At 52.3% G+C, this 70,177-nt stretch overlaps 2 protein-coding genes and 1 long non-coding RNA gene across 5 annotated transcripts; all 3 read right to left on the reverse strand.

Annotated features, from left to right (window-relative positions):
* Positions 1-8,307: 8,307 nt before the first annotated feature.
* On the reverse strand, positions 8,308-34,418 carry CPZ (carboxypeptidase Z). 3 transcript variants are annotated; one of them, XM_053567247.1, is made up of 11 exons: positions 34,294-34,418; positions 28,468-28,500; positions 26,578-26,952; positions 23,436-23,645; positions 20,914-21,110; positions 20,244-20,405; positions 19,768-19,926; positions 16,295-16,430; positions 13,785-13,924; positions 9,439-9,538; positions 8,308-8,780 (listed from the first exon to the last, which is right to left on the reverse strand). In XM_053567247.1, exons 1-11 carry the CDS (start codon positions 34,406-34,408, stop codon positions 8,413-8,415), a joined length of 1,995 nt encoding a protein of 664 aa, XP_053423222.1. In that variant the 5' UTR covers positions 34,409-34,418; the 3' UTR covers positions 8,308-8,412. The 3 variants fall into 3 exon arrangements, with proteins under 3 accessions (XP_053423222.1, XP_053423221.1, XP_053423223.1); XM_053567246.1 differs by having other exon boundaries at positions 23,436-23,648; XM_053567248.1 differs by lacking the exons at positions 28,468-28,500; positions 34,294-34,418 and adding an exon at positions 28,370-28,418 and having other exon boundaries at positions 23,436-23,648.
* Positions 34,419-62,358: 27,940 nt separating this feature from the next.
* Positions 62,359-68,170, reverse strand: LOC128569300 (uncharacterized). Its single transcript, XR_008375305.1, has 3 exons — positions 67,443-68,170; positions 63,509-64,817; positions 62,359-62,956 (listed from the first exon to the last, which is right to left on the reverse strand). It is a non-coding gene; the product is annotated as an uncharacterized LOC128569300 (long non-coding RNA).
* LOC128569298 (60S ribosomal protein L23a-like) lies at positions 62,956-63,500 on the reverse strand. The gene has a single exon (XM_053567458.1). It carries the CDS (start codon positions 63,488-63,490, stop codon positions 63,020-63,022), a length of 471 nt encoding a protein of 156 aa, XP_053423433.1. The 5' UTR covers positions 63,491-63,500; the 3' UTR covers positions 62,956-63,019.
* Positions 68,171-70,177: the final 2,007 nt, after the last annotated feature.

The following is a 70,177-nucleotide window of genomic DNA, read 5'->3' on the forward strand; positions in this document are numbered from 1 at the left end:
CCAGCCACAGACATCCCCTGAGCTCCCAGCACCTGTGGCCTCCCATTCACCCTTCTCCTAGAAAGCAGGAGAAGCCATTATAAGCAGCAGCCTCCAGAGCCGACCCTTCGAGCCCACAAGCCTTCTCTGGAGATCGGCACAGGTCAACTGCAGGGAGAAGCAGGAGCCCAGGGCTGCTAGGGTGGCTCTCCTCTGGGTATGAGTGGCCACGGGCAGCCTGGGCCTGCCACCCCCAGCTCTGCTCTGTTGGGGTCTCCCAGGCACTGCTGCCGTCTTGGTGAAACATTACCATTTCAGCTAAGAGAGACACAGACTGGTCAAAACAGGCTCTGATTCTCTTTATTGAATTGGGTGATATTGGATTTATGGAACACAACTTTCTGATGACAAAAAATTGTCTGTGGCCAAATAAAGATGAACGAAGCTCAGAGCCAACGCCAAGCCAATTTTGGCCACTAATCCACCTCAAAGTCTGCTTATCACGCCCTGGGATGGTGTCATCTGCAGGGTTGGGATATAAAGTGCCCTTTTGTATTTTTCTTAAGCCAACATTAGTAAATTGTATATAAATTGAATCTCAGCTAAGAGGTAAAGATAGTCCACAGCCAAAGGGCACGGCCACCATCACAGGGCAATTGCTGTGCTTTATGTCCAATCAGACACAAACTAAGAGGGGAAAATAAGGTTCTCTCCGCTAATCAATTCCATTTGAGTAATTGATTGTATGTTATTATTGATGAAAGCCTGTAATATGTGAGTTAGAAGGGAATGGGTTCTCAAAAGATTAGATTTGTACACGAAAATGGAAGGGAAAAAATGACTCTCATAAAATCATATGTGAGTGCTCTGTGGCTCGCGCCTGGTAGACAGGGACCGGTCCTACACTGCCCCTCTCCTGTCCCCATGTACTGTCCACCGGGGAGATGGGAACTGGACACTCGGCAGAGGGGAAAGTTGTAAGGATCAGCCTGGGATGTTCAAAAAGTTGCCACAGGGAAAAGAGAGAGAGGATGTAGCCCCCAAAGGCTTGGAAGGCAGCACCCATGGAGGCTTGAAGAAGAAATGGCTCCCAATTGAGAAAGTGCTTTCTCACAGGGAGAGACATTCGGGCAGCTGTGGCTCCTGGCCAGGGGATGATGGGGCATGAAGGGTCGGCTCTGGAGGCTACCCCACCCCTAGTCTCTGCAGGGGCCACTACACCTTCACCCTACACCTTCACTCCCTCCTTTTCCCAACTCCGAGAGAAGGCTCAGGAAATACTTGACTGAGAACAGTGTTCAAGTCTCCCCAATCTGGAGAATACGAACCCCCCTGACCCCACTCCACACTCCCCTGAAGCCAGCACCCCACCTAGTTCCCTCCCAGCTCTCCACCCACCCTCCACAACCCCCCGGAGCTGTCCTTGACTGTGCCAACCATACCATCAAAATTAAAGGCCCAGTTCTGTTGTCCATTTACCTTTTCTCTCGTTCTCCCATCAGTCCTTCATTGCCCAGTGAGCATCAGAGGCTGGCCAGGCTCTGCTAACAGCTGGGGACGTGGCAGGACCTGCATGCACTCCCCTCCCTCTCCCATCCCCCCCCAAAGCTCACAAGTCGATGGGGACCACAGACAGTAGAAGGACACTTGGCGTCCAGGTACGAGGAACGCCCCTCGTCTGGGCCAGGGCGTCCTGAGCGTGCCCCAAACCCCTCTCCTGTATCTTTGTCATCCCTTCAGCCCTCATGACACCTGCTTTGCCTTCTCCATCTCTGGAAGCTCCTTCCCGTCCCTTCTTCACAGCCTTCTGTCGCATTTTTTTAAATTGAGATAAAATTCACAAAACATAAAATTCTCCATTTTAAAGTGTACAATCCCTTGAGTTTTAGTGTATTCACAGAGTTGTGCGATCCTCACCGCTATCTAATTCCAGAACATTTTCATCTGTCCCAAAAGAAACGCCCTCCCAGTTACAGAAACCCCCTCTTCTCCCCCAGCCCCAACCACTGCCTCTGTCTCTCCCGGGTCTGAGATTTGCTCAAGTCACCTGCTTCTTCTGGAGTTAATTGTGCCACTTACATTTATGTTTTACTATATTTTATATATGTAATTTATATGTTTCTAAGAAGGATTACTTTCTTCTTGGCCTTCCATTTTATGGAAGAGTTAGGTGAAGAATTATGTGATGTTGTCTTTAAAAATATTTTCAATCTTTTAGCTTTTTAGTTGCCTCTTTTCCTCATTCTTGATTGCATCCCTTTTCTCTGTTTCTTAGCATTATGAGAGCCGTATCTACTTCATTGGTTTCTTTAAAACAAAAACCACTCTGTGATTTACTTTCTACGATTCTGGTTTGTTTGCTGTTTATTTTATTATCTTCAATCTCTGTCATTTTCATCTCTTTTTCTAACTCTTTTCTTGAGGGGATTAATTAATCCCTTTATTTCTGTCTTTTTTTTTAGTGATGAATGTTTGTAAGGCTGTCATTGTATCTCGTTGAGGACTCCCCCTTTCACTGCTCTGGGGTTAGTTTCTAATTTCAGTTTTCATTTCCTTTCTACTCCAACGATGTAGTACAGAGTCTACTTGTCTTCCCAAGTTCATTCTTCTCTTTTCCTGTAGTAGCAGAGCCCTCATTTTTACTGGACACTTTACCCAGGATTAAAACTGTACTTCCCAGCATTCCAGAAACTAGGCATGGCCTTGTGACACATCTGGCCAGTGGAGTGTGAGCACAAATGATGGGACAACCCGGGCCCTGCTCTCCCACTGGGATACAGGTCTGATGGGGAACTGCTGGGACCACGTGGATGAGCCCCCTAGATCGTGGAACCTGCACCCTCTGAGCAACCTGCTGTTTGCCCACCATGGAGCCCCAGACATTTATATTAGAAGTAGATGTCCATCATGGAATCTACTCTTCCATTGGCTCTCAGTTATGAGCTAAACCTATTCTTTTTCTTTTCTCCTCTCTTCTCCTCTCTCTCTTTCCTTCCTTCCTTCCTTCCTTCCTTCCTTCCTTCCTTCCTTCCTTCCTTCCTTCCTTCCTCTCTCTCTTACTGTCTTTCTTTCTTTCTTTCTTTCTGACAGAATCTCACTTTCTTGCCCTGGTAGAGTGTGGCATCACAGCTCACAGCAATCTCAAACTCCTGGGCTCCAGTGATCCTCTTGCCTCAGCCTCCCAAGTAGCTGGGACTCCAGGCACCTGCCATGACGCCCAGCTATGAGCTATTCCCCAAGACAAAGAGGGCAATCTAAGAGTGTGTTTCTTACCTTCCACGCTGTAAAGGGTTTGGGGGGGGGGAGGAAAGTGAAATTTTATTTATTTAATGTATTTCTAATTTTTCCAGACTACAACTAGAGAAAATATCTACCTTTTGAATTTTCTGAAGGCTTTCTTTGTCCCTGAGTACTTTATCAATTTTTATAGCTGCTCCAAGGGGCTTTGGGGGAAAAAGTATAATCTCTATTTGAAGTAAGAAATGTTTTTATACATCTATTAAATCGAGTTTGCTGATTATGTGGTTCAATGTCTCTAAAACTGGATTGATTGATTTATCATCTACTAAATTGGTCTGAATCTGGAATGGTTCCTTAAAATTCCTACTAGAATCCTGCTTTTATGAAGCTGTCCTTGTATTTTTAAATAACTTGGCTTTACGGAGTTAGCTGCTCAATTGATTAGTGTGTAATGCCGATGATTTTGTCTTATTCATAAATTGTTCTTTTAATTGTTGAAAATGTCTTTCTTCCCAATATAAAGCTTAATCTTCGATCTCACCTTCTCTGCACTAACCATGAAACCCTGGCTTCCCTTCTGCATTTGGCTGGGCTCTTTGACAGCGCTTTATTTCCGAGCATTGTTCATCACCTGCCTTTAAGCATGTTCTTTCAAATACTTTCTCTTGCAGCCCAGTCTGGGGTCTCTGAGCCGGGGCTCGGCCCCTTGGCGTCCCCGGCAGTCTGCACTGAGCTCTGCTCTGCTCCACTGTGCTTGGCGCGGCCTCCGTCCCACTGTGCACGCTTCTGCCCGGCGGGCTGCTGCTGCTACCGTGTGGTTTCCGCCGCCTGCCCGGTCCTTGTCAGCGTCTCCGATGAGCCTGGGCTTGCGCCTTCCACGAGGGGTCGCCTCTCCTTCCTCTGCCTCAAAATCAAACTCCAGTTCTGTGTTACTGAGGAAGTCCAAGCTCCTTACCCTGTGACCAGCAGCCCCCGGCCCTGCTCCCCCAGGGTCTCACGTTCCCGGTTACCCACTTCTCCCCACCGTGCCTGATCTCACAGGAAGGGCCTTCCCTCTGTTTGCACAGCCAAGGCTATGAAGTCAGCCCTGGGATGTTTCCCTTCTTCGCAGCTCCTGACTTCGCCTTTAATTCACACTCCTCCATCCCTCTAAAATTTCCTTCAATCTTACCGTGAGCACAGCCAGACAGTCCCCGCTTCCATCTACCTCTGTGCTGGGGCTCTAAGTCTGTGGTTTGCTCAGATGATTGTCTGGGAAGTGTATTCCTTCATCTTTGCAAATCTGGAAATCTCTGTGAGTTGTAAATTCTATCTGAAGGGACGATGAGAGAACGGCTAAGAACACAGACCCATCCCAAAGCCGTGGTTTCCAGTTTCCAAACCTAGCTGTGTGGCCGTGGATAAATCACTTAACCTCTCTGTGCTTATAAGATGGGATTAATTCTACTATCTTTCCCATTAATAACAGGCAACAAATAAAACAAGCTCCGACCACACTTCACGCCCTGCCTCGGTGGACAAAACAGTCTGCGGGCATCAGCTATTATCATGTCCTTCATGATTATTATTTTCGTCTCAGATACAGGAGCCCGTTCAGACCAGTGCCCTTTCCTCTGACTACTCTGTGGACATCAATTCATCATTTTGTAGCTCAGTTACAAATAAGAAGTCCAATGCCGATCTGGTGTTTTTCACCCTACTTTCTTTTTATGGAAGCTTATAAAATGTTTGGTTTGCCTCTGAGTTCAGGAATCTTATCAACCTATGCAGGGCTGTATGTCTTTCTGCACAATCCTATCTGGAATTTGTGATTCCTCCCCATTTGCAGGGAGGGACACTCAATTAGTTAAAAAAAATTTTTTTTCTATTACTTGTTCTTCTTTCTTTCCCTGTCATTTGCACATGGGGCTTCTTGATACGTTCTCAACATCTCTTTCCCCTCACACTCTCCTTCACAGAGGACTTTTGCCCAGCAGCTCAAGTTATTCTTCCGCTGGTCTTCCCCACCCCTAATTCAGAACTTGGAGACGCCAATCTCTCCTGTAGTTCGGCTCATAAATGGGTTTTGGTTTACAAATCAGATATTTAAGTTCTACGGATTTTTCTCATTGCCCTTGAAGGCGTCCGTCTTTTCATTGTGTGTAAACTGATGCCCATCTCCTCGGGGTCCCTGTCCAGTCTGTGTATCCTCCCAGGCCAGGCCTGCTTCTGCAGGGGTAGGGGGCTCTTCCCTGCCCTCTGTGCTGGGGTCTTCTCAGCTGCCAGGATTAGAAAACATGAATACTTTGGCCTTATATCCTGGTGGATCATATTCCAAAACAAAAGGACCTTCAAAAAATAAGAGCTGCGGGTGCTGTCAGTAAGCATGCTGTGAGTGGGACTCTGCTGTTCTGAGGTTCGTGCAAGAACATGAGGTGTGTTCTTTCTCTGGGGGTGCTTTTGGTAAGCATGCTGTTCTGAGGCTGGGCTGTTCTGAGGCTCGTGCGTGTGCCGTGCAAGCAGCCAACAGACAAGCACACGAACTCCAACCCCACCCTGGCCCCCTGCTGAAGAGAGGCACTCTCTACACAGGAGAAAGGGGCAATTCTGACTTGGAACTGAAGCATCAATATGAACTCTTTGTATTTTCCCTTTAAAAAGAAATATTTTTCTAGCTTGTCCATGGATAGGGTCTAGAAGCAACAAGCACCCCGGGAACAGAGGGGGCCCTGGTGCACAGGCTTTGTCTTCCAAGTGCCATTCTCCACACGAATGCCAATCTAAATAGCACACAGAGAGAGCATCTCTAAAAGAAGAAGGTATTTATTCAGGAATGGGCATTGCAGCAGGAATATATGTGCCACAGTGAGCTGTGTGCGAGATGAAGGAAGACAAAGGAAAATGAGGGTTACACGCTTCTTTTAGGATAATTATCCTTGGCTACAAGGATTGGTAACAAGGGCGGTGCCACTCCATGGCTGGACAGGCAGCTGCTAGGCAGATGTCCTCACCAAAGTACTTTTCACATAAGGTTGTGATGGCCTTTGTACAAAATTATGTGGTTTATGCAGAGTCTTTGCAACAGTTTTGTCATCAAGCGTACAAGGATAAGAATCTCCCCTCCTGGCCTTCCATGGCTCTGTCAAGGGTAGATCTTTTGTAACACAAGTGACTCCATTTTGATTCTACAGCTTTTACACTAAAAACCAGGAAACTGCAGAAAATGAAATGGATCCAGAGGACGGATGTCACCAAGGCCTGCTCGGGTTCTATCAAAAGGACATAGGATCCACTAAAAGGCCTCCCACTGACCAGGTGAGGGGTGATGTGTGGAGAGGGTGCCTGCATCTATGTCACCCCCACCCCATCCCCCACAGTTGCCACAACCCACCCTTTGTGGCCTTTCCCACAGCTCCCTGACCATCTTCTCATCCTATCCTGTCTTTTCCCCTGGGGGACCAAGCACTAGTCCCTGGCATGAACTGGGCACTCTGGGTCATCACTAACTCACACACCTGCCCAGCAACTCTTCTCTAGACAATTTGAGTGGTGTGAGAGGGTGGAGCTTCAGGGAAAACCTGACACAAGGGCCCCTTCAGGGGGACTGAGCTGCCGCCAGCAGGCTCCGAGGTCCCAGCAATCTGCACAAGCTGCCCCTGCTGCACCCTCTTCTGCAAAGGGGGGGTCCAGAGGACTTCGCATGGTGCCCTGTACATGGGACACACAAATGTTGATCTTTAAAGCAGCAGGTGCATGATGGATGCGGGGCGCAGGGGCTCTGAAGGTGTAGGTGTTTGACAAACACTCCAGACCATTATGGGATGCAGACATGCCTTGCTCAGCAAGCTGTGACTTGCTATACTGAATGTGCGACTGCAGGACACCTGAGCAACACCACCCAGCGCTGCTGCTCCCCTGGGCTTCAGCGGTGAGCCTTAAGCCTCCCACAGGCTGCCAGGAGGCAATGGGGGTGGTGCAGTGCTGCTGGAGACCACAGTGCCACTCTGCTGAGGGCAGGGCCCCTCAAAGTAGATCCCCCGCTTCTATGTGACATCACCTTGCCCAGGCCTGGAAATCAAGGATTCCCAAAGGCACAGCCAGGAGCAAGTTTGGAAGCTGCTGCATTGCAGACGGTGCCTGTTATGAGCTGAATTGTGTCCCCCAAATTCATATGCTGAAGTCCTAACCCCCAGAGCCTCAGAGTACGACCTCATTTGGAGATGGAGTCTTTATAGAGGTAACCAAACAAAAATGAGGTCATTTGGGAGGGCTGCTAAACAATATAAGAGGAAATTTGGACACAAGGGCATACAGAGAGGGAAGATGATGTGAAGAACCAGGGAGAAGACTGACAACTACAAGCCAGAGAGAGGCCTCGGAAGGAACCAGCTCTGCCGACCCTTGGATCTCAGATTTCTGCCCTCCAGACGGCTGCTTAAGGGCTCAGCTGCAACTGACTGACACACCTCCCTTGCCAGATTCTCTAATTAGACGACATAACCTTGCACCCTCATCTGCAAAGAGGGGATCCCAGGACCAACAGGCCCTTGTGATGGTGAAAGGGGTGAACCAGGAGGGGTACCTGTGGAGAGATTAGGACATGAAGGGTCCCTAGACCCAAGCTGGTGGCATCGTGTAAATGACAGAAGGACCTAGGAAGACCCATCCCCGTGGCATCAGGGCCACTTGGAGGCCTGTAAGCCTCTGAGTGTGACCTCCTGGACACCAGGCTCCGGCCAGCTCTCCTGCACTCAAGGCCTAGATCATGCCTTGTGTCATCTGATGTCCCCCTCACCTCCCATCCAGGACCCCCACCTCTGCATCCTGGACACACAAGGTGTGTCTACAGGACCCAGAGCTCAGCCTGCAGTGGCCTCGCACCACTGCCCCCAGCCCATGGGTAAAGGCAGATCAAGACTGGTCTGGTGATCTGAGAAAGGCCAGCTGGTCCACTGAACCCAGCACAGGTAGACCGATCATCTGTGGGGCAGCAGAATACCTACCCAGGGCCATCCTACAGGGCCAGGCTAGAGCTGCTCCCAACTAACAAGGTGGATTTCCTTTTCTCCCTGGCAGGTACTTCACGCAGAGCCTTCATCACAGTAGAAGGTGAATAAAAACACTTTAATAAAACTGTAGCAGGTTTGGGGGACGTCTGTGGCAGACAAGATCCAGAGGCAGGAGCCCAGATGCAGGGAGGGAGAGCGGGTGCGTCTAGTACTTGAGCAACCAGCGCGGCCTGTGGGGGCTCAGCGAGGTGAAATAGGACCACCACCAGGGCTTGCTCCCGCTGGCCGAAGGCTGCCTGCGTGCCCCCAGGGGATCGAGGTCTGGCTCTGTGGGTGCCCCCCGAGGGCTGCCACCTCCCAGTGGGTCATGGGGCCCAGGCCCAGTCCTCCGCAGCCCCTGAAGGGACTTCTTGGGTCCCATCCCCAGAGGCTGCAGAATGAAGTCCACTCGGCCAGCCCTCTTCATCCGGGCAGGGATGGTGACTCTCTTGATGACCTTGGAGTAGCCAGGAGCTTGGGCAATGACAATGTGGGACCCTGGGGGCAGCAGCCTCCAATAGTCACCATCTGGGGCTATGGACAAATAGATAAAAATGACTCTCATCAGGGCTGCAGACCTAGCCTCAAAATGATGAATGAGCGTAACTGAGGGAGGTAAGCCTGGAGGGCAGGCAGACCCCAAATGTGCACTTCCCTCTGCATGGTCCTCGAATGTCCCTCTCACTTCTTTTCTCTGTCAAACTCCTATTCATCCCTCAAAGCCCTGCTTAGGCACCCTGTCATCTCTGAAGCCTTCAGTGACCATCGCTGTCCCCCATACCCAAGTCCCCCTCCCTCTACACCGTATCTCTGCCAGGGAACACTCAGTACAGTATACTGTGCCATCCCCAAGGGCAGCCAGAGCCCACACCAGGCTGGGCAGAGCAGCTTATCGATTGGATATGAACTTTGGGATATGAGCAAACAGGCTCATGAGTGGAGTTGGCTCTCCCCAGCCATCTCTGAGAAAGAGGCATTTTCCCAAGAATACAGAACACATATCTACTGTCGTTCAGTAGCTGTGACCCTAGCAAGCTCTTCCCTGGGCTCAATGCAGGAAACACAACATGTGGCAGACACGGGCCCCAGGTTCCCATCCACCCTCCCTAGCCATCTGTCGGGCGCTGTACACCACTGAGTGGCAGCCCCTTGGCAAGCATGGGCCCCAGGGGAGACCCAAGAGGGGGCTCACCTGTGGTGACATCATGCCGGATGCCTTTCACTGAGATCCGGGCATTTTTGACTGGCTTGCCAAACTTGTCCATCACCACTCCTTTGATGCCCCGATGCACCTGAAGAGACCAGGGAGAGGCTGCTGAGGTGGTGCGTGCAGAGCGCCACCAAGCCAGCTCCGCCGCCCCATGCTCCCCAGAATCCCGGGTATCTGGGGAACTGCCAGGCTGAGCCTCACTCTGCCCCTTCCTGATTCGCAATCTTCATTGAGTCACGCCCTCTGTCTCACGGCAATCAATCCAAGCACGTTCTGGGTTTTCAAATGACTCTGGGGCTCTCCCTGAGTCTGGCTGACTCCAATCCTGACCACAGGCATGGAGCAGAGAACCCTTTCCTGCCCTTCCTCTGACTTTTCTGAGCCCCCTCGGAGCTGAGCTCTGGCAGGCAGTGTGAGCAATGGCCAGGACACACACCGAGGGCTTACACCCTGGCCTCAGCAGCAGTTTCCCAGTCTACACATGAGGATAACAACCTTCCCCTCGGTCACTGGCAGGCAAGAATCCCCACACGTAGAGAACAGCCACAGAGCTGGATGCGGCCAGCCGGCCCTGGTATGAACTGGCCCTAAGCATGGAGAGCTCCCCAGCACATGCCCCTGTGACTTGCACACATCTCCAGCATTTACACACTCTGGAAGCTGCACTTTCCAAAAGGCAAGCTCCTCCTGGAACCGCCTGATCCTGGCCACATTTCTTCTAAGAAAATTGACAACAAACCAGACAAACAGCCTTGCTCTATCCAGCAGAAAACAACTTGGGGTCAGAAGGTCACGACAAATGAGACCAGGACGCCCAGGTTGCCCCAGCCTTGACCTGGCACAGTGCACAGGGCTCAGCCCTGATGTGGCCAACGGGTCTGTGGGGCCCAGATCTCCAAGCCAGGCCTACCCTTGTTCCTCTAGGAAACTACAGGAATGATCTCACTTCTTTTAAAATCAGAAGGTGGAAACAAACTTTAAGGATGAAGAGAATGTTTCCACATCTTAATGCCAATAGTTGTAAAAACACATTTAATACTTTGTATGGAGGAAGGAGTCCACAGAGGCCAAAGGGCTGGGCCCGGTGGGTCAAGACACAGCCTGCAGTGAGAGTGCCCTTCTTCCCTGGCCAAGGGACGTGACTTTGCTATAAGCTTATTTCCCTTGGGGCCACAGATCTTACTCTGCCCAGGAGTCCTAAACTTGGACAAATCATCTGCTTCTTATGCCTCAGTCTCCTCCACTGTAAAATGTATGTGAGCAAAGCCACAGCGGCGTGCATGCCTCCTGGCCCACTGTGGGTCATGCGCTGTGTGTGAGCAAAGCCACAGCGGCGTGCATGCCTCCTGGCCCACTGTGGGTCATGCGCTGTGTGTGAGCAAAGCCACAGCGGCGTGCATGCCTCCTGGCCCACTGTGGGTCATGCGCTGTGTGTGAGCAAAGCCACAGCGGCGTGCATGCCTCCTGGCCCACTGTGGGTCATGCGCTGTGTGTGAGCAAAGCCACAGCGGCGTGCATGCCTCCTGGCCCACTGTGTGTCATGCGCTGTGTGTGAGCAAAGCCACAGCGGCGTGCATGCCTCCTGACCCACTGGGTCCTGCACTGTGTGTGAGCAAAGCCACAGCAGTGTGCATGCCTCCTGACCCACTGTGGGTCATGCGCTGCTCCAAGTTTTTAGCAAATGCATGAACTCCTCTGATCCCCACTGCCGTCTCCAACTGGAACCCACAAGAAAACTGAAGGCAACTCTCTGGGCTGATGATACACAGCTGGTGGGCAGCAGAGCCAGACCCAGACCCAGCAGCTCTTTGCTGCTGGTCAGCACTCACTGTCAATCCTCACTGGCACCCAGTCTGGGGCACTCTGCAAATCAGTGGTGGTCACATGCCTCCTCTGCCTTGGCTGACTCCAGAGTTAGAGTTTTGGAGCCAGACCATGTGGCATCTGTGATGGGCATATCACGGGGTCTTCCCCTCTCCACATAGAGACCAGCCACCTCCTGCTGCCCTCCTGGGCTTGGGACCGATGCCTGAAGGTCCACATGTTGCTGCTTAATGGAGCTGCCCTCTTGAAACAGCCTCTTGCAGACTCATGTTGAGGAGAGGGGATCGGAGCTTATAAGGTAAGACTGTCCTGAGTGGGAGGTGAAGAGGAGAAGCAGGAAGGACAGAGGCCACCCGTCACCTTCTCTGAGGCTCCTCGTCCCCCAGGATGGCACATGTGCCTCTTTGCTGAGAACACCCTTCTTTGCCGGCTGGCCAACTCCTCTCCCTTAAAGGCACAGCTCCCACTCCTTTTCCTCTGAGAAGCCCTCCCAGATGACTGGCCACATCGGGGGCCTCTCCCAGGGACCCACAGCCCTGGGTTTCCTCGCTGTCAAGGCTGACCTCACTTCTGCCTCCCGGCCCCGCCCTGAGAGCAGGGGCCAGGAACACAGAAGGTGCTCTCCCAACATCACTCTGCACCTGATAGATTTCATTCTATCCTGCCTCTTGGGTTGAAGTCATCTTCACACATCGGGACTTAGAGCTCCCCCAGTAGGGAAGGTGAGGTGGCTGCACTGCCCCCCGACCTAACTCCAGGCAAGTAGACACCCACCCGAGGGCTGGTCAGGATAATATGAAAACAACCTCAATTGGCCATGACAGACTCGATCTTTATCAGGAGGCAGCGCCCAGCTCTCCTGGGGGGCGTCTGTCTCAGGAGCCAGCAAGCCTGCTGCCCAGCCTTCCGCAGTGTGGCACACGCTAGTAAATCTTCATATCCTAAGACTTCACGGACAATATCCACAGAGCAATCCCACTCCATCTAAGGCTCCTTCAAACTCATTTTCAGCAGACAGCCGTAAAATGAAATGAGTGCGGAGGTCTGATCTAGAGCCCTTATCAAGCGATAAGACTTACCCCACGTATCAAGAGGTCACCAGCACAGCCATAAAAAACTCAAACAACACTAACAACGTTCACTTTATCTGGGGCTTTGTTTTCTTCCTTTTGCCACGGCTGCTGCTGCTCCAAGAAGGCTCTGCCTGCATCTTACCTGGAGGAAGTTTCCTGATCTTTCTAGAAAGGAGGGGGCTAATTGACAGAACTGGGCTCAGGGGACAAGCAGATCTGGGCTCAAGCTCTGGGCAATCCCTGGGTGACACTGGACAGGCCATGTCACTCTCTGACCTTCTGTCCCCTCCTCTGGCAGTCAGTCTCACAGCCACTGCGCTCTTCAAACATAAGTCCATGTGTGGCCTAGGGACTGCAGACCAACACCGTCCCTTCCCTAAATCCCGTCTATAAAATGCAGCAGCCCTGTCTGTGCTGAGACCTGTGTCAGGCTTCCACGCCATTTGTGGCAGTGCCAGCTGCAAAGTACAGTGCCCTCCTGACCACTCCTCTCCTGCTGCCTTTGGGCTGTCCTGTCCTCTCTGAGGGCCTGCTTCTCCCTAGGATGTCTGCACCAATATGCAATTTGAATGATTCTTGAAAATGCTTGGGAAAAAAATAGTTGAAGCTTCTTTAAATCCCAGATTCTCTTCTATTTGACCTCCCAAGTGCCTCGGTCCCAAACACCCAAGAACAGTCTCTGCCCTGACACTGAGTTTGGGGGAGACCTTAGTCCCCTGGGTCCAGTGAGTGTGTTATTTTAGACACACTCTCAGCTGTCACCACTCACTGTCCATCCACCTATTTCTGACAGACCTCAACTCCAAGACAGTGGTCACCCCACAGTCAGGTCCCCTGCCCCTCTCTGGACCTCTGACCACCCTTTCCTGCCTGCGCCCTCCCCAAGTCCAAAGGGCAGACATGCCGCAAGGCCCTACCTGGGCCACGTGGTGCCCTGCGGCCACAGCCCTCACCCTTGTGCACCGCCCTGCGTAGTGCCCACCCCATCCCAAAGCTTACTCCCCCTGCAGCTGCAGGGACCTCGAGGACCTCAAAGCCCTGGAGATGTCTAGCATGCACCTCCCCTGGCCTGTCCTGTTGTCTGGTTTCTCCTACCCAAAGGTCGCCTCCTCCAGGAAGCCCCCATGGACTCCCCTGGGCTTCCCCAACCCCTGTGCTTCCCTCGTTTAATTGTGCCCATTTATGCTGTAAGATCTTGCTCATGGGGACTCTGACATAGGGCCATGGGGTCCCCAGCACCCCACAAGGCACATAAGAGGATTGCTAGGTGGTGGTTTGAGCCACGCAAGGACGGTTAACTCACAAACACGTTAAATGGGTGTGCACGTACTGCAGCAGGGACCACCACACATGGCCCAAATGCAGAGGGCAACAAGGCTGTGCCACCTAGGCCCCGCTGGGCCAGCGCGGCGAGGCCAACTGAGAACTCACTGTCTCCATGAAGTTCAGGAGCGGCTCCTTGTTGTGCTGCCAGAGCGTGTAGAGGGCCTCCTCGGGGGGGAACTTCACACAGCCCAGCTCCACGGTGATCTCAAAGCAGTTCGTATACAGGTAGTTAAAGTCGGACATGCCTGCAGCACAAGGGCAGCCATGCTGTCAGGGGCGCAGCCAGCCACATGCCAGGGGCCAGTGAGGACAGGCAGGCACAGGCAGGCGTGTGCCAACCGTCACAACGATGGAGGGGGTGCTATCACCCTGGTTTACAGATGAGCAGATGGAGGTTCAGGGCGTCTAGGGCCTTATCCAAGGTCACATGAGGGAGGGGCACAGCTGGACTTCGAGCCCAGGCAGTTTGGTGGCAAACCTCCACCTCAGGCTTCACCACCAAACTGTGCTGCCTCTGTCAGGAAAAGAACAAATCAACTCCCGCAGAGAAGCCAGCAGCAGGGAGCAGCTGCCCGGGCCCCTCATGTCAGAGCCTGGACTCGGAATGACGGTAACGTCCATTTACCTAGACGTCACCTGCCAGCACCCCAGCGAGGGTGGTCTTACTATCTCCACCTTCCAGGAGAACACGGGACCAGGCAAGGCCGGACAACCAGCCATGCAGTGGGCAGGGAAAGGGCCAACGGAGGCCTCACCTGCTTCTGCCACCGCTGCATCTGCTGCTGAAGTTTTTGTCCAGCACAAGCCACGACCAAGCAAGCCCAGGTGCCTCACGGGAAGGGCAGCCTGCCACAGGGAACAGCCCTGCCCTTCCAAATTCCAGGTCTCTGTGAGCCCCAGTGCCCAGGGCCACTCATGACTGTCACTGTCCCAGTCTCCCAGTGCAGCCACAGTCCCTCCATCTTGCCTTGGCCCTGTCCTGTCCCTGGGCCATGTCCAGTGTGGGAGAGGAGCCGGGCTGGCCTTTCCCAGCTCAACTCCCTGGGGGTCCTTTACAGATCCCAGTCATAGTGTCATGGAGGGCAGACATGGCTGGGTTCTGGGAGGGAGAGCAGCTGCCCTGTCCAAGGGAAAAGACCACATGTGCCAGTCATGGGACAGTGGAGGAATGCTTACAGAGCAGGCCATGGTCATGGCTTCAGAGGACACGAAAGGGCCACCCTCTCTGCCTGCCTGCACAGATCGCGTGGGGAGACAGGATTGCAATGTAACTCCTGCCCCTGCCACCAATGGCCTCATCTGCAGAATGACACAGTGGTCGGCGCAGCATGGGTGGGGGGCAGGCAGGGCATGTGGCCCAGCCCAGCAGTGCCATTCAGGACACACACCAGCGTGTGCAGCACACCGAGCTGCTTGTGATGCCTTCCCCCAGGGCCTCTTCAGGAAATAAAAATACAGATACCCAGTCAGCTTCAGAGAAATAGATGAAATATTAGTATAAGTATACCCCATGCACTGTCCCCACTCGCTGACCCCACTCACTGTCCCCACTCACTGTCCATCTACATATTTCTGACAAACCTCAACCCCAAGACAGTGGTAACCCCACAGACAGGTCCCCTGACCCTCCCTGGACCTCTGACAGCCCTTTCCTGTCTGTGCCCTCCCCACCAAGTCCAAAGGGCAGACATGCCACAAGGCCCTGCCTGGGCCTCATGGTGCTCTGTGGCCACAGCCCTCACCCCTGCGTACTGCCCACCCCACCCCACAGCCTACTCCCCCTGCAGCTGCAGGGACCTCGAGGACCAACTCTTTACCAAGTTTGTAAAACTACATAATTATACAGCACTAAAGAAATTCCTCATTGTGTCTCTGAAATGCCACTTGAACTGGGGCTTTCGTCTGGTGACCCTGTTTAACCCTTAAAATGTACAGGTGGAATCGTGAATTTCAAGTGTTTGTAAAACAGCAGAAATGAGGACTACAGAAAGGTGCGGGATCTTCACAATGGTCACACTTTCTCATCAGAGCAGCAACTAAAACAAGTCTCTGTCAACCTCTCTCACTCTCTGAGCGGAAGGTTCCCCAGGAGGCATGTGATGCTTTGCCTTTTGGGGTCTCCAACATTCTAGACTTAGTTCCAAGGAATAGGATGGATGGGAGGCCCTGGCCCCGCCTCACCTCCAGCCCCACCCACTCCCACCGTAGTCCCACCCATGGCCCCGCCCCTCCCTACTCATGGGCCCAGCTCAGGTGGCCCAGTCCCTTCCATGGTCCTGGCTCCCTCCAAGGCCCCACCCATCCCACCCATGGGTCCTGGCCCTCAGGTCCCCCACCCCCACAGCCTGCCCAAGACCCACTCCAAAGGGTCCCTCCTCTCCTGCAGTCCTAGCCTGGCTCAAGGCCCTATCCCCTCAACCCCACTTGGCACTGCCAGTGCCCATGGATGACCCCTAGCCATCATACCCCCTCCTCATTCTGGGCCCTGCCCCCATGGCCCTGTCCATGACTCCTTTCAAGGAGCCCAGGGCCCCAACCCCTCCACCCTCAGCCAGCGTGGCCCCCTGCCGTCATCCACTGAGGCTCCCACCCTGACCCACCCCACAGGGCCGCACCTCCCGTGAAGCTGTACCAGTCTGCCCCGTTGATGATGCTGCCCCTCTTCAGGAAGTTGCCCCCACACCTGTGCTCCGACTTGTCCATCATCATGGGGTGGACGTCCGCATAGGCTCTGGCCAGCACTTTGAACATCTGGGAAGGAGACCAAGAAAGAGGCTTCCTAGAGGCCCAAACCGGACAGGGAGGCTGCAGGGTGCTCTAGGGGCTGGGGACAGTGGAGTGAGGGGAGACCTAGTCAGGGTGATCCCCTGCAGCGAGTAAGAGAAGGGACCAGTGTCTGGGCAGAGGACACACACAGCCTGTGCAAAGGCCCAGAGCCGGCCACAGACAGCCCGGCACTGTCAGAGCTCAGGGCAGGTGTGGGCATTGCACAGCCAGTGGGGAAGTGGGGGCTTTCTCGAAAGGATGCACACTGATTTGGGCAGGGTGTGTGGAGTCTGCTTTCTGCTTTGCCGTCCATAAAACACTCTTGCGACAGCAGGGAGAGGCAGGAGGTAGGGGACAGGGCTACTGCCAGAGTTATGGGGGCAGGGGCAGGCCACACTGCACGGAGTTCATCATCCAAGCACACTTCATCTATGAGTGATCATTACTTCATCGTCCTCCCTGCTGGGCTAACCGGCACCGCCAGCTGCTGGGACCCCACCGCTGTCCGTCTACAAAGCAGGGCAGACTCTCCAGCCCATCACCGTGTGCTTCCTCAAGGCTTCCCTGCCCAGCACCCTTCCTCTCCATCCCTGCTCTGGGCCTCCCTCCTATCCCTGGTCAATCCCCTCAGGGTAAGGCTGGGAGAGCAGCTGACTATCAGTCCCCAAACCTGGGGCTGCAGGCCTGGCTCAGAACAGGCCTGACCTGCTCCAGCAATGCAGTGTCAAGATGTCTGGAGCAGTTCCAGGCTGGATCCTGGCTGGAGTGGGCAAGGGAGATGTGGATGCCACCCTGTGAACTAAGCAAGGTAGGGTGCTGGGCTGCAAGGAGAGGGTGGCAGGGACTGACTGGTGACCCAGGAACTTGGGTAGAGGACCAGTGGAAAGCTCCTGGTGGGCTCCTTTTCCAACTAAGAAGCTAAGTAGCTAAGCAGTGAGCAGGGCCAGAAGGGTGTGATGGGAAGGATGGGGGTGTAGCCAGCCTGGAGGGCCTCAAAGACTGCTCAAGGCACTGGCTCTCATCCATGGGCCCCTGGGGCACCATGGACCTTTGGAAAGAGGGCACCTGGGGCCAGCCCAGCCAGCCCTCTCCTCACACTCCCCCCCACCCCAGGCCTCTCCTGGGACTTTGGCTTCCACAGAGCCCACAGCCTCCTGCAGGGCTGCCTGGCTATTGATCCTTGATTGATGGCTGCTGGGAGCAGTCTGCTTTTTTCTGACTCTGGTGGGACTCATTGAGGTGAACTGCCCTCCTAGGGACATCTTTCAGCATCTGTCTCTGAGGCTGGGAGATGCTGAGCGGCGTGAGGGGGCTCCTGCACACCTGCCTAGCTAGGTGTTACTCCACTCTGAGAGCACAGCACCCACAAACCGCCAGCACTCACTGAGCTCTGAGCACAGACCTGGCACCCCTTATACCCCTGGTATGTGCTTGTTGCAGGGGTTAATGAATGAATGAGTGGGTGAATGAATAAGTGAGTAAGAGAATGAGTGAGCAAGTGAATGATGAGTGAATGAGTGAGTGAATGATACATCAGTGAGTGAATAAGTGAGTGAATGATACATCAGCAAGTGAATGAGTGAATGATACATCAGCGAGTGAATGAGTGAGTGAATGATACATCAGCGAGTGAATGAGTGAATGACTGAGTGAAAGATACATCAGCGAGTGAATAAGTGAGTGAATGATACATCAGTGAGTGAATGAATGAGTGAATGATACATCAGCGAGTGAATGAATAAGAGAAGGAGTGAATCAGTGAGTGAATATGAATAAATGAGTGAAAGAGTGAGTGATGAGTGAGAGGAGTGAATAATGCATGAGTGAGTGAAGGGACGAGTGCAGGGTGAATGGACCAGGGCCCTGGATGTCACTGTCACAACCCCCTCGGGCCCAGGGGCAGGCAAGGCGTTCACCTGGTCTCCCCACCACTGTCTGCCCAGCTGCCACTGACCAGCTGCTCCCATGCATCTCAGCACACGGTCACCTGGGCCCTAACACTGTCCCACAGCTGGAGGTCTCTACCTCATCTGCGGACTCCGTTTGGGAAGATGCCACCTCAAGGCCTTCTCTCCTTAAGCTCCTTAAGCTAGATTAGGTTGGGGACTCATCTCTGGCACCTGCATTATTCACTCCTTCTCTTACTCATCACTCACTCATTCATTCATTTATATCCACTCACTCATTCATCGTTCACTCGTTCTCTTATTCACTCACTCACGCATCATTCATTCACTCACTGAGGCATCCATGCACACACACACACCTGGCACGCCCCAGCCTCTGGGGCAGCCCTCTTGACAATTTCTGACTCCATCTCCCACCGTAGGCTGAGGATCCCCAGTGTAAGGGCCAGTTACCTTTGCTTTCTTAGTGGTGGTCTCAGGATAGGCAAGGGGCTGGTGAGGCAGGGCTAATGACCAGCTGTGCTGCTTGGCCAGGTGGCCTCAGAGAGGAAGACCAGCCATATGAAGGCTCCAGCAGAGAGCCAGGTGCCTGGCACCTGCCCCACCCCCCACCCCTTCCCCTGGGTCCTGCGTGGAAACTGCCAGGGGAGGTGGAGTGCAGGCCCAGCTCTCTGCCCTGTATCTGATCCACCAGGTAGCCTGGGGAGTGACTCTGGGCCTGTCGAGGTAAGAGGCAGGAGGGAGGGCAGGCGCCAGCGCCCTTGGCTGTGAACTGTGCATCTCAGATCGCACTCCCTCCTTCACCTCAGTTTTCTTATGGAAAGGGGCCAATTCCTAGGCCCTTCTTGTAGGACCAGCCTGCATAAATTTCCATCCCGCATGGCCTGTGGAGGGACAGTCAGGGCACAGGCAGTATGTTGTCTTGGGGAGAGTGGGGCAGGGTCCTGCCACAGCCTTGGGCCTTATCAGCTGCTGGTCTATGGGCAGTGAGAGAAGCGAGGCCTAGAGAGAAGAAAGGCCTCACATGGCGCGGAGCATCACTGACTCCCTAGGAGCCCAGAGAGGGAGGGACAGGCCGTGAGCGCTGTAGCACTGCCCTCTGCTGGCAGCCTGGGTTGCACCTCTCCGCGGAGCTCCAGGGACCTGCCAGGCCTGATGGCTCTTTGGAGACAGTGCAGGTAGGAACATCCAAAATGGCAGGAGCAGCCAGACTCGGGAAGCTCAGGGAAGAGGAGCTGCTCCTCTTCCTGCTCGCTCCCCTGGGCTGGAGGCTTTGCGGGGGCCTGGGCCCAGAGGGAGTGGTGCTGACTCCCCCTAAGCACTGCGGCTCCAGCAACTCCTTTGGCCTCAAGGCACCAGCACTGCAGGCCACACACCCCCCTCCTGCCCTGCCTGCAGCACCCACAGCCTCTCACCTTCTCGTCGGGTGTGGGAGAAAACATCTTCTCCTCTTCGGGGTGCTTGGAGAAGTCGAAAGGATAGGACACCACAAGGTCCCCCCCGTGAAGGCTGGCCGAGAGCACAAAGGGGATGGTCCGCATCCACTTCATTATTGCCTTGGTCTCAGGGGCCACCTGCCCAGGACAGAGGAGGTGCCCTCAGAGCTGCACATACCCACTGACCTCCCCGGCGTGCCACGCACTTTCCCAGCCTCAGGCCTCCACAAGGAAGGGCCCCCTGGCCAGGACCAAGGTGGCTTCAGCACGGCTTAGCAGCTGTCACTGAGCAGGGACTCTGTGTTTTCCATGTCATGCCCTGAAATCCCACCGACAACCCTGAGAGGAGCTGTCCCCATTTCACAGACAGGTGACCGAGGCTCAAAGCCAGGACCTCAGGGTCCCAGAGTGCCTCGCAACGCTCCGAGGGATGGGCTGGCAGCAGTGGCTCCTACCTTACCCCACCAGTAGTGCTGCGGGATGGGGATGTGGTCGGTGCGCGCGCCCCGGGCCTCAGCCAGCTGGTAGTACTCGGATGTCAGATCCGGGAAGTTGCGGTTCAGGTCCAGGTTCTGTGCGTTCTGCCTCCCGCTTGTCCACCCGTTGTAGCCAGCACCCTAAAGCACAGGCCAGTCCCCAAGTGAGGGTCAGCACGCCCCAACCCAATTCCTCCCAGAGGAGGCCTGGGGCTGAGCTGAGGGTCAGAGCCAGGGTGTCAGGCTGTCTCTGGCCACAAGTGATGAGCATGTCAGCGTGTCTGGCCAGCTACCCTGACCCCTTATCCACATCCCAGTCCCTCCTGCCTGGCCTTGGGGCCTTGCCCTGGCTGCCCCCTCCAACCATTCCCATTCCCTACCTGGAGTACCACAGTAACCGCCACTCCCTCCCCACCTCCTCCAGAGCTCCCCTAACCCCCAGCTGGCACTGTCATGCCCTTTATATCACAAATTTTCCTTATCACGTGCATCACCTTTATAATACACCTGGAATTCTCAGTGCCTCCCTTCCCCAAAGCAGGACTTTGAATCCCCTCACCCTTAATGACAGGCCCATGGCACTACTTGTAAGAACAACTAGTAAATGAACAGATGGGAAACACAAGACCCAGATATCAGGGGTGCTCACTTCGGCAGCTGCCACCTCATAGCCATCAGGGTTCATGGACGGCAACAGGTGGATGCGGGTGGTGTTGATCAGGCGCTGGATCCGGGGGTTACCCAGCAGGTACTCAGAGCACAGGTACTGGGCCAGGTAAATGAGCATCTCCCGCCCCGCCACTTCATTGCCATGGATGTTGCCAATGAGCTTCACCTCAGGCTCCACTGGGGAGGAATACAGCAACTTGAAGCTTGTCCCAAAGCCCTGGGTCCCCAGAGGCTTGACCCCCTAACCCAGCAAAGATGACTGGATGTGCTGGGACTGATTTATATTTGTTTTCACTCAAGAATCTCTGTGTATAATGAGTTCTCATCAAGGTCATCACTTTTGTTGAGCTCACTTTCTATATTTAGCCAATTATTAGCATGACAGGATATTAATAATAATATATGTTGATCATTGATCCATGTGAATTTCATTGATAGCCACACTTGATGTTTGTGTAACAGTTCAAGGTGCACATTGGTGCTTAGCTGGGAAAGCAGCTGGACCTTAAATGAATGAGGATAGATGGATAGCGGATGGATGGATGGATGGATGGATGGATAGATAGATGGATGGATGGATGGACGGATGAATCATTAGATAGATAGGTGGGTGGATGGGTAGGTGGGTGGATGGATGGATGGATGGTGGATGGGTGTGTGGAGAGATGGTGGATCGGTGTGTGGTTATATAGGTAGATAAATTGATGAATGGATGGATGGATGGTTAGATAGATAGGTGGGTGGATGAGTGGGTGGGTGGGTGGAAGGATGGATGGATGAATAGGATAATTAATGAGTAGATGGATGGGGGGATGGATGGATGAATAAATAGGTGGATGGATGGATGGTGGATGGGTGTGTGGATGGATGGTGGATGGGTGTGTGGTTAGATAGGTAGATAAACTGATGAATGGATAGATGGATGGATGCATAGGTGAATGGATAGTTGATGGATACATGGGTAAATAATGGCTATGTAGATAAAAGCATGGATAGATGGATTGATGCAGGGATGGATGGATAGATGAATAAAGGGATGGATGAATAGATTGTGGGAAAAAGACTCAACCAGGACTCTCAGCCTTACTAGCTTATGACCATGGGCAAGTCACTCCTCTCTGAGCCTCAAGGTTGCTTACCTGGAAAATGGCATCTACCTCCCCAGCTATGTGTGACAGGGACCGCTAAGGGGTGGAATGAGCACTCGTGTTCCTCAGATTCCACACTTCAGGGGTATAAGTGACAGGAGGATTTCCATGCCAGTCACCTTCCTGGCCCCTCTGCATGGGGGATACCCCTCACCCTCAAATTCCAATGCCACGGGGAGAGCAGCTGTCTTCCACCCAGAGCTGGAGTGGGGAGCAGAGGGGGCCGTGGGGGCTGAGATGTGGCCAGACAACCTCTGGCCCTTGGTCTAGGCCAATAGGATGAAACTGGCCAAGGTGGCCATCCCAGGAAAGGTAACCAAGAGGGGAGGCATTTTCCAATGACTTGTGAGGATTGAGCATCTAACGGAGACTGTTTTTCTAGATTGATTTTGTTTGACTAGCATGCTCACGTGAACAGATAGACTGGGGATCAGCGCCAAGGCAGGGCGCTGAGTCCCCATTCCTGGAGGCTCTGCCCTCTCCCCTGTGCACTGCATGCTCTTGGTACCCAGAGAAGGGGACCTGAATGGCATCCCACCCCCAACACAGGATGGGCGAGGTCTTTGCCAGGACATGCTGGAGTCTCAGACACCACCAGCCCAAGTAACTTTTTGCAACTTAGAATGGGCAGTAAATTACAGCAGCAATGAAGTTTGATTTCCTAATCTGCTCTGCAAGAAGATAGCTCCAAAGGAACAGTAACATCTAGCATTTTCCACAATGCCCTCTCTCATCTCAAAACAGGATCTCTAAGCCTGATATGAATGGGAATGGATTCAGGCTTTTTAAATGGAAAAATCACTTTATTCGCATCACTCTGGTCTCATGTTCCTGGAGCAATTTGGAAGAGCCTGTCAAACTCCTGGGACCCAGGGCTGGGCAAACCTGCCAGGGCCCCACTTTTCTAGGACAAAGTTGTAGAACAGTGCACAGGGTCACACGACCCTTCACACACACGAGGGCCTGGCGCTCCTGCAGCTGTGTGAGCTGCTCACCCTGTTCCTTCCTGACACCCGGAACTTGCCCTTCCAGTCTCCCCCTACTCCCAGACAATATCACTCTGTCCCTGTACCTTCTTTAGCTTTAAATTTCTGGTTAGTTTTACCCCTGTGTAATCCCCATTGGATCAGTGTCTCGATTATTATAAAATCGTCTACTCTGCCCCTCAAATTTTCAAGTAAAATGGGCATTCTGGAGAAACTCTTTTTTATATATAGTGGTTCTGTATGCCCTGTGGGATGTGGCCAGGCACCAAGCAGCACCCCTGTCTTTCCCCGGTGTCCCCAAACACCCCCAAGCTGTGCACCCCAAGGCCGAGCGGGGCCAGGCGCAGGCCCTCCGTGCAGGCACTCACTCAGCTCATGCTGGCCTGGGCGGCTGGAGAACTCAATGACGAGGAGGTCCTTGCCGTCAAAGCTGCGCCCAATGCTGTAGGTCTTGGCCACGTGGGTGCAGCGGGCAGCCGTCCTCTTCAGCACACGCACCATCTGGGCGTAGGAGTGGTGGACAAAGCGTATGAAGGTTGATGGCAGCCCTGAGGGCAGCACCTCCTCGGCCTCCAGACCTGCTGGTGGGGGAGCAGGGGAACTCGGGTCAGTGTCTGGTGGCCCCCCACTCAGGGCTGGCCTAGCTGCCCCTGCCAACTTCTCTACCATCTCCCTCTCCAGCTGACCATGCGTGGCACCCTCACAACCCCACCCCACGGCAGGGGTGTGGTGGTGGGACCCACATATCTCCCTTGGGTGGCTCTCCACCCATCTGTGTTTAGGTTTTTAATTTAAGCTCCCTTTGTAATACTTAGAACAGGGTCTCCAGCCAACAGCGGCACCCAAGAGATGTATAAAGCACAATTCCTAACGCTATTATGAATAAAAGCACCATATTTTGATGTGGATAATGTGTTCCTATGAATAATCCAGACCCACGTTTTTGCCCCAAATTTTCAGGAAAAAATATTTTGTTTAATTTTTTAATTCAAATTTAAAGCGTAAAGCTTGCAGTGTATGAAAACAGTTTGGGCATGTTTCAAGGGGTTTTCCAATAATTTTTGTAAAAAATGTTGGCTAGATTGCTAGGTCTCACCTAAAGAGTTTGAAGAGAAATTAATCGTTCTTCAGCGGCTGAAAATGCTTTTGTTGCAAGTTCATCAAAAATTCAACAAAACCAATTACTGTATTCCAGGCTACTATTTTGCATACAGATATTGTCATAGCTTTCTAGAGTTACACTTTTAATGCATAAGCATACATAAAAGAATTAAAAACATTTATGTAGATACAAAATTAGTGCTATTAGTGCTATCATCCTTATCACGCCCTCAAAAACTTGATCAACGCCATGTTCCTTATACACTGCAAAATAGGATGATATGAGTCACTGTGGGAAATTCCTGAAAGGCACAACGATAGCTTATAAGGGAAAAGACACATCTACAAAACCCTCCACCCCTGGGTGTGCTCCTGCTGACTTTCTGCGTGTCCTGTTTTCCGACCATCGAGCCGTAATCACGGTGTTCTGCCTTGTGTATGTGGCACCACGGTGTAAGCCGTGTCAACGCCACCACACATCTGGAGAGAATAGTCCTGAAAATCTCTTGCAGCCACCACTCCACTATTGCAGGTGATGTGCTGGGACAGGGACAGCGTTACCAACACAGCAGACAGAAAGGAGGGCCTTGGGGAGGAAGAAGGACTTGGGGGAAGAGGAGGGGAGAGGAGGGAGGAGGGGGCTCCAGACATCTTTGCATGCCCACCCCTTCCACTCACTAGAACAGAAGAACCCTGAGGACAGCTCTGGTGACCCACAGCCCCACCCGCAGGGGGTCTTGCAGCCCAGCCCGCAGAAGCAGGATGCAGGTCTCTGTGGGCTGGCCCTGGGGACCGCAAAGAGTTAACAGTTTTTCACCAGTGTCCCACTGGCTCTGTGGTTTTGTTTCTGCTCAAAATGGTTCTGGAGGGGAAAGACAGCAGACAGAACCAGCAATTTGGTGACAGAGATGCCTGAAATAATCTCTCTCAATAATTTCAAGTTTTCTCAAGGAGAAGGTTTGGCCCTGGGAGCCACCTGGCTTCCTTCCCCACAGCCCTGGGCCCTTTCAGCCACCTCCACCACCCTGTCCCTGAGAGGCCCTTCACATGAGCTCCTTGTGCATCCACAGAAGCCCAGGGGCACACAGCCCTTCTCAGACCAGCAGCCTGAGGCTCCCAGGAGCTCCAGGGTCAGCCCTAAGTCCCTATGCCACCCATGGACTGTGGGATAGCTGGGCCCAGCCCAGACACCATCCCGGATGCAGGATGTGTCCCCTCCCCAACCATCCTCAATGTGCCAGCAGAGAGCCATGTATGCAGTAGGTGCTTAACAGCTGTTTGAGGGACAAATCAGTCCATCCATCAATGACTGAGTCGGTCACTCCCCAGGGCCTCTACTTCCTCACCAGTGAGCACCCATGAGCTGCCACACGCATGGGGCCTCGTGCCAGACCCCGTGGACCTGGTCAGGAGTGGACACTGCCCCGCACTGCCTGGCATGGTGCACACTGGCACACAAGGATATTCAAATGTAAGTTTAAACTCATTCAAATGAAATAAAAGGAAGACATTAGGGCCTTTGTCACAACAGCCACCCCCAGTGCTCTCAGGTGACCACTGTCCTGCACAGCACAGGCTGCACATTCCTCACCAGGGCAGTTCTGCTGCCCAGGGCTGCTACGGTTCACACTGGGTCTACGGGGCCCTCTCCTTCTCACAGAGGGGTGGACAACAGACTCAGGGTGAAAGGCACAGGGTAGCCCCGTGCAGGCCACCCACGGCCACAGGCCCTAGCAGAGAAGTGGCCATTGCTGCCCAGGCTACCTGCCCCACCCACACTGTTCCGTCCATGTGAGAAGACAAAGCTCATCTCCCTACATCCTCAAGCCCACAGGGCCAGACTGACCCCACTAAGAGGAGTCTACACCAGACCAAACTTCCCGGCGTGACCTGTGAGGCCCAGCCACAGACTGCCTCCCCAGACTAGCTGCACAGCCTGGGACTGAAATCCTTGGGGGGGGGGGAGTGCTGCACTGAGGATATGGTCCCCAGGCCAGCCCTGCTTGCGCTCGCATCTGCTCCCTGAACACAGGCATCCCAAGCCCGTCGTGCCCACAACTTCTCCCTGAGCATGGGAACCTCCACCCCGCTGTGACCACATCTGCTCCTTGAGTGCCACCTCCATCTCAGGCCACCTTAACAGAGCCTCAACCAAGGCACAGCCCCACTTTGACCAAGAACCTTCCTTTCCAGCTCTGCCGTCCTGGGCGGTGAGACCACCCTCCCTCTTCACTGCCACTGCCTGACACCTGCCTGTGCCTTTCTGTGGGCCACCGGGAGCAGCTCCTCTCTTGACCAGCATCTATGCCACTGTAGTCCCTGGGAAAGCCTCAGCTGCTCCCTTCTGCATGGCTCTGACCTCACTGGCCGCCTGCTTGCTCCCCCACAGTCCCTGAGGCCCGCCCTTACCCCGAAGCTTCTCCAGTGGGTCATAGCAGACTTCCCCCTCACTTGCAAAGTAGCGGTAGCAGTCGAGGAAGTAGGGCCAGGCCATGTCGATGGCATCAAAGGCAGGCTGGCAGGCTTCACGCAGGCCCTCACAGACATGCCGGCACGGCCTGAGCGCCTGGCTGCCCTCGCACCGGGGGGCCAGCACGGCGCAGCCCAGCAGCCGCAGGTCCGGGTTGCACTGGCCCTCCAGGAGGTGATGCAGGACGCTCAGCAGGATGTATTCGGAGCTGGCCTCCACGGCCTCCCGTGACCGGTGCTCCAGCGGGGTGGGGAAGGTGGTGTGGTTGTAGGCCGCATCGCTGCAGGTCCTGAGCTGCAGGTCCACGCAGGTGGCTGGGGAGACAGGTTGACACATCACTCCCTCCTGTGATGGCCCATATCAGGCATCAGACATGTCCAGGGACTGTACGGATGGGAACACCCACCATCTGGCAGGGGAAAGCCAGCACTGGGGCTCCTCTGGAGGAATCAGGGCCTGAGGGAGAACCAGAAAAGGCTTCTAAGGCTGACTGGGTTCAACTACCCATTAGCAAGCAAGTTGGGCCAGGCCACTCTGAACCTCAGCTTCCACATCTCCAAAGTGGGGGACAGGAAAGCAGAAAGCAGCTATGGGAGGGTTTGCCCGCGTTAGGTAGGGTCCATGCAGACTGTAGTAGGCAGAGACAGGTACAAACCACCCTGAAGACACAGGCCCATTGCAAAGAAGTCCCCAAAGTTACCAGCTACCTGGACCATCTTAAATCCCTGGAGAAAAGGAGATCCCTAATCAGTGTGAGCTCGGGCCTTAGTGACAAGGCTAGATAAAGATAGCTGCGGCTTGGCCCGGTCTGTCTCTCTTTTGCATCTCACGAGAATGTGGAAGCCCAGGCCAGAGGCGAGGGCTTCTCTGATGCTTGGTCATCATGGCTGCTCAGCCAGCTCAAGAGTGGACATCCAGCCCAGTGTGGACAGGCTCCAAACGTCCATCTCCACAGGCCCCCATCTGCCACACAGGGCCCTTCAGCCCCTTGTGGTACAGAACAGACCCTGAAGCCTCTAGCTCCACACCATCACCCCCATTGCCTTCTCCTGTTCTCAGTTGGACTTCATGGTGGCAGCATCACGCAGTCTCAGACGTGGCATTTTGCCAGTTTTCCATGTCCAAGTTTAGGAAGGACAGGCTTGTTGCTACTCAGCATTTCTCTGCTTACAACATCTAATATATGCCATTGACTTTTGTACTGGGAAAAATTTTTTCTGATTTTTTTAAAAGTCTAATCCCTTCACTAGAATATACCAGATACTCAAATATGGTAGGAGGGGACTTGAGGAAATGTTCTTTCAAAAGAACCAGCCTTGTTCTGAGTACTTGAAATATCCTGGACCCCACATAATTTTCAAAATCACCTGTGAGGCCAGACCCCCTTCCTCTTTTCACAAGGTAGGAAATTGGGACCCAACGGGGGAAAGGGACTTGTTCAAGGCCCCAGGCACAGTGGGTGCCCAGCACAGAGCTGACAAGGGCCAAGCGGCCCATGCCCACGGCAGGACCTGGCCCAGCCTTTCCAGGGATGACCCCATCAGTGGGCGGCTGGGATCTGGATGAGGAAAGGGGTGGAGAGACACCTCTGCAGGGGCTTGAGGAGGCAGAGGGGGTGGGAGCCATGTACCACAGAGGGAAGGGCTGGCATTTTTTTGTTATATATCTGATTTTTAGTTGCTTAAGAAGGGGTTTGGATTTGGTTAATGGACCATGTTGTTCATTACCCACTTTGAAACCACAGGTTCGGTTCTCTAAAATGCTTTGATAGTCTGGAGGGACCGGAGCACGCCCACCAAACCAAACCGAGGGAAGTCCGGGTACTGTACCGCTATGTGCAGCTGGCGGCCTGTGGCATTCACCTAGAAAGAGAAACACAGCACTATTAGGGACACAGGTCACTGTCGTTCATCCATCCTGGAAAATAGGCCCATTGTGAGTGTCTGCGGAGAACCAGCCCTGGGCCCCCTATACCAGGTTCATCTTATTTAATCTTCACAGTAATCTCTGACGTAGATGCAGCAGTCACCCCCATTTCTCACGTGAGGAGACTGAGTCTCAGAGAGGACACCTGACTTGCCCAAGGAAAGCCAGCCAGAAGGCAGCCTGGGATCAGCAGCATCCATCCAACTCAAAGCCTCAGGCTGACCAGCAATTTGCTGGTAAGCCCCTCACTTGTAATGTTTGCTGATTACCATGGTGTAAATACTTCCATCATGGCCAATTTCAAGTTTACAACAGTTTAGCAACCAAGTCTCAGAAGATTCTAGAATATTTTTAGCCATCAGCCCTCAGGATAGCATCCTAGCATGCTCCCCTGTGCCCTTGACTCTGACCCCACTTTACTCAAAACCCCTTCCAAGAGTCAGCCTAATGTAGTCCCTGCCCTCAAGAACATACTTCTCACCATTTATTGAGTTGGGGACCATCTTCCAAGTAAACAAGGGTCAACACACAAAGCTATCCTTGCAATTGTGGGGTTTAAAAGTGCCCTCCCCAAAAGCAGAAAAAGGGACGGAGGGAGGGGGGTGGGGCCTTGGTGTGTGTCACACTTTATGGGGGCAAGACATGATTGCAAGAGGGACTTTACCTAACAATTGCAATGAGTGTAACCTGGCTTATTGTACCCTCAATGAATCCCCAACAATAAAAAAAAAAAAAAGTGCCCTCCCCAAAGCCCAGATATGTGGACTCAACCACAAGACCCCGTGAAGGACAAATAAAGCCAATCTAAACCACACCAACTGCTGTGTTTCTGACCATGTTCCAAGTGCTCTTTAGGAAGAACGGACTCCAAGAGAGGGAGCTTGGTGTCAGAGTTCAGCTCAGCTGGCCCTCGAATGGGCCCACGAAGGAGTCCACCTGGCCCAGAGGAGCAGGCTGGAGACAGCAGAAACCAACAGCAGCAGCAGTGGGAGTGCTGGGCCGTGGGCAGTGAGGAAGAGGGGGGTGAGAAAGCTGGAGCCGGAAGAAAAGCTTCTGATCCTGGAGCCCCACCCAAGACTCAGGAATGAACTACAAGTTGGGAAGGGTGTGGGCCCCTTTTAGGAGTTCACCTTACTATTTGGGGGGTATGAGATCTTGGCTGAGCACATGTGAGTGACAAAAAATAGCTCCCAAACGGGGTCACCACAGGAGCATGGCCTGACCCAGCTCCGCTGGCCTGGTGCTCCTCTTCCAAGAACCTCCCAGCACCTGATTCTCCCTGTGGACTGGGCAGCCACAGACCCCCCCACGTTCCTCCCCACCAGCATACAAAGCTCTCATGGGATGATGATGTTCAGGGTCCCTTACTGCCACCAGGTGCTCATATGACAAGTCTGGTTTTCACGTTTATAACTGACAAAAGAGCCACACAAATGCTTCTGGGGTATGAAATGGGGGAGTCTAAGCACAGCCTGGGAAAATGCCTGCTGCCCTTGGACGCACTCTCCCTTCCTGTCCAAACCACATGGTTGGAGAACACTGTGTGTCTTGAGGGCAGTGGGGGGCAGGGAAGATGCCCAGCACTGGACCTGGGCAGCAAAGAGTCCCCAACAAGTGGCTCTTTGGTGTCTTGTCTCCTCCACTCCTCCACGTCTAGTGCCTACCATAGGACATGGCCTGGGTAAGATGTTCCATAAATAATAGGAATAATAGGAATAATGACAGCCACGTCATTACTGTTCCTGTTTTATCACAATGTTAAGACATTAAACGAAAAGGTTCCACGTTGTTCTAACTGGCTGGCACTACTTAAGGAAAACAATAGGCATGAATGCAATTTTCCTGAGTGTCTGGGTAATGGGTCAGCAGCCCTGACCTGAAAGAGAGGCCCCAGTGCACCTGCACCTGTGCCCAGGCACCCACAGTGCAGGCGGGCAGAAGTCGGCAACAACCGCCTCGAGTTCCCCACATGGATAAGCCACTTGCTCTCTGGCCTGCAGGCATGGGACTCGCAGGGCACCCTTGCTGTCTCCTTGGGTGACTCACAGGCTGTCATGGCCCTGAGTGTCCCTAGACTTTGCTCTCACCGCTCTGCGGGATAAAGGAGGCATGGAAGCAACAAAAAAAAAAGAAACCGCCCAGGGGTCTGCACCAGCCTCTGCCCCTCTGTGCCTCTAAGGTCAGCATGCTGGGAAGGACAGATAAAAGGCCACATCCACACAGGGCTGGCGCAGACTTCCGTCCTGTGCAGCAGCATCCAGTGTGGGCCTGTGTCCCCTGCAGAACCCTGAGTGAGCATCTCTGTCCACAGCTGACCGTTCAGCCCCAGGTTCACACTCAGCCTGTTCTCTGTCTCATCCTGTACCCAGTTCAGACCAAGGCAGATGCTGTGACAAGTCATGTCTAAGGTCAAGGTCTCCCCAGATGGACAATCTCAGCCAAGCATCCCTTCCTACCCTGTACTCATGTCCCAAGGCTCCAACACGAAATGCTGTGTGCTTGCCACTGAGCTGAGTGTGAGGAAGCCTGGAGGTTTGTTCAGGCACTCAGCAGATGTCAGTGAGCAGGACTAACTCTAACTCTGCTGGGCTCAGGAGGCTGTGTGGCAAGGTGTCCCTCCCTGCACCAGCTCCTCTGAGGCCACCAAGGAGCCCACATGAGTGCCTGCATCACCACACAGGGACTGGACAAGCGGATCCCTCATGGATTCCTGTGGCTTCAAGTCTCTCTAATTTACAGATGAGGAAACCGAAGTTCAGGGATTGAACACCTCCTGTGACTGGGTTTCCTCACCTTGACTGGGGATAATAATAGAACCTACCCCAGAGGGCAGCTGAGGATCCCACAGGTAGTGTGAGGGCAGCGCCTGGCCCCCAGTGAACCGACTATAGCTCAGGGTGCACAGCAAACAGGAGGAGGGCTGTCCCCTGTGACCCTCCTCCCAGGCTGGGCTGCTCTCCTGGGGTTTAGCATGGGACAGCAGGGGCCAGCACCTACTGCTTTGGTCAGCCCTGCTTCCAGGGTGGCCACCATGGGTGAGGAAGAGAGGTGGGTGGCTTAGTTTGCCAGGGCTGCAAACTGATGTGGTCCTTTCAGTAGAGCAACAGAAATTCACTGTCATAGTCTAAAGGCCAAAGTCTCAAATCCAGGTGTTGGCAGGGCTGTGCTCCCTCTGAAAACTCTAGGGGAGGATTCTTCCTGCGCCTTCCAACTTCAGGCAGCCCCAGGCATTCCTTGGCTTGTGGCTGCATCACTCCGGCCTCTGTCTCTGTTATCACATGGCCTTCTGCCCCAACTGCCTGCCTATGTCTTAATTTCCCTCTTCTTCTAAGAATAGTAGTCATTGGACTTAAAGTCCTTATTCCAGGTAAGGTCATGTTCCCAGGTACTGGGGGTTACGACTTCAACATATCTTCTGTCAGGGATACAACTTAACCCACAATAGCCAGCCAGCCACAGTGTGTGCTGCGCTAGCCACCACAGCAGGGTGGGATGGAGGCGGGGCCCAGAGTGGTTGTGCAACTGCCTCAAGACCACACAGTGAGTTCCAGAATGAGGGTGGGCCTTGCCCAGCTGGTCTGGCCCCTCTGGGCCTCTGACTATCACCCACAAAGCAAAGAGACAGCCAAGCTCTCCCAAAGCCCACATTCTGCCCATCCCAGCCCCTGCCTGCCAGGGTTATGTGGGTGGCCTGTTCATCATTGCAGCCACCCACCCCCATTCACAAGACACATTGAGACACCCCCCAGACTTGATCTCCCCTGTGGGCCTTGAAACACAGAGGGGGTGAAAGACTGCACACCTAGAAGGGTCTCAAACCACACTGTCCGGCGTGGTAACCCCCAGTCACTACTGAGTGCTTGAAACGAAATCAAGTCCAAAGTGACATGTGTGACAAGTGTGACACACTGCACTCCAGACTTAGTACTAATACAAGAATGTAAAATGTTTCTTTACTAGTTTTCGTATTAATGACAAAATATTGGAATAAAATTTTGGATATATTGCATTAAATAAAATTTTTTTAAATTAATTTCCCTCGTTCTCATTGCTCCTTTCGTGTGGCTGGCTAGAAAATGTAAATTTATGCACGTAGCTGGTGTGGTATTTCTGAGACTACGCCAGTTGCAAAGCTGCTTTTTAGTAGTTTGAAGCCTCGTAACCACAAGGTGGCAGCATTTCTTCAACCAATGGGTTGAGGTTGCACTCAATCCAGCCCTCTTAGACTGCCGGTAGGTCCTTCCTCCTGGTCAGGGCCTTCTCTAGCCCATGAGAAATCTGATTGAGGCCAGAGAATTCAGGCCATCTGCCCAAGGTCACACAGCAGAGTAGACAAGACAGGATTTGATCCCAGAACCCATAGTCTAGAAGCAAGAAAGTCACCTCAGCCCCTAGGCTCCGGTGAAGACGGTAAGTCCTCCAGGGAAGAAAATGAGAGAGGGGGGACAGGAACGTGCAAGCCCCCTCTGAGCCCTGATATGTGAGACAGGGACGTAGCAGACTCGGATAAGGAGCTGAGATGAAGTCTGTGGTCTGGAGAGTCACTTGACTTCCCAGCTGTGAAGAGGGATTGATTCTAGAAACACTATGTCTCGCCTCAGCAGGGCTCAGCACCAGCTAGAGCCAGAGATCACCCTGCCCATCCTTCTGGTGAGGAAGGGGTGGCCTGGAATGCCTGTGTCCAGAGGAGAGGGCTGCACTTCTCCCTGGGAAAGAGGCAGGTCAAGCAAGGCTTCCTGGCGGAGGGTCTGCTGTCTCTGACAAGCCTGTGATTCTAGACACATTCAGGGATCCCAAGGATCCAGGGAGGGTCTTTCTTGACACTCCCTGTTCTAGCAGCGTCCCACACGGGCACCTGCACGTGCACACGCCCCGCCAGGCCTGGGCCTTTCTGCAGAAAGAGGGGAGAGGGAAAGGCAAAACGGGGGCCCAAGGTGGAGAGGAAGGTCCAGGCTGACAGAGAAGGAAAGAAGAAAGATCCATATTGGCACAGCAGAGAGGTGTTATTTTGCCCTCGGCGTAGCCATCCACCAGTCCAGGCAAGTTCTCAGGTGTCCACAAACCCCAGCACTTGAGAGATTCTGAACCCAACACCTGGACCCTTGAGCCTCTCTGACCCCAGTCCTCCCAGAACGCAGGTGGCTCCCAGTAATATCCCTGAGGAAGGCTGGCAGGGTGGCCCCCCAGCTCCAAGGCCACCCTGGTGGGGAGTGTGCCCCTGCCCACCTGCCCCACACTCCACACCCGGAGGAGCCCTCAGGCACCGTCACACACATAGGCACACCACCCCCAGAGCATCCCTGCCCTGACCCCACCAGGAGCCCCACATACCCCTCAGGCCCCTGGGTGCATTTTCCAGATGCTGTGGGCCACATCACAGCCTGGAGCTGGGGGAGAGGGGTTAGGAGTTTGCCGTGCAGGGAGACTGCCCCATTCCTGGAAGGACTTGACCTTCGAAGTCCTGGCACCTTTTGGGCCTCCTCCTGCAAGGCACCCCTGCGCTTTGCAAGACCCCCAAAGGGCCTCACCCAACAGCCCGGGCAGGCGTCCCTCCTGCCCACTACACTGGGCTCTGGGGTCCCCTCTGGGATGTCTCCGAGAGACGTCCCCCTCCCTCGCAGAGGCCTCCCCTGTCCTAGGTCACATGGTGCCCACTTCGGGGACGTCCAGTGGGCCGTAGACGCGTGTGCAGCGGGAGAAAAGGTCCTAATTCGGGGCGCCGGCCTTACCGGCGGGGTCCCAGGCCCGGTCCCGGGCAGGCGCGCATCCCCGGGCGGCAGCGGCCAGGGCGGCCAGGGCGGCCAGCGCGGAGAGCAGCAGCAGCAGCGGGGCCGAGGCCGGCATGGTGGGCGCGGGCGCAGTGATGTGGCACTCGGGCCGCGGCCGGGCGCTGCTCGATCGGCTCCCGCCCCCCGCGCAGGGGGGCTGCCCCGAAGGCGGCCGCGCAGGAGTCGGGTTACAGGGGCAGCGCCAGGAACCGGAGCGTTGCCGGGAGGCAGATAGACGCTGCCGCCCCTCCCCGGCGCCGCCCCCTCCGGAGCGCTGCTCGGCTCTCCTGGGGCTCAGTTTCCTCCTGAGGGCACCGCGGAGCAATGTCCACGTTCCTGCTGCTCCTGCCCCAAACACTGATAACTGGACGGTCGGGGTGGAGGGAGGTGGCCCAATCACCCTTGAGCCTGGAGACTGGGTGTGGGAACATCAGGAGGAGCTTTGTGGAGACAGCAGTTAGGTACCGGAGGACCTGCGGAACAGTGGCCTTGGGCTACCGCTAAGCGGTGGCTGCACCTCCTGGTATCCTCACCAGCACAGCCCAGACAGGTGGTAGTTTAAAGCCCTTCTCCTTCCCCCTTTCCCTAAACTGGGATCAAAGGCAAGGTTGTGGGATAGAGAAGTGAGCCCAGGGACATCTGAAGGGGTCACACTCCTCCTCTGCACCTGGGGGAGCAGAAGGGCCTGTCCGCAGGCCCCACCTCTGTGCAGCACTCAGAGCTATCTGGGCAGGAGACCCAGCCAGGCCTGGGAACTGAGAGACCAGAGCCTCAGCCCCCAAGGTAAGGGGAAGTCAGACTCTGCAGCCCCAACCATTGCATGCCCAGAGCCCAGAGCCCCCTCTCTGGGGAAGGGCTGCTCTGTAGAGCTGGGTATTTGCCTACTGGTAACTTCTCTCAGCCTTGCGCAGCTCAGCCCAGCCTTCTGTGTGCACAGGTCCTGAGCCCTTGGCATAGTGCTGGCCAGACACAGGGGTCCACGGCCAGCTTTGAGCTGGGAGTGCAAGGTCAGTGCATGGATCCTGGAGCCAGAAGCCACTCAGCTCTGAGGCTTTCAATAGGCCACATGGCCCAGAGGCTTTCCCTGCAAGCACAGGGGCACGGGGGCCATGAGCAGAGCCAAAGGTGCCCCTGCCTTCCATGAACCCACTAACCACATCTGCTGCCTGGCCCCTCCAGCCCAGGGCTGCAGTGATGGATTGGATTGAACTAGCCAGGTTTGTGTGTGTGTGTTTTAACATTTTTAGCTGCTTCTTGACTACATATCTATGGTTATTATTATTCCTGAGAGTTATTTTTTATTTGAATCGTACTTTATGATTTACAAACACTTTTAAATATCTCCTTGGGGGGGGGGAGGCACTGGTAAATCAGCCAAACAATACCCAGTAATTTGGAAAAGCATTTGTCAAGGGGGCTTTACCTGGCTGTGAACCCCCTGAATGCAGATAGGCCACAAATAGACACCCACCATGTCTCAGATGTCTTTGCAGCCTCTGGAAGGAAATAACTCAAGGCCCACACTCTATTTGCGTCACCGACACTGACCCTGGATCAGGTGCCATGATGGAGGCTCTGAAGCCTCCAAGATCCCCCAGGTGAGACCTTGTCACCATCTTCCTGTCCTCCCATGGGCTGGGGGCCTGACAGCCCACCCCCATACTGCAGGGGATGGCCCTGGGGCCTGAGAGCAAAGAAAACAGCAAGGACAGAGGCTGAGGACAGAGTCGCGCCGTTCATTCATTCATTTGCACACTCAGTAATATGATGCACCTGTCTCCCAGGGCCTGTGTGCCGGCACCACTCTTTCCTTGAGCTGTGAAGTATGACAGATGCACACAGCGTTCCTGCAACTGTCCTGTGGGAACATTCAACAACACAAACATTCCCCACTCAGGAATGGCACCCCAGGAATGCCAGGCTGAGGAAGGTTGCCCTCATGCCTGTCTGTGTGTTACCCAGGAGTGGCCCAGCTTCTCTTGGCTCCCCCAGGGCTGAGCAGAGGGGCTGCAGATGGGCAGTGCAGCCCCTCACCCGCTTGGGCCCCACTTCCTTGGACACCTGGGCTCTGTTTGCTGGGTCACCCTCTTGGCCGTGTCATGACCAGGCTCCAGAGGCCCAGCCCCTGGGGAAGGAAACAGCCCAGGTGCTATGACAACACCTGCCCAGAAAGGGCTCTGAGCACATGCACACTCTTCCCATCCTCCCTGTCGAGGTTTCTCCCTCCCCCTTCCCTGGGAAGCAGGCCCCGTGAGCCCTGCGTGAGCCCTGCATGAGCCCCACCAGTACCAGCCCAGCAGGCAGAAGTGGAGTCCTGGGCCTGGGTCTCCCTGCTTCTGACCTGGGCACATCTCAGAGACTCCCACCGCCACCTGCCTCTGACCACAGACTATCAGATGAGAGCTCTGGAGCCCCCACCAGACTCGCCATGGATCTGATCTTTCAAACCTGGATAATGCTGAGAGCAAAACAGAAGTTGATGTTAATAACAAAACTTCCCAGCAGACCTTGAGCGGGCATGGCCACCTTACCCATAAGGACAGTCGTCACTCACAAGTGCCCCAGCCAGCACCGGGTCTTCCCCACCATCAACACTGGAGCATCACAATTCTAGGGAGAGGGTAAAGAAGCTGAAGCTCAGAGAAGGAAAGCCACTCTCCTGGGGACACACAACAGCCATGGCCAACCCCAGAGCCAAAACCATCTACAGCCTGTGTCTGTCCTCACCTCTGCTGCTACCCACACTGACACCTGTCATACTCCTCCTCTCTCCCCCCTGCACCTGAACCTTCCCCCCTCCAAGGTGGTATTTCTGTGGAAGGGCCCATCTCCAGCCCCCGGGCTCCTCAGAAGGGCCCTCGGTGCATCTTCTGCAGGCAGACATTGTCCTTTGTGGGCAGAGAGCTGTTGTGGGTGGACAGCAAGTCTAGGTGTCTCATCAGCAGCCAGTTTGCCATGGCGGCCAGGACTTGGCAGCATTGCCAGCAGAGGGAGCCCATGAATGGTCAGCCACTGCCTTGCTGGAGGTCAGGCACTTGCTTGGGACACCCCAGTAGGTGTTGACTGTGACAGAGGGCGTAAGCTCCACCAGTCTGTTAGGGAAATGGAGCATGTGACTCAGCAATGGTGACAGCACACTCGTGTCCTCGAGGGCAGGAAGATTCCAGAACCTCAGACCAGAGTACATACCGCAGTACTGGCACTCACCAGCTAAATGGCTCTGTGCAAGCTCCTGGAGCCTCCAGCTCCTCTTCCACAAAAAGGGCGCCAGTGCAGAGCTCCTGGAGTACCATCAAGAGATCAGATCAAGAGTGCAGATCTCCTGCAGTACCAGCACACCAGAAGTGCTCCACGAAGGACAGCTGTCACCATCGTCACTGAGGCCTTTCTCACCATCCTCTCACTCAGCTTAATTTGCCCACCCACATGAGGCACCTGCCATGGACAGCTGCTGATGGAACCAACGACCACTGTCATCTTGTTATGGACCAAGACCCCAGCCCAGAGGTATTCAGGGACATCTCCAAGGCCACCAGCGGGTGACCACCAGATTTGGGGCTCAACCTAGCATCTGGGTCTGAAACCTATGCTGTTCTGAAACCAGTTCAGACCTGAGCTGGGAAAGGGCAGGGCTCAGAGTGGGAGGACCACAGGGGTAGGACAAGACTTCTAAGAGCCACCCCCATGCACATTCTGACCACCAGGAGCCATTCTTCCTCTCAGTTCCTGGCTGGCCCAGGGGCCAGAGGTCATGGCTCTGAGTCCCACAAAGCCAGGCCGTTCCCCATCAGCCTGATGACCCCACAGGCAGTGAATTTCTATCCCAGAATGTGTCACCCTTGCTCAGAGGATCACAGCCCCAAGACTTACAGAGCTTGGCTGGGTCGCTCGCTAGTTTGGAGACCACCCACTAAGCACTCACAAAAGTCGCAGGTGCTGGAGTGCAGCAGCAGATCAGGCTGGCCCCCTTCCTCCAAATGTGGGCAGTGCACAGGGAGACAGGGAGCTGAGCAGGCAGCCAGCCCACATGGCAGTGAGTGTGAGGACGGAGAGAAGCGAAGGGTAGCAGCCTGAGGAGAGGCACCTATGAGCCAACAACCAGGGGAGGGGGCACAGATCTAAGGCAGTCACGGCCCCAGCACGGCGCACCCCAGGCTGTGGGTGAAGAGCCAACAGACGGTAATCAGGAAAGGGCTTTGCCCTGCACACCGTTGCCTCCACCTGCAAGAGACCCACCTTCAAGCGTGAATAAAAGCTGGTCACAAACAGCCATGAGGCAAGTCAGAAGGAGATTCAAATAAAGGATCTAAAGAGCAAAGGGTCTCTTCCAGCCCCAGAGGAGTTGAGCCAAGTAGGTGTGAGTGCATCTCCTCTTGCAAGCAAGGTGCACAAATGATAAAAGTCCAGGCAAGAATCAGAAGCACCCAGGTGAGGCTGAGTACCTAGAGTCACACTGGGACTAGAAGTCAGGTATCAACCACCAGGATTCTGACTGGTGGGGACCCTGCAGAGAAGGTGGCCAGCACAGTGTGCACTGTGCACTCAGCACCTGGCTTGCACCCCCAACATTAGTCTGCCACACCCAAGCTCTGTATCTCCGCCCTCCTGGTCTGCGTGCTGCACATCCAGGGACTCAGTCCACACCATTGACTAAATAAAACCCAAGGGTAATAGTCAAGAAACAGAAAGGAAACATCGTGTGTCCCTGGTTTCTGTTCATCCGCATGAACAGGTGCAAGGTGACTTTGAGGTACTCCTCACTGGGTTAAATTCACCTTCAAGGTGCCCACAGAAGAATCTAACAGAAAACAGTTCCTATGAGAAGATCTCTGAAATATTTTTAGCAATTGCAGAATAAGTGGAATAGTGCCTAACCTTCTAAGGGGCAGTAGGGACAACACCCTCCTGGACGTCTGACTTCTCGTGGTTAAACGAGATTAACCACACCAGAACCCCATCCACATGCTAGGTGTGAAGTTCTGACTGAGTCCATGCTTACAGAGTGACAGACGCCCTGACCGTCAGAAAGCAACGCTAGGAGCCCCTGGCATGAACAAGGCCAGGAGCCTGGTGTCATGCCCAAGAGGGGTCCCTGCCCTTGTGTGGGTCTCCTGAGCCCCATCAAGGCTCCTGCCAGGAGCCACTTCTTTCAGCATGTCCTGCTACGGCAGCCCAAGACATGGTAGCAGAGAGCCAGGCCACTACCAGTGCCTGGCCACAGAACAAGTCATCCAAGAACCCCATCAGTAAAACCACAGACTCCCACAAACACTCGCCTCAACACAGCACCAAGACAATGCTGCCAGCAGGCCTTTTACACAGAATCACCAATTACCTGTGATCCAGGGCAGTCTGGCCTGATAGGTGCTCAGGCCAAGGTCTCCAGGAGAGGGTCCTGGGGAAGGAGCAAAGAAAACACACACCTAGCTGTGGCTGGCCTCTCTCTTCACTTAAACCCCCCTGAATCCATGCCTAGGAGCAGCAGATCCTAAGGCCTGGGGCGATCCCAGTTTACCCAATTGATATTGAAAGAGCCAGAGGCTGGTTCAGAAGCCCCCGTGCCTGCCTGTGCCTGGACAGGTGTGGGGCTGGTGCCACCTCTGTCCCGGGGATTCGTGGCTTCGACTGGAGCTGAGGTGCGACCTGCAGCACCCTAACCATGAAGGACAGGCCCAGAGCAGAGCAAGGAAAGTGGCAGCCGGAGCGGGATCCAGGCACCCGACCAAGCACGCTGCCGGAGAAGCCAAGCCTCCAGGCCGCGCTGGGGGCAGCCACCAGTCTTGGCGCTGTCCAGAGTGCTGAATGCTCTCGCCGTCCCTGGGGCACCGTCCCATGGCTGAAGCGAGGCGGGAGGAAGGCTGCTGCAACCTTGTCTTTCCTTCCCACTTCACGGCGTGGTAGGAGGGGCTCCGAACCCTCTGCTCTGGACAGGTCAGTCCCTACAGTGGTCCCTTCTTTTCCTCCAGAGCCTCCCTGCGGTGATTGATCCTCAGTTGAGCTAGGAGAGATCAGGCTGGGTCCTCCTCCAGTGCGCTACCCTCCCTGGGCACCGGCACCAAACTGGAGCAACCCTACGCAGTGGTTTGTGGGCTGGGCTGAGGGAGGGAGAGCTGGAGAGAAAAAGTAAGGGCCTGCCCAGGGCTGGGGCTGGATTGATGGTTGTTGAACTGAAAGATACAAGTGAAACAAGGTGGAGGGAGGAATGATGGAAGGAGATTGAGGAGGAAGGGAAGGTGAAGGGGGAGGAGGAAGTGGGGGAAGGAGGGTGGGAGAGGAGACAGAGCAGAGGGAAATACAGGAGGGGCCTTGGGAGGATCTGCTCCAAACAGGGTGTAACACAGACCCCCCTCTGGCTCCAGTGCCCGGGAGCTGGGAGGGCTTCTGTCTCTCTCCTCACCTCCATTATGCCCTCTCATGGCTTCTGAAACTCATCACCCCTCGGAACTCTTCCAGTCCCTTCATGGGCAGTTGGCAGGAAAGGATGTGGTGAAGGCACCTGCCTGTAGCTGCTTCCAAGCTCTTTGGCATCTTCTCCCTGCTGGCAGCTCTGATGTGACAGCAGTGGAGGGAGGGACCTCCCCACCTCCCCCACACACACATCCCATTATCCGCAGGCTGTGCCACACTAGCCCTTTATGAGGGGCAGAGGGTGACTGGTGGGGAGGGGTTGAGCCTCAGAGGTCTCTCTTGTGTCCAAGGGGGCAGCCAAGGGAAGGGAACCACGTAGAATAAGCTGAGCTGTCTCCATCAGTCCCAGCTGCATGGCCTTGGGCATGCCACTTAACATTTTAAGCCTTATTTTTCTCATCTGTAAATTGGGAACAGTAATAGCTCCTGCTTCATGTGGCTCATGTTAGAATTAAGCTGACAACGAATGTGTGCATACACTGCTTAGACCGTCCCAGCACAGAGCGGGGACTCAGAGAAATGTCAGCCTTGATTCAGGGTCCCGTTTTATGGCAAAAAGAAAGACTCACTCCAAGTGTTTGTGCCAAGGCCACATAACTAGAAACCAGGAATACTGAATTCAAACTCCTCCTGGCTCCAAATCACTGTCCTTGTCATCCAGAGTAGCCATCAGAACAGCTGCCAGGCAGCCACCAGCCATCAGTAGCTTCTCGTCACATTCTTCCCTGGCACCCCCATCAGCCTGTTTTCAAATCCAAGAGAAATTCTCACCAAATCCAACCTTGCCCCAAACCAGAGCAGCAATGTCAAAGTTTTCCTGATCGTTCCAGGACATCTCTGAGCTCCTTCAGGTCAGACACAACCCTAGGGGAACAGCTCAAAGTGACTGTGGCAATGGGGCTTGATAACAGTGGGCTCCTCAGCCCTCCAGGGCTTCTGAGTGACCATCTGTATCTTTGGGGATTGGCAGAGGCATCCAGTGGCTTCACAGGGAGACTCAGTCTAACCACTCAACAGTTCCCATCATGTCTAAATGACTCCAAAAGGAGACAGATTCCACTCACAGCAGGGCAGAGAGAAGAGGTTCTCCCTGACAGATATGGGGGGTGGGGGGGCTTTGCCAGTTTCCAGTGTTATGCTAAGGCAGACCGTCTATTCATCACAAGGATTGACTGGGCCCCCAGAATGTGCAAAGGACTGTCCTGGACACAACACGGACTGTGGAGAGCAAACAAGGTTTGAGAGAAGATGGGGACTAAAGAAGGTCTGATAAACACAAGTGCCCTGACCACCTGTGAGAAATAATAGTCCTGGCTCAGCACCCGTAGCTCAGTGGGCAGGAGGCCGGCCACATGTACCTGGGTTGGTAGGTTCGAACCCGGCCCGAACCTGGTAAACAAACAAAAAAAACAGCCAGGCATTGTGGCAGGCTCCTGTAGTCCCAGCTACTTGGGAGGCTGAGGCAAGAGAATCACTTGAGCCCAAGAGTTTGAGGTTGCTGTGAGCTGTGACGCCACAGCACTCTACTGAGGGTGACAAAGTGAGCCTCTGTCTCAAAAAAATTAAAAAAGCAAGAAATAATGGTCCTTTTTTTTTTTTTTTTTTTTTTTCACATTTTGGCTAGGGCTGGGTTTGAACCTGCCACCTCCAGCGTATGGGGCCCGGGCCCTACTCCTTTGAGCCACAAGCACTGCCCATGGTCCTGTTTTTTAGACAAGTGAATGGTATCAATTATATCACATTGAAGTGATTGGCGAGCCAACGCATTTCCATAGACACTTGCATTGAGAGGGATTTATATGCTAGGAACAAAAATGAGCACAGAGAGAAAATGAACGAGTATTAATTGAGCTTATTTGATTTTATTTAATCTTAAGCTTATTTTATTACTAAAGCTTATTTATTTGAAGCTTATTTAAATAAATAAACTTTTTGCTGTTGTTGTTGTTTTTGCAGTTTGTGGCAGGGGCCGGGTTTGAACCCACCACCTCCGGTATATGGGGCTGGCACCCTACTCCTTTGAGCCACAGGCACCGCCCTTGCTTATTTAATGTTTTTATTTGGCAGCCCTCTGACATGGGCTTTCCCATCCCTATGTTTCAGATGAGAAAACAGTTCAGCATGGTAGCTCTGATTAAGTAACAGAGGTATTATGGCCCAAGCCTGACATTTCTGTCAGGGCTGAAATAGGAGTCTCACTGAGTGCTCTTAGCACTTGGAGGAGGAGGCGTGACTCCCTGGCTGACGGGAAGACTAGCAGAGCTTTGTTTTAGAGGAGGAGGAGCGGATGACAAGGAAAGTCAGATGAGCGTTCCAGGCCGAGGCAATACCAACAAGCTCGGGGAGTGGATGTGTGGGTTAAGTGCACATTTGACAAGTGGCAGAGAAGTGGGAGAATGGGGAGCGGACGGTGACTGTGTGCTGGGCACTCTTGTGACTACAGTGGTGAAAGGACCCAGTGTGAGTGACTCAGACCAGACCTGGGTGGGCTTGGAAGGGCCCCTGAGGAATTTCTAGGGACAGGGAATGGTTAAATATCACTGAACAAGAAGGGTCCTAGGGAGCCAGCCCTGAACTTGAACTCTGTGATGTGCATCTTAGCAGGAACAAGGTAACATAGGGTACTTCCTTATTTCTTAGAGTATTTATTAAAGTAATGGTGAAATTATTTAACATTTTAATGTATTTTTGTCTATTTGGAAGATAAATGGCTTAGACCCAGTATTCCACCCTACAGTGGATTTAAAGTTTTCATCAGGAATGAGATTTGAGGGTAAGAAGATACAATGATATTATAATAATAAAACCATAGAGTTCAAAACCACCACCCTCAACCCAGCAAAGAGGGACAGGTAGGCTGACAAGAACGGAGGACAAAAGTGCTGGGGCTCTGGGGAGAGACACACACACACCTGGAGACTGGCTGGTCCCACATGCAGGGGACACCAGGACCCCTGACAGTCATGACTCAGGTCTGAAGTTACGGGCACGGGACTTGTCTAGGCCTATCAAGATCGTGCATAGTATATCATGACGGGATCTCACTGTGACCAATGTCTACCTGTGTACAGGTGGGCGTGGGTGTGCAGGGAGTGTACGTCCAGACAAAACTCTGCCGTGATATTCACCAAAAGGTCAACATTGATCTCTCTGGGTATGGGAGTTGCTCTGATTTTTTTCTTTTTTCTAATTTTCTGTATATTTCTCTTTAAAAAAAAAAATCACAGCTGTGATTGCATTAATGCAATCATGGGGTACAATGTGCTGGTCTTAGATACAATTTGAAATATTTTCATCACACTGGTTAATATAGCCTTCATGGCATTTTCTTAGTTATTGTGTTAAGACATTTATAGTCTACATTTAGTAAGTTTCAAATGTACCCTTGTAAGATGCACCCACTAATTACCCTCCCTCTACCCATACTCCCCTCTCCCCTCCCCTCCCTCTCTCTTTTCCCCTTCTTCTTGGGCTATAATTGGGTTATAGCTTTCATAGGAAAGCTATAAATTGGTTTCATACGAGGGCTGAGTACATTGGATACTTTTTCTTCCATTCCTGAAATACTTTGCTAAGAACAATATGTTCCAGCTCCATCCATGTAATCATGAAAGAGGTAAAGTCTCCGTCTTTCTTCAAGGCTGCATAATATTCCATGGTGTACATATACCACAATTTATTAATCCATTCGTGGATCGATGGGCACTTGGGCTTTTTCCATGACTTAGCAATTATGAATTGGGCTGCAGTAAACATTCTGGTACAAATATCTTTGTTATATTGTGATTTTTGGTCTTCTGGATATATTCCTAGTAGAGGAATTGTAGGCTCGAATGGCAGGTCTATTTTTAGATCCCTAAGTGATCTCCAAACTTCCTTCCAAAAGGAACGTATTAGTTTGCATTCCCACCAGCATGTAGAAGTGTTCCCTTTTCTCCACATCCAAGCCAACATCTCTGGTTTGGGGATTTTGTGATGTGGGCTAATCTTACTAGAGTTAGATAATATCTCAAAGTTTTGATTTGCATTTCTCTGATGATTAAGGATGATGAGCATTTTTTCATGTCTGTAGGCCGTGTACCTGTCTTCTTCAGAGAAGTTTCTCTTCAAGTCCTTTGCCCACCCTGAGATGGGATCACTTGTTCTTTTCTTGCTAATGTGTTTGAGTTCTCTGTGGATTCTGGTTATTAAGCCTTTGTTGGAGACATAACCTGCAAATGTCTTCTCCCATTCTGAGGGCTGTCTGCTTGCTTTACTTACTGTGTTCTTGGCTGTGCAGAAGCTTTTTAGTTTGATCAGGTCCCAGTAATATATTTTTGGTGTTGTTGCAACTGCCCAGGGTGGGGGGGTGTCTTCCTTATAAAATATTCACCTAGGCTGATTTCTTCAAGTGTTTTCCCTGCACTTTCTTCTAGTATTTTTATAGTTTTATGTCTTAAGTTTCGATCTTTAATCCAGTGAGAGTTTATCTTAGTTAATGGTGAAAGGTGGGGGTCCAGTTTCAGTCTTTTACAGATCACCAGCCAGTTCACCCAGCACCATTTGTTTAATAGGGAATCTTTTCCCCACTGAATGTTTACTGAATGTTTTTAATTGGCTTGTCAAAGATCAAATAACGGTAAGTAGCTGGATTCATCTCTTGGTTCTCTATTCTGTTCCAGACATCTACCTCTCTGTTTTTGTGCCAGTAACATGCCGTTTTGATCACTATCGATTTGTAGTATAGTCTGAGGTCTGGTATGTATATTTCTTTTTACTTCTTTGTGATATGCCTAAACCGCTCAAAAAAATAAAAAAGCTTTTTTCCAAACACTTCTCTCTATATAGTCACTCCTGAATCACTCACAGAAAGATGTACATCAGCTCTTTGGAGGTATTTTCAGTCTTGGAGAACAGATTAAAGTTATTTCCTCTGCAGACTGGGGTGCCCACAACAGTCTGTGCGAACCTCCTCTGGTCAAGAGAAGGAGGTGAGGGAGCCGTCCCACGTGGCTACACCAGACAGCCTCCTTCTGGGAGCAGCCTGCTCCCGGGGAATCCAGGGGCTCCAGGTGTAAGACCAATTCTGAAGAAAGACAGGTGACCCTTGCACAACATGGGGGTCAGGGCACCAACTTCTCACACAGTTGAAAATCCACATGTAACTTTTGACTCCTGCAAAACCTAACTATTAGCTAACAGCCTACTATTGACCAGAAGCCTTGCCAGAAACATGAACAGTCAAAGAGCACATATGTGTGTGCTCTGTGTGTTGGATGCCATATTCTTACAATAAAGAAAGCTAGAGAAAAGAAAGGGTCACTAAGAAAGTGTATTTACTGTTTATGAAGTGGAAGTGGGTCATCATGAAGGTCGTCATCCTTGTTGTCTTCACAATGACTAAAAATCTGTTGATTCAACACACACTAGGGACACCCTCCAAGCTGAGTTTGTGCTAGGGCCAAGGTGGCTCAGGAATTAGCAGCCCCGGGTGGGTGGTGCTCAAGTCAAGGAAAGCACCTCCAAAGATGCTTGAACAAACAAGGGGCCTTTTCTGGTGAGAACAGGGAACAGGGGAAGGCCTTGCACAAAAGCAGTGGGTGCCAGAGAATACGGGATACCAGGGCATCATTCAGGACCTGGAGGCCAAATGAAGGAATTTGCTGTCATCCCTTTTATTTCTGTATTAGTTTTCTATGTTGTGTAACAGAGGGCCAACTTTAACCCCCACCCACACAACGATGGCCCTCTCTACAGGTCAAAAGTCCAGGCAAGGCTCAACTGGGCCCTCTGCTCAGGTCTCACAAGGCTGAACATCCCATCTGAAACTTCCAGTCCTCCTCCGAGCTTGCGGGGTTGCTGGCAGAGCTTGGTTTCCTGAGGTTTGTTGGCAGGACCTGCTCTTGGCATCCAGAGCTCACTCCTGGGGACTTGCCATTTGGCCCCTCCACATTCAGAGCAGTGACAGAGATCCCTGGTGCAGAATCCTCACCTTGGGAAGGGCCCACCTGATTGGCCAGGTCCACCTGGGATGCTGTCTCTTCCCCCAAAGTCACAGTCCTATGTGTGATAACCTAGTCGAGGCAGTGACTCTATTGGGTTCACAGGTCCTGCCCACAATCCCAGGGGGTGGACACCAGGAGGCAGAACCCAGGGACTTTTTCAGAATTCTGCCTCCCTCCATCTCTGCATGAGGTGCTATCCTGAGTGCTTCCCCTCATGGCGATGTTCTGAGTGCACTGCCCAGGTGCCCAGCCAGTTAGATGCCATTTTTAGCACTGTGGTCAGTGCTTTCTGCAGCTCTCTCCAGGAAGGCCAGCTCCACAGCAGGTGGCCATCTCCTCCCTTCCACACAGCCACATCAGGTCATGGGAAGAACTGGCCCAGCCAGCCTGCCCAGCCAGGAGCAGGCCCAGCCAGCCTGCCAGAGCCAAGACCCAGAGGCCAAAAGGGGTGCAGCTGCAGGGACCTGATCACTGGGCCCTCCTTCCAGCCACCTGCAGTCTCAAGGCCATGTGGCTGCCTGGAAAGCTGCCCGGAGCTCTCCTTCTCCTCCTCCCAAGAGCTGGGAGCCTCCCAGGAGCAGGCACTGATTGAGGAAACAGCTGGTCCTTGCTGAGCACCAGTGCTGAGGCGGCAGCCTGGGCTATGTGGCCACCTATCCCAGAAGCCCCAGGATCTGAGCCCAGCACAGTCTTGCAGTCTTGAATGCTAAAGCTCATGTACCCTCAGAAATGGCAGATTGGGAATGGACACAGGGAAACTGAGGCCCCAAGGGTTTTTTACCTTTCATGCATTTTCTAATTTAGGACTCACAGCCACCCTGGAAGAGAAGGGGCAGCACCCCCCTTTTGGGTGGGCAGCAAAGCCTCGGGCAGTGAGGAGAAGCACCAAGGTCACAGAGGAGTTGCTAGGATCCAGGTCATTCTTGGATTCATTCAACAAACATGCACTGGGCTGGCCCCTGGTAGGCCCAGGGCATAGAAGCAAACACAGTCTTGTCCCCTCGTGTTGTCCACAGTAGCAACACTGGCCCAAGTGTGAGTATCGGAGGCTGGCAAGTTCCTTGCCCAGCTTCCTAGAAATGGCTCCCAAAGTTCCATTTCTCACTCAGGATCTCTGTGTACCAGCTGGGAGGACACTGAGCCCCTCCTGAGGTTATTTAAGGGCACCACAGCCAGAGAGATCTTATCATCCACAGACCAGGCATGGGATTGTTGGAACCCAGGGAAGACATGTCACCCCAGTTAAGAAAGGTTTGGTAGTGGTTCCCTAGAGGTGAGGCCCAAGAAAGAGTCAGAGGCAGCTGAGCAGGGGAGCCTGGGGCTGAGAGAGAAGGGTACTCTAGCCAGAGGGAATGGTACATGCAAAGATCTAAGGTTAAGAGGAAGAACTTTGGGCCGGGCGTGGTGGCTCACGCCTGTAGTCCCAGCGCTGTGTGAGGCCGAGGCGGGTGGATTGTCTGAGCTCAGAGGTTCAAAACCCATATGAGCAGCAGTGAGGCAGAGTAAGACCCTGTCTCTACTAACAACATCAAAAACAGCCAGCACCGCAGGAGAAAGAAGAAAATCAACAAAAAAGGAGTACTTCAAACAAAGAAGAATGAACAAGCACACTGAAATTAAAAATAAAAAAATTTAAAAAAGGGAAGAACTTTAAAGACCTCAGAATAAGGGGATGAGTTACCTTACAAGGAAGTGAGTTCCCTATTCCTGGAGGCATGCAAGTGCAGGCTGATGTCCAAGGAGATGGAAGGACCCACAGACAGATTGAGGAGGGGGAGGAGGAAATGGGAGGAGCCACAGATGCCTCTGACGGGTCACATGGATGGTGGGAGGGGATTTGTTTGGCAGGGAGGCAGCTGGGAAAGAATGGGAGTGAGGGTGACTTGAGTAGAGGGTGGCTGGTGGGGGAGAGTGGAGAGCTGGGGAAAGGGGCCGAAGAGTGTTTGGAAAAGACGGAAGTGCAGCTGCTCAGCATTGTGCCACCAGGGAAAGGACCCCTCAGAAGTTCAGCCAGCTGGGGGGAATGAGAAGGGGTGAACCCCACAGCTTTCACTGCCCTGACCCTGCCGGCACTGCCTTGCAATCACCTGTTCACATGTGAGCTGCCCACCCCACTAAACTCTAGGGGCCAAGGGCTGTGTCTTGGCACCACCGTGCTCCCAAGTGAGCCAAATCTGCTCCCTGTAACCCCCCACCATTAATTCCCTTTACTTAATGTGGGCCTGAGAACCACACGGAAAGTCTCATTCTTCCTTCCTCCCTGTCAGAAGGTGAGCAGCTTCCCAGCTGAACACTCCCATTCCCTTCCCAGGGGAACTGGCATTGATAAGTCAGGGGCTAGGAGGTGACTGGCCACCATAAATGAATTCTCCCAAAACACAAGCTGAGTAGACATTTATTATCCCCAATTTATAGATGGGGTATCTGCATCTTGGTTTTTTAAGGTGATAGCTAAAATCAAGACACCAGACAGGATTTGTTTCATTGCATGTTATGAGAAAACCCCAAAGAATGGCTAAATAATATAGAGGCCTTTTCTCCCTTACAAGATTGCAGAGGGATTAAATTCAGGGTCAATAGGCAGCTCCATGGTCATCAGGGACCCAGGCTCCATCCTTCTGTTCCACTATTCTTGGAGTGGCTTATCACTTCAAGTTCACCTCCTATTGCAAGAGAGCTGCTGGAGCCCCAGCCATCACATCCAAGTTCCAGGCAGAAAGAAGAAAGAAAAAAAGAGAGGGACAGGATATGTACAAATAGTGTCTTCCTTTAAGTTTTCCCAGTTGCCACATTCAGTGACATCGCTTATATCTCTCTGACCACCCTAGATTACAAGGAAAGATGAGGAATGCAGTCTTCCAAGTAAACACATCACCACTGGCCTGGTCACTTGCTGTTTGCTCTCAGCCTCATCCCTGCTGTGAGTAAGAGGGAACTAGGTGACTGTGCATTTCTCAGGCTCCCAGGCCAGCTGGCTTCTAGTTAGGGTCCAGCAGTGGGGAATGTGGACGAGGAAGGAGGAGAGACAAAAACTCTCCCAGTGTTTTCAGTTTTTCACAATGTCTCTGGACATCTACAATGACAGCAATGATGTCCTTGGTGATGGCTCCAGATGGTCAAAGCAACCCTTTCTCAGGGTTGTCAGCTGAGGATGACAGGTGGCCCTGATGGCATGTCTCCCTCAGACGCAGGTGCAGGCTCAGCTCTGCAGTGTTGGCAGCCTCCGATCTCAAGACAGCCCTTCCTTTCCCCTGGCTCCTGCAGCCCTCCCAACAATCTGCAGCCAGTGCCCACAATTAAATCCCGCCTGTTTGAAACTTCTGGGTGGGATTCTTTTCCCCAGACTAACAGTGGTGCAGAAGCAGAATGAGAGCTAGATTTTGTCAGGAATAAGCAAATGGGGGAGAGTCTCAGCAATGAGGGGGCAGTCTCTGTGAATCCAACTCAAATCCACATCACAGCATAGAAACACAAGACCCAAGCCCAGTGACCCACAGTTCTTCCTGTGAGTGACTCACTTACCTATTAGGAATGGGGGAGCTGCAACCTGAAAGGGGGTTCGTTCAATTTATGGACCAAATTTAACGCATGCCATTTCCCTACCACTGAAATCTCTGGTAGGTCCTTTCACAGAATGACAGGTATCCGCCTCTGGCCATGAAAAATAGAAAGAGGCGGTGCCCATAGCTCAGTGGGTAGGGCGCCAGCCACACGCACCGAGGCTGGGGGGTTTCAAACCCAGCCCGGGCCAGCTAAACAACAACGACAACTGCAACAAAAAATGAGCCAGGCATTGTGGTGGGTGCCTGCAGTTCCAGCTACTTGGGGGGCTGAAGCAAGAGAATTGCTTAAGCCCAAGAGTTTGAGGTTGCCGTGAGCTGTGACACCATAGCACTTTACCCAGGGTGACACGGTGAGACTCTGTCTCAAAGAAAAAAAGAAAGTAAAGGAAAAGAAAAATAGAAAGAGAAAAAAATGTTTTTCACATGCTAGTTAGCAGAAATGATGGCATTGCAGTTGGGAATGTGTCATCTCCCCCAAATAAATTGACCAAGGATTGAGAAGTTAATTTCTCCAAACAACGCTCTGTCTTGGTCCACTTTCTGCTGCTATAACAGAATATTACCACTTGGATAATTTAGAAAGAACTGATGCTTATCTGCTACTGGAGGCTTAGAAGTCCAAAAGCATGGCTCCAACATCTGGTGAGGGCCACACCATGGCAGAAGGACAGAAAATGGACGGAAGAAAATAGAGAGAGGAATAAAGCTAAATGCATCTTGTCATCAGGAGCCCCCTCCATCTCCAACCCCATCACCAAGGTAACAGTGCAGCCCTTCATAAAGGGGGAGCCCTCGGGACCCAACCACCTCCTAAGGTCCTATCTCTCCAGACTGCTGCCGTGTTTCCAACACATAGACTTTAGGGGACGCACTTAAACCCCAGCACACGTCAACCACTCTGAAAAAGGATAAGGACTCTCCACCATCCTGCTCTGCTTTCCACACACATTCTGAACAGTGTGTGAGAGAAAGCTCCCTTCCCAGGTAGCCAGACGCATGGGGAGCCTCGGAGCCACCAGCTGAGGATGACAGGTGGATGACAGCCAGCTCTGCTGCTAACCGTGAGATAACCTCAGACCTTGGAAACCATCACCGACATGAGCTCTTCTGTGCTCTTCTGCCCCCACTAGCCCACCACACAGAAGCTGCATTGTCTTAGGAGATGTCCCGGTGTGGCCGGTTCCATGTCTAGGATGAAGCCATTTGCTGTATCTGAGAATGTGGCTGGAGTTTGCAAACACCATAAATCCCCACGGGCATGAGGTTGGTCCAAGGGCCTGGGGAGAATGAGGCAAGGAAGGTGATGAGAGGCAATTTAATCCTAATGGATCCCCTGCAGGCATTGAGCACAGCAAGCCAACCCCTGCCCGGGGCAGCAGGCAGCACAGGGTGCAGCCAATATGGTCCCGCCTGGCCCTCCCAGCCTCCTCCACAGCCCTGTGCTAGAGACACGGGCACAAGCAGGGACCTCTGGGGCTGAGACTGGCCATGTGGCCACTGAATCGACCACTAATTAGGGCTGTAATGTGCAAGCTGGGGGACACAGGAGGACTGACCTGAGCCCCTGCTCCAATAGGACAAATGTCCCAGGAAGGAGCCAGAGAGATGAAGAAAACAACTGGATAACTCAAGTGACAGGGAGATGCGTGTGGAAGGGGCAGCCTGGCGGAGCAGGCCACCCCCCTCACCCTCTGTTCTGGGATCTGGGATCAGCACCTGGCTGGTCTGTGCCTCAAGTTTTCTCATCTGTGGTTCTGCCATGGCTGCTGCCACCAGGCTCATAGCTCCTTCCAGAGAGTTTTGCTAAGGTGTGAAATGTCCCAAATACTTCAAGGGGCAGTCAGAGGGCAAGGGAACACACAGAGCAGGTCCCACAAGGAGTCCCCGACTTTCCTGGTGCCCTGGGGGTGTTGGAGGGAGAGGCGTCCTGTACAGACACCCCAGTCAGGAGTGTGGGGTCAGGGCAAGGTACAGCAGTGGCCACAGCTTGTGGCCGAGGGAGAGCGCACCAGGAGTGGCCAGCGCAGCCGCAGGCTGACGGGCGTTTCAGTTCTTCCCCAAGATGAGAATCACGAAGGGCTTTGAGCAGCACAGGGCAAGTGGGGCTTTTATTTTAAAGGCCCTCAGCTGCCCCGCCCCACCTGATGAGTCAGCTCAGGGAAGTAGGGAGGACCCACAGGAGGTCATGGCCATAGTCAAGGGGGAGATGTGGGCCAGGCATGGCCCCAGTGGACTCTGAATACAGCTCATCTTGGGTCAGAGCAGAGCTGGGACTGAGCCCTACGGAGCACTGGTCACACGTAGCCACTGGGCAGTGGTTTGTTCTCTAACACTAACCAACAGCCCCTTTGGGGAGGAATTTTTCTCTTTCTCATCACCAGTTCCAGCTTACGGCCTACAGAGTTGCCTCCGGAGGCTGCAGTCCAGCCTGTGCCCCTCTGCTGGGGACACACTCAGCTCCAGCCATGTGTGAGCATCACAGAGCACAACCCACTGCCTTGTTAGGATAATGTTGCCGGTGGCTGCAGAGGGCAGGTGCCAGGCAGCCTGGTCAAGGTGGTACTGAACAGGATGTGGGAGGTCACCAGCCGACACCACAATGGGGGCACTGTCACCCACACAGGCACCCAGAGTCCCTCCTGGAGAATTGTCTTGAATGTTCCCCCACTGCCCCAAGGGTCAACCAGTCCTGTGTGCCTCATACGGTCACAGTGCCTCGAGACCCACCCCTTACACCTCCCAAAGAATCTCCTTAAACGTGCACCAGCCCTCACTTCTCTACCTCTCTGTTCTGAAATCCTGCCAAGGATTCTCTGCAGCCCTTATAATATCCAAATGTTGAGTGTGGCCGCTGAGGTTCTGTCGGACCAGGCAGTTCTCAGAGTTTCTCTGTGAGCCCTGGGCCGCGAGGTGAGTCGGAAGTCATGCCCCAGGCAGGCCCTCCCAACTGTCCTCAGCCTCCCTGCTGTGAGGGAAGGTGAAGGATGGCCTGCAAAAATATGTCCACCCAGAACCTACAAATAAGACCTTAATTGGAAAAAGTTCTTAGCACCATTAATTTAAGGATCTCAAGATGAGATCATCCTGGATTATTAGGCTGGGCCCTAAATCCAGTGACAAATGTTCTTGGATTTAGGGCTTACCTGGGGAAGACCCACAGAGACTGTGTGAAGACAGAGTCAGGGATATTTGCAAGTCATATATCTGATTAGGGTCCAGTGCCCACATATATAAAGAACTCTTACAACTCAATGATAAAAAGACAAATATTCCAATTTCATGAAGAAAGGACCCAAGGAGACGATTCTCCAAAGAAGACATGCCCATGACACAGTCTGAATGTTGTTGTTCCTTCCCTCCCAAAATCTTATGTTGGAACTAAATTCCCACCCTAGGGTGGTCTTAAGAGCTTCTGCCTTCATGAATGAGAGTGGAACCCTTATTCAGAGGGCTTGAGGAAGCAAGTTTGTTTCATCCACCTCTTCTGCTACCTGAGGACACAGATGCAGAGAGCAGGCCCTCACCACACTGAATCTGTCAGCACCCTGCCCTCGCTGTCCCTCACCTCCAGACCTGTGAGCAAGGCATTCTGTTATTTGTAAATTAGCCCATGAAGTGAGTTGGAAGTCAAAATGCCATGTGAGGCATTTTGTTATAGCAGCAGGAACAGACTAAGGCATCACGTGAAAAGATGCTCATTAATCTTTAGTGAAATTCAAATCAAACCCACAAAGAGATACCACTTCATATCTATTGGGATGTGAAATAACGAGGGTTGGCCAGGACTTGGGGAGAAATAAAAACCCTCATCTACTGCTGGTGGGAATTGAAAATGATGCAGCTACTGTGAAAAATGGCCTGGCAGTTCCTCAGAAAGTTAAAAATAGAGCTACCATGTGACCCAGGAATTCCACCCCTAGGTACATTATGATTCAGTTCAAGTGAATTGTAAACGTATGTTCACATAAAATGTAGCATACAACTGTTCATAGCTATGATAGAAAAAATCGAAACTACCTAAATGTCTACCAGCTAATGAACAGACTGAAATATTGTGGTATGTCCATTCCATGGACTATTATTCAGCCATAAACAGGAGTGAAATCCTGGTAGGTTTAACAGCATGGATGAATATATCTGAAAACATGTTAAGTTAGAGAAGCCAGACACAAAAGGCCACATATTCTGATTCCATTCATATGAAATGTCCAGAATAGGCAAATCCCTAGAGAAATAGGTGAGCGGTTGCCAGGGACTGGGGGACGGGGGGGGGGGGGGGAGAACAGGGAGTGACTGCCAACAGGTATGGGGGCTCCTTTTTTAGGTGATAGAAAGGTTCTGGAATTAGATAGTGACAATGTTTACACAACATTGTGAACATACAACAGAACTGGAAACTTTAAAATTGTTAAAACAATTAAAATGTAAATAAAAAAATAAATCTTCAGGGCGGCGCCTGTGGCTCAGTGAGTAGGGCGCCGGCCCCATATGCCGAGGGTGGCAGGTTCGGACCCAGCCCCGGCCAAACTGCAACAGAAAAATAGCCGGGCGTTGTGGCGGGCGCCTATAGTCCCAGCTGCTCGGGAGGCTGAGGCAAGAGAATCGCGTAAGCCCAAGAGTTAGAGGTTGTGACGCCACGGCACTCTACCCGAGGGCAGTACAGTGAGACTCTGTCTCCAAAAAAAAAAAAAAATAAAATAAATCTTCATAGACCTGTGGGCTGACAATAAAACTTTGTGATCATTGGAGCCTCAGAAGGTGAGGAGGAAAAAGCACAGGAAAAAAGGATATCGGAGGAAGTCATGAGTGAAAATGGCCCAAATGTGGCAAAAGACATAAACTGGAGACAACCCAAATGTCCTCCAGTGGGTGAACAGAGACACCAAGGGCACTACACCCACCCCCGGGGGAACCCTGGACTCCACAGCAACCTCCAAGGCTCCCATAGGCAGAAGCTGGGTGGGTGGTGGGGTGGGTGGGGCACCTTGCTTCTGAGGGTGCTTCTATAATTGTTGCTTTAGGCTCGTTGCCTGTGGCTTAAGCGGCTAAGGCACCAGCCACATACACCTGAGCTGGCGGGTTCGAATCCAGCCCGGGCCTGCCAAACAACAGTGCCGGCTACAACCAAAAAAATAGCTGGGCGTTGTGGCAGATGCCTGTGGTCCCAGCTACTTGGGAGGCTGAGGCAAGAGACTCACTTAAGCTCAGGAGTTGGAGGTTGCTGTGAGCTGTCATACCACAGCACTCTACCCAGGGTGACAGCTTGAGGCTCTGTCTCAAAAAAAAATAAAAATAAAATATATATATATAGTTGTTGCTTTAAAGTCTCGTGTCAGGATGGCGTGATGGCACATGCTTGTAATCCTAGCACTCTGGGTCACTGAGGCAGAAGGATCACTTGAGCCCAGAAGTTTGAGTTTGCTTGAACTATGATGATGCCACAGCAGTCTACCAAGGGTGAGACTCTGCCTCAAAAAATAAAAAAATTAAAAATAAAGTCTCATGTCAGAGGATTCCAATGTACTATTTATTCTGTTCTCAAAAAGACAGCACTAAAGCGAATGGGAACAGAGAGCTGGTATACAAGGTGGCAAAGGAGTAGTAGAAGGTGTTGACGTGAACCTACAAGCATGGTAAAATCAGGAAACTGTGCACCCCAAAGACTAGCTGATTGTATGATCATTTTTTAAAAAGCAAAAGAATATGTAAGTGATTTAAATCTTTTGTTCAACCTGAGCTCAGTGGAAAGACATCCTGGGGACTCCAGATTGAGAGAAGTTACAAAATCTTCATCGTTAGTATTTTATTTTAGCAAAAACCATCTCCACGTGAATAAGACTTTTTAGCCACAATGCCCAGCGACACCATTTTGAGTACACCCTTCACCTCCACCGGTAAATAGATGAGCAAATTCCACTCCCCCACAAGGGGGGAGCCTGGGAAGCCCCTGGAAGGTGCAGAGAGGAGAGTCTCTGACACGTGACAACGCGTGTGTGGCCGCCAGTGGCAGGGCTGGTTTCTCCCCCCACCCCCACTTAATGCTTTTCCTGCACACACACCCTGTGCCCAAAACAAGAGGCACCTGTGGGTCCCAGGAGGGAGGTCAGATGCGCTCAGTCTCCAGCCCACTCCCCAATCCATGCTGCCCAACCTGGACCAACCAAAGGTTCTCCCTGTGCCTCAGTTTCCTCAGCTGTAAAACTGGAAACAGGACACGAAGACTCAGGAATAAGAAGGCGTTAGGATTCCAGCAGCCGGGGAATGAAATGACCCTAGTTTGTCAACTGACTTCACCATTTTCCTGTCTCTGGGGTCAGACAGTCAGGTACACCCTTCACCCCACCCTCACACCTGGCCAGCAAGGTCAGGACATCATTGGTAGCACATGAGTTACATTTAGCTGCCTGTTTTCAAATTTAATTTTAATTAAATCATAACCGGATATACTTATGTGAGGCCTAGGCTAAAGTCAAAAACTACCAGTTAACTCCTAGCAAATTCCTGGGCTCCAAGCCCTCAGCAAAATGGAGTAAGTCTGCTTCACTCTCAAGATAGATGGGAAAGGACTCACTAACTTCTTGCTTGAATAACTCCCCTGAGAAACAGACCGGGAAGCACCAACTATCCCCAGACTGACCTTTAAGAAATACCAGGTGGGGTTAGTCCCAGCTACTCGGGAGGCTGAGGCAAGAGAATTGCTTAAGCCCAGGAGTTGGAGGTTGCTGTGAGCTGTGTGAGGCCACGGCACTCTACCGAGGGCCATAAAGTGAGACTCTGTCTCTACAAAAAAAAAAAAAAGAAATACCAGGTGGGGAAAATATTAAAACAAAGAGGTTTGACGTATGGCTAACTAACCGCAAAATTCTGCTTCTGTACAATGCTTGCTTGCTACCTACCCAGATGCCCCTGGACAGCCTACGTGCCAACCAGGATGCAGACCAGGCCTTAAAAACCCAACCCCTTATGCACTCGGGGCTGCTCTCAGAAACCCCATGTTGAGACACTGAGGCAGTCGCCGGGCAGCTCTTCAATAAAGCGACTCTGCTGTGAATTCGGCTTGTTTGGCAGCGTGGTCTTTGTGGAACTCCTGGGCACAACATGTGTTTATGGGGTACCTCACTTACATTTTGCGGTAAGGTATTTATAATTTACTGTCAGTTATTTTGAAATAAACCCTTGCATCCTGCACATTAGGGGAGATCCCACCAAATGCCCTCCCTCCTCCCACCAATCACCACCCCCATCCCTCTCCCGTCCCTCCTCTCCCCCTCCCCCTTGTTAGAACTTTATCATTCATACGCGAGTATAAGTGTTTATATTCGTTTCATAATGGTATTGAGCACATTGGATACTTTCTCCCCATTCTTGAGATACTTTACTAAGAATAATATGTTCCAACTCCATCCAGGTAAAAAATGTCTTCAGAGAAACTGTGGTTTGGCATTGCAATGAGAAGCACCACGTCACACTTCAGTTGACTGCAGCCTCCCCTCTAGTGGCATGTAAACGATTCAGTGTCTTGCAGTCAGTGGCATCTAAGGGTCCATAGGACAAGGTGTTCGTTTATTCATGCAGCACACCTCCCAGGTTCCACCCGCTGTGCCATCTGGAGTGCAGAGAATAAAGCACCTCCCCAGCCCCACCCCAGAGCATCGTCCAGCAGAGCAGCCACACAGGTCTAGCTCAGCCTCAGTTTCCACACATGGCCAGGGCCTGGTCCCCCTCCCCCTGCTCACCCACCGGGCATGGGGCTCCCCAGCGGCACCTCCTCCCTTGCCAGGGGCCCTCTCTGGAACAGCAGCTTCCCAGGGCAAGCCCATCTCCAGATGCCTCCCCCACCCTCCTGGCCCAGGAACATAAATGGCAGTTCTTTTGAAACTTGGAATATTTGGGATTCCACAAGGCGACCCATTGAACTTTTCCAGAAATATTTCCTGAGCAGCAAATTCCTGAGCCTCCTTTGAAATGCAGCTTCTTTCTGTCCCACTTTCCCTTTGCCCTCTGCCTCTCCCTAGCCTGGAGGTGTCTTAGCTCACAGGGAGGTCTTTTGAGCTGTTCCCCTGGTGGTAGGGGGGCTCAGGGAAAGGCTGTGAGTCAGGGCTTGGAAAAAAGGGCTCCAGGGAGGTGGAACTGAAGCTCCTATGACCCTAGAAACACCACCTCCAGGAAGCCTCACCCCAGCACCCACCCCAGCACCCCCAGCGTGGTTGGGTCAGCACGTATCAAACGGTCTAAGGAAAGAACCAATCCACCACAGAGCATCTGTGGTTCTTCTGAGAGTGATAAGTATGTGGTTCGTGCCACATGGGAACAGGTGTGTGCACAAGTTCCAACAAGGTAATTGGTCTCAGATGACGTGCTTGAGTGACGCTGGAAGGAGTCCCAGAATGAGGGAACCATACACACACAAACACACACTCTGGCCTGCGCACGCGCGTGCACGCACACGCACACATACACACATACACACACACACACTATGAAGCAAAGCTGTGGGCTTTTGCGTGGAGCCCTTTTGCACCTTGGAGAGGATGATTCTCACTCTGCAAGTGCTCACTGAATCTCTCCTGGGGTGTCTGGACAAGGTGGGGGAGGCGCGGGTGGGAGCAGTGCCACCTCAAGGGCATAGCTGAGCAGGAGGCACTGACAGGCCCTGGGATGACACTCAGGCTGCCCATCTTCTCCACCAGGGTAATCTCGAGGCAGAAAAGGGGACTGAGGGGCAAATGTCACCACAAGTTCACCCTGCCCTCAGATTACCAGAGTTGGAAAGGAAGAATGGGGAAAGTAGATGAATTACAGCCATGTCCCTGCACCCACTGCCCATGTGACAATGTGCCTCCTGAGCTGCCCAGCAATGCTGTGTCTGTGCTGGACAAGAGCAGGGACAGTCACCAAGGAGGGTGTGAGCAGACAGTTACCTGTACTGAAGCCACTCTGCACCAGGGATGTGGGGACGCTCTTTGGCCCTCCCCAGCCACCTTGCAAGTGGGTTTGTATCCCACTTTGCTCTTAAAGAGAACTTAAGTTGTCTGAAGTTGCTGCTGTCGGAGGCATGTCAGACCCGGTGTCCAGCTGTCCAGCCCACAGCCCACACTTCTTGACCCCTGAGCAAGGAGCTCAGCAGCTTCCCACCCTCCCAGCTAAAGCCTGGGGGGGCAGAATCCTTGCCTTCTCCAACTGCCAGCACAGAGCAAGGCATTTTCAAGGCAAAAAGATTCTTGAATTCCACTCAGTTCTTGGAAGTTACTTTTTCCTTCTTGAGCAGAAGCAGTTCTCCTGGCACCACCCTCCCTGGAGAGCCACCAGTTTGTGCCTCCTGCAATCCTAAGAGAAACAGGCCACATCCCAGGCTCAGGTCTGCTGCTGACGTGGCCTCATGCCTGGGCCGTCATGGGCAGAGCCAGGGTATGTTCCAAAGCCCATGCAGGGAGGAAGTCATTCAGGCCACATTGTCCAGGCCTCTCCAGGGAGGAGGGACCAAGGAGGAGGGACTGGCTCCCAGCAGGTGTGCCTTTAGGGCAGCAGTTCTCAACCTGTGGGTCACCACCCACAGAAACTGTATCAAAGGGTTGCGGCATTAGGAAGGTTGAGAACCACTGCTTTAGGGGCATTAGGAAGGTTGAGAACCACTGCTTTAGGGGCTTCCTGTGCAGGGGCTAGAGACAGAGCAGGGTAGAGCTCCCCACCTGCCCTTACTTGGCTCCAGAGGTACAAACCCCCCAGACCCTACCCTAAGCTCCACCAGCAGCCCTTCCATACCTCACCCCCATTCCCTGAAAAGCCAGGAGGTCCCGTCCTGAGCACCCACCCTATGGAGCAAGAGAAGGGCCTCACCAGGTTACTCAAGTGAGTGAGCAGTAACAGGTGCCAAGCCAGGTGTGTCAGCCCCAGAGCCTGTGCACTCTCCCCGGTGTACCCGTTCCCCAGCCACAGCCGCCTGGGGCCAAAGACTCCTCAGAAAGGGCACAACCCCAGCTCATCACCAAGGTTGGGGCGTAGGGTGTCTGAGCTGGAAGGCCCTACAGTCACCTGGCCTGTGTGCAGTTCTGAGATGGGGACTCAGAGGCCCTGAGAGGACAGAAGCTTCCCAGCCTCACACAGCAGGTTAAGGACGGAGTTGGGCCAGGCCTGCCACCCCCTTCCCAACCCAGGAGGCCGTGAACTCCTCACCTAATGGCAGCTGTTTCCTCCCGTTCCCTTCCCCAGCCTGCTCCCTGGCGCTGGAGTCACGGAGGTGACTTTAGCAGGGTCTGGTCTTGATCTACCATGATCACCACTGGATATAAATGAATTTTAAGATAAATTTCTGGATGAATTGTTGCACCAGGAAACCTTAAAAAACTGCCTGTCCTCTGTCTCATCCAACAGCCTTCTGTCATTTCCTTTCTTAAAAACTAGGAAATAGGGCGGCGCCTGTGGCTCAGTGGGTAAGGCACCGGCCCCATATACCGAGGGTGGCGGGTTCAAACCCGGCCCCGGCCAAACTGCAACCAAAAAATAGCCGGGCGTTGTGGCGGGCGCCTGTAGTCCCAGCTACTCGGGAGGCTGAGGCAAGAGAATCGCTTAAGCCCAGGAGTTGGAGGTTGCTGTGAGCTGTGTGAGGCCACGGCACTCCACCCAGGGCCATAAAGTGAGACTCTGTCTCTACAAAAAAAAAAAAAAAAAAACTAGGAAATAATTCATTTGGCTGATGGAGGCATGGGACACAGATGTGGATAACACACATAGCTATGCCTAAGCCTGGACAACACCGGACAGCCCCAACCCCAGAGGAGCCCTGGGAGGCCTGGCTGGGTCCCCTGCAGCGTTGCTCCTTTCAAGCTTCTCCCCAGATGGTAGTGACCTTCAGGAGCCGTGTACACTCCTTCCGGGTTTAAAAGCAGTCCCTGAGGTCATCCAGGGGTCACCTCCTCCTGGAAGCCTTCCCTTACTCTCCTGAATCCCACAGTGGGCCCAGCACTCCTCCTGTGGCCCTGGCTCTGCCTGGTGATACTTGTGGTCATCCTCTCTGTCCCCATCTGGGAGCAGCTTGGGGGCGGGGGCTGTGATTACTCAGGAAATGCTGCGGGTGGCTCGGCGCCCATAGCACAATGGTTAAGGCACCAGCCACATTCACTGAGGGTGGCGGGTTCAAACCCAGCCAGGGCCAGCTAAACATCTGCAAAAAAAAAAAATGGCCGGGTGTTGTGGCAGGCACCTGTAGTCCCAGCTACTTGGGAGGCTGAGGCAGGAGAATCACTTAACTCCAAGAGTTTGAGGTTGCTGTGAGCTGTGATGCCAAGGCACTCTACCCAGGGTGACATAGTAAGACTCTGTCTTAAAAAAAAAAAAAGGAAATTCTGTGGGTGTTGATGGCACAAGGCACTTTAGAGGCCTCAAGAGAGAGCCCAGGCCAGGCCTCTACTACTGTCCTTCATGGGACAGGACTTCCCAGTGATCACCATTTCCTCCAAGCCCGGAACAGGGCCTGGCATGAAGCAGGTGTTCCAGGAGTATTGGTTAAATAAATAAATTGAAGGGACTCCTGTGGCCTCAGAGCTCGCAGCACACACAGACCAGGCATTGTGCTGCACCCCACAGGCTATCTTGGTCCATCCTCTCTGCACACCTGTACACCCAGGATTATTGCTTTTCTCACTATTTAGATCTGAGTGGGGAGCTTTTTGGGTAAAGTTGTTAAGCATAACATTTGCAGAGAAAGTCCTAAGACCGTATAACTTGGTGAATTTTCATGAAGTGCTGCCATGACCCAGACTCCAGATCGAACACTGCAGAGCATTACCCAACTCTAAGCAACCCCCTCGCAGGGGCCACCCCCCCAAAAAAAACCAGCCATTGCCCCTGACCCCATGGACATGCTTGCCCGGGTGGAGCTCTTTGTCCACAGTAGCATGGGGGAGGTGCCCCTGAGGTCCGGCTTCTGCTTAGCTTCTGGCCGTGTGAGATGTCGGGCCGTCCTCACTCCGCAAGGGTGCCCACTGCACATCTACGTGCTCTCCGTCCGCTTAAGGCTGACAGGCGTGAGGGGTTCCCGCGAGGGTTGGGCCCTGGGCCTGGCTGCACACAGGCGTGCATCTCCATTGCTCAGGGAAAGTAGAAGTCATAGTGGGGGGGGGAGGGGAGGGACACTACTGGATGGTTTTGGTTCAAACCAAGTGGCTCAAAGTGCTTGAACCCTTTTCTACCCCCACCAGCTCTGCAACTCTGGCTGCTCCACACACACCGGTGAATGTCCGCCAGGGTACCCTTTGCATTCTGGTGGCTGTGTCCCAGTAACATACTGTATTCTCAACTTACACTCCCGTCATGACTGACAGGTGAGCCACCTTTACATGTTTATTATTGATCATTTGAATCATCTCTTTGTTAAGTATTTTTTTTTTTTTTTGAGACAGAGCCTCAAGCTGTCGCCCTGGGTAGAATGCTCTGGCATCACAGCTCACAGCAACCTACAACTCCTGGGCTAAAGCGATTCTCCTGCCTCCGCCTCCCAAGTAGCTGGGACTGCAGGAGCCAGCCACAACGCCCGGCTATTAGCCGTCATTGTTGTTTGGCAGGCCCAGGCTGGATTCGAACCTGCCAGCTCAGGTGTATATGGCTGGCGCCTTAGCTGCTTGAGCCACAGGTGCCGAGCCGTAGTGTTTCTGTTTAAACTCTTCACCCACTCTGTTTTTTTTTTTTTTTTATGGTGAAAAGTTATATATTTAGAATTGGCCAGCTGGACTTGGTTTAGATGATCCCAATTTTGTTGGCAACATCCAAAGCATCATAATCAGGAGCCAGTCGAACATATGCCTTCTTCTCACCATCAGGCCTGATCAGGGTGTTGACCTTGGCCACATCAATGTCATAAAGCTTCTTCACAGCCTGTTTGATCTGGTGCTTGTTAGCTTTGACATCCACAATGAACACAAGTGTGTTGTTGTCTTCTATCTTCTTCATGGCAGACTCCGTGGTCAGGGGGAACTTGATGATGGCATAGTGGTCAAGCTTGTTTCTCCTGGGGGCGCTCTTCCGAGGATATTTGGGCTGCCTCCGGAGTCTCAGAGTCTTTGGCCGCCGGAAGGTGGGTGATGTACGGATCTTCTTTTTTTTGTGGCTGTGGATGCCTTTTAGCACTGCCTTCTTGGCCTTCAATGCCTTTGCTTTGGCTTCCGCTTTGGGAGGGGCAGGAGCTTCCTTCTTCGCTTTCGGCACCATCTTGTGAAAAGCACCCACTCTGTTTTATCTGCCATTTTCTTACTGATTTGTAGCTGTCTGTAATGCAGTCCCCCCTCCCTGGCCTCTTGCTCTCCGGTGGCAGCTCTCCCTGGACCAAATGTCCTTAATTTTGTTACAGCCTGACTTACCAGTTTTGACCTTTATGTTTAGACTTCATATTTACTAGAGAAGAAATCTTTGTCCATCCCTTAAGTCGTGAAGACGGTGTTCTATTTTCTTCTGAAAGATACACCACTTTGCTTTCTGCCTTGAGATCCACGACAGATCCCACATGATCCAGCTGGGTGTGTGTCAAGTAGGGGTCAAGGTCTGCTTCCCTCTAAGGACACCCAACTGCTCCAAGACCACCCTCTGGGAAGCCCTCTCATGTCCCTGGGGTTGTGGCACTGTCCCTGTCAACCAGTGTCTGGACTATTTCCTGGCTGGGTCTCCATCTGCTCCTGAATCACACCTGGCCGTCTCCATGAGCCACACGGTAACAGGTGTGAGCTGCTCTGGCTCAGTCCTGCTCTGCTCACTGTCATGATCACTCTCAGTGCTCGGCGTGGCCGTGTCCATTTGCAGATCAGTCTGGCATTTTCCATGGGAAGGAAACCACTGGAATTTTCACTGGCAGTCCCTTTTCTTCTGGTGTTTATAAATGTCATTGCCATTCCTCCTGGATCTTACCTGTGGCACCGTACAGGTGGGACAGCCGAGGCTCAGGAAGGTAACCTAAAGGTCAGGATGCTCAAGTGCTAAAGAACTGGGAGTCGCATCTGGAGCTGGGGTCCCCAGAGCCCCAGTTCTTGCTTTCCCAGCAGGCCAATGTCAGCCTTCAGGGGTGACCTTGAGGCTTTCGGTGAGAAGGGTCTGTCACCCCTAGGGAGTCCCTCAGACAGTGCAAGGGGCCCCCCACTGAGCAGGGTGCTGCAGGCTGGGGCAGGTTCTCAGAGTGAGCGCTGGGCCCACGAGGCTGCTCAGTACCAGGCCACTCAGGGCAAGTCATGGACCGTCGGGGGGCAAGGAGGGGGGGAGGCTGGCCTCGGTGTCCTCTTGTAATCAGCCCATCTGTCTGACAGAGAGAGAGGGACAGTTCCTCTGGCACTTGTCTCGGCAAGCCTCTTCCCAGAGCTGAGCTCCGACCCCGCCAGCATTTGGGAGATGAAAACGGCTCGTCACCACGCTCACTCTCAGGCCCTGGCTGCTTCTCCACAGCAGTTACCTGGACTTCTGTGAACAATCGGTTAGTGTAAGGCCTTGGGATTATCTCATTACTGCGAGAAGGGCCCACTGCTTCAGAAAAACAACTCAAAAGGGAGGGGATCTGTGAAACAGAGAAATACAAAGCTCTGGTCAGCAAATCTTACCGGCCTGGGAACTTGAGACATAAGAGAATTACAAAACGCATTTTTGTTCATGGAGCTGGTTACACCACAAGAAAGATACGCAATGCCTCAAAACCCTTAAAGACCCAGAATTGAGTCTGCCTGAAACACCGCCAGTGTCCCACAGAGACGTTCAGAGCAGAGGGAATACAATCCCTGGTTGGGTGGCTGGGCTATCGGCGAAGACATCACAGAAGAGGCCGCAGAGCTGGAGGGGAACCAGGGCTGGCACGGGAGGAGCCCTGGGGCCCTGGGGGCTGGAGGGAGCATGGGGACGAGGGGCTGGGCCTGAGCTATGCTCAGTCCTCCCAGGGTGGGAGGACAAACTGGAGGGTGGAGAGGCTCAGGACGGGCTGTCCCACTGTCTAAGGCCCTAAGCCCCAGTTCCTCTAGGGCTGTGCTGGCTTTGGGATGCGTCACGAAATTTGGAGGGCAGGGAGGAGGTGGCTACTGGGTGGCTCCCGTGCTATGCTCCCCAACACCTGGGCTGAGTGCGAGGGCCCCAGCGGCTACAGGACACCTCATCACCACCAAAGCCAGAGGCAGTGAGAACTGAGCTGCCAGGGGCTGCTTTTGTCTTCATGGGGCCCAGACTGTTCACTGTCTCTGCAACCACCAAAGAACAACCAGCGGCAGCCTCAGAGGTCACTCAGCCCTGGAGCCAAGCACTTCACAGATACACATGTGTGTGGCAACACACATGGTCCTGCGGAGAAGCATATGAATGTACGTACCTGTATGGGTATGCATATTTTAGCTTATACAGGGAACTCATCCCTATGTACATGTATAAGATACACAGTCCTTTATGGAAACATATAAATATATATTTACATATATTTACTTATAAAGGAATATATAATAATATGTAATTCCTCATATAAATATATGAATTTGTAAGTATATATAAATTTTATATATTATTAAAATATTAAGCATATGTATTTATATGTGTGGATAGCATATATATATATTACACGTCTATAGAACCACTAGGAGATATAACTATATTTTCCCCCAACTAAACCCTGACAAGTAGTCACCATGTGAATAGGTATTTTTATAATTTTTTTTTTGTGTGTGTAGAGACAGGCTCTCATTTTGTCGCCCTCGGTAGAGTTCCATGGTGTCACAGCTCCCAGCAACCTCTAGCTCTTGGGCTCAGGCGAGTCTCTTGCCTCAGCCTCCCAAGTAGCTGGGACTACAGGCGCCCACCACAACGCCCGGCTATTTTGTTGTTGTTGTTGCAGGTTTGAACCCGCCACCTTCAGTATACGGGGCCAGCGCCCTACTCACTGAGCCACAGGCGCCACCCAAGGTTTTTCAAAAATTTTTTATATATAAAATAAAACATTACAGTAGATGGATGGTGAACCCTCTCTAATCAAGTAGTGATAGCATGAATTCAGACGCAAACAAAGTGAAAATTAGCTCTAATCCTCAGGTTATTTCCAATAAAATCTAAGTTTATACGTAATCACTATTATCAATATCCACGTTCAATAGATTTAGATTGCTTTGCTCAATGGATAACTAAATCCAGAAGAAAATGTAAATTTTTAGAACTTAAATTACAATCACATATTTTTTCTTTTTAATGCATTTCTGTTTATATAATTGTGGTTGTATTGGGGTGATTGATAAAACAATAAACCATAAAAAATGGACTCTTGGGTGGCGCCTGTGGCTCAAGGGGTAGGGTGCCGGTCCCATATGCCGGAGTGGTGGGTTCAAACCCAGCCCTGGCCAAAAACCAAAAAAAAAAAAAAAAAAAGGGAAAAAAAAATGGACTCTTTACAATTAAGCAAATGGAAACTAGATACAAAAATGATTTAATGTTTACCATCTTTGGATGGATAGAAATTTCCTGCACTGGAAGAAATATCAACATTTAAAAATAAAATTGTTGCAATATTTTTGTCGCCATTTGAACTTATGATGAGAAAATTTAGATGTCAAATTTAAGATGTATGAGAAGGCATACTTTTTCTCAAATCTCATTGGGGAGTGTATGGTACGCAAGAAAGTTTGGCAACCTCTTCCCTGGATCTCCAGGGTTCAGCTGAGCCTTTGGGGGAGACACCAGCCCCAGCTGCACCCATGCCTCAGCCCTTCATCCTCCCAGGGACCCCCTACTTCCTACAGGTTCTGCCAAGCACCCACAGGTACCCACACCGTGCTGTCTCTGAATCCTAGTCAGGACATATGGAGCTGGAAAGGGGAGTCAGCCTGTCCCCGTAGGCTCCCAAATGCCTCAAATCTGGTGCCAGGAGGCCCTGGGCTGAGCCCCAGGGAGAGTCATTTTCCAGGACCCGTGGTCTTGATAGAATTTTGTGTAGAGGGCCCAGGGGCTCTGAACACCCATCTTTCAGAGTCAGAGGAGCCCAGATCCTTCTCACTTTTGATCGTTTGCCAGTGAGGTGACCTTTTCTGAATAGCAGCAGAACATCACAGGGTTAGCTAAAAATGCGGATCTCACCCCAGCTGCCAGCCTTGGCTGGCTGCTCCACCAGTCTGGGCCTCAGCTTCCTCCTCTATAAAATGGGAATAGCGATTGTACCTACCTGGTGGGTCTGCTGGGAAGAAGCAGCAAGATCCTACCAGTCCCGCCCGAAGCCAAGGGTGACTGTCATTACCACGAGCCTAGGACCTCAGTGATTTGTTTCCTCTGTTCCAGTCAGAGTGTTTTTTCTCCTGTTTAATGGTTGATGGTTCAGTCATTTCCCTTCAGTGATGACCAATCCCAGAGCCAGGGGCCATAGCACTACCTTTCCCAGAGTCTTCAGGGGTGGAGGCAGGTGCCTGTTACACACATCCGCATGTTTGCTCACATGTGCACACATGTGTATTAAGTCTCCAGTAAAAGTTAACTGCCATCGCCATCATGTTTGTTTCTCCCCACTACACCACAGGAGCTTCTTGAGGGAAAGGAATCATGCCAAATTCACCATTATATCCCTATTTATGCAAGGCAAGATTTGGAAATAGGGTGGGGATTCTGGAAATGATGGGTAAATGGACAGATAGAAGGGTGGGTGAGTGACAGGGTAGATTGATGGATGGGTAGACCGGATGGGTTCCCGGAGCATCTGTGTCTTCACAGCTCCCAGAGATCTCGCATCCCCACTCGAGTCGCCTCCTCCATCGGTACCTGCATCCCTTTACCTTGGCTCTCCTGCTGCCTCCTATGGGAACCCCGGGATTACAGCAATCACCACATAATCCAGGAAGGTCTGGGCCCAAATCCTGAAAGACACACTCTCGAATCCGAAATGTTGAAATCGCCAATGATCAAAACCGAAAATAATTTTTAAAAATGATTACAATTTTTAAAAATGATTACATTAATTTACATTTTAAAGGGGGAGTCATTTGAGAAACATATAAAAACAGAACAGAACAGTTCGCAGGCAACTTTACACCATGTAATAGGCAAAAACAGCATGCATCTTTTCACAAGCATGAACACTCAGGTGTACTAATGTCAGTTGCACAGGTGTATGCGCTTAGTGGTTATGAGAAGACGAATTGTACTTATAAAGAAACAGCTGATATTGCAGCCATCATCGGAAATACCCCAGCAATCTAAGTCTTTTGACGTGATCCATCAAACCCTCTCAGGGGTCATCACTGTACATACAGTCACCCGAAGAGCTAAGATCTCAAGAAATTTTATCTTCCACAAACACAGATGTACCTGTCATTTATTGAGGAGTTTCAACATTTTTATATACATGCACACAAAATCAAGGCTGTGATAATGAATGTCCATGGAGTCAAACTTGCAAAACAATGCATAAGCCAAACTAGAACCCTCCAAACCCCTACACACTCTATACCTCCAAGTACTGGAAACGGCCCACGATGAAAGACACAGCGTCACAAATGGTAAAAACTAATGCCAACAATTTAAAATAGAGGAAAAAACTAAAAAACAAAAGCAAAATGGAAAAAAACATACAACTAAAAAGAAAATTCGACACACACAAGGTGTATCGCAGCAGTAGATGATGGGCAGTTGCAGAGGAAGTCCCCAGACCTGGCCGGCTTTCGGGACCATGAACTGTAGTTGGAAGACTCACATGCTGGTGAATAACTGCTTCTTCCTCAGAGGATAGGTTCACGTCACTGTGTAGTGCTGTTCTTGCTGAAATTCTTCTATGAGTTGAAACACACCAACACAAGTGCTCCTTGTTAAATTCTCCTGTCTTCTGCACCACACTTCTAAGTTGTTTGGGGTACCTGGGCATCTCTCCTGCACACACTCGCATGTAGATCACAAACTCAGCAGAAGCAATACCGGCCATCAAAGAGAAACGCAGTTGTGAACATGTCTTTCGTACCCAACCGTGCACACAATTATTTTGGAACCAGTCAGTAACTTTACTGGCTCCTTCAGGCAAATGCAGCGTTAATTCACTAACAGCTGCTGGAAGCAATGCCAGTGCAGGCAAACGATTGATGCCTTTTTAAACAGGTGTTTCCATCATTAGCATATTTTGTCATTACCACTCATCTGCATTTTCAGCCAAATGCATTGGGCTGAACGGAAAAAGCAAACTTTATTGGTGGTAGCACCCTGAAATTCACTTTTAGGAGCTTCTATCACACCTAATTCTAAATCTGTCTTCTGGTTTGGAGTTCAATCAGATGTTAGGGACCTGAGGGAGTCAGAATCTAGGGGTTTTAATCTTTCAGGATTTCAACATGTGGATTTTGTCTTTCTGGATTATGACAGGCATGGATCCAGGCTAACTTCCCCAACTCAAGACCTCTAACCACATCTGCCAAAGCCCTTTTCTGTGTAAGGCCACGGTCTTGGTTTGGAGGCTGGGAGGTGGGCATCTTTGGTGATGCTGCAAGTGTGGAAAACCAAGGGATGGGACAAGCCCCCGTAACAATCCAGGAACTACCAGACAGCGTCCTCTGGTCTGTTCCTCCAGACCGTTTTCTAAAGTGTGTATGTTTTTAAGAACGGACCCCAAACCTTGTATGATTCGCTGTTATGGGGCACTTGCAACATAAGTAAGCAGGACACAGCCCCACGTGGCTGCCTGGGGCTCCGTGGAGCAAGGCAGCAGGTGGGATTAACCAGTGGCCTGTGTGATGATGGACTGCTGGCAGGGAGCGTCCAGCTGCTTCTCACACTCCCCTTGCGTTCCCGAGGACCTCGGCTTGTGCTCACTACTCAGGGTGTCTCGGGCCACAGCCAGCTTCTCTCTGCCCTCCCTGGGTAATGGTGGTCCCTGTGTGGCTGGTCAGACACAGGAAGGCAGGCAGAGAGTGGTACAGACTGAGG

The sequence above is a fragment of the Nycticebus coucang genome, chromosome 17 (genome assembly GCF_027406575.1).
Source record: "Nycticebus coucang isolate mNycCou1 chromosome 17, mNycCou1.pri, whole genome shotgun sequence".
Taxonomy (NCBI): Eukaryota; Metazoa; Chordata; class Mammalia; order Primates; family Lorisidae; genus Nycticebus; species Nycticebus coucang.

What these genes read in the sequence shown, in the direction of transcription:
- LOC128569298 (XM_053567458.1), bottom strand. Translation starts at nt 63,490, where the DNA reads ATGGTGCCGAAAGCGAAGAAGGAAGCTCCTGCCCCTCCCAAAGCGGAA.
- CPZ (XM_053567246.1), bottom strand. Translation starts at nt 34,408, where the DNA reads ATGCCGGCCTCGGCCCCGCTGCTGCTGCTGCTCTCCGCGCTGGCCGCC. An exon ending in CCGGGCCTGGGACCCCGCCG is followed by an intron (nt 28,501 to 34,293) that starts GTAAGGCCGGCG and finishes TTCTCTTTCTAG; the next exon opens with GTGAATGCCACAGGCCGCCA. An exon ending in ATGAGGTGGCAGCTGCCGAA is followed by an intron (nt 20,406 to 20,913) that starts GTGAGCACCCCT and finishes CCTGTGCTTTAG; the next exon opens with GGTGCTGGCTACAACGGGTG.